The 69,251-nt window shown below is 53.1% G+C and overlaps 2 protein-coding genes across 5 annotated transcripts; one reads left to right on the top strand and one right to left on the bottom strand.

The window, feature by feature from the left end:
• The first annotated feature begins 9,163 nt into the window (after positions 1–9,163).
• On the top strand, positions 9,164–60,900 carry ACOT11 (acyl-CoA thioesterase 11). 4 transcript variants are annotated; one of them, XM_036113997.2, is made up of 17 exons: positions 36,577–36,788; positions 36,865–36,930; positions 37,109–37,319; positions 38,314–38,383; positions 42,817–42,877; positions 43,994–44,092; positions 44,570–44,705; positions 46,579–46,735; positions 47,176–47,295; positions 49,223–49,367; positions 50,296–50,351; positions 51,169–51,235; positions 51,609–51,692; positions 52,384–52,517; positions 55,078–55,209; positions 55,866–55,992; positions 56,731–60,900. In XM_036113997.2, the coding sequence occupies exons 3-17, from the start codon at positions 37,181–37,183 to the stop codon at positions 56,884–56,886; spliced, it is 1,683 nt and encodes a 560-aa protein (XP_035969890.1). In that variant the 5' UTR covers positions 36,577–36,788; positions 36,865–36,930; positions 37,109–37,180; the 3' UTR covers positions 56,887–60,900. The 4 variants fall into 4 exon arrangements, with proteins under 4 accessions (XP_077929224.1, XP_035969891.1, XP_077929223.1 ...); XM_078073098.1 differs by lacking the exons at positions 36,577–36,788; positions 36,865–36,930 and adding an exon at positions 9,164–9,906; XM_036113998.2 differs by lacking the exons at positions 36,577–36,788; positions 36,865–36,930 and adding an exon at positions 14,517–14,656.
• On the bottom strand, positions 57,044–63,758 carry FAM151A (family with sequence similarity 151 member A). Its single transcript, XM_078073099.1, has 7 exons — positions 63,554–63,758; positions 62,416–62,568; positions 61,492–61,651; positions 59,894–60,118; positions 59,073–59,212; positions 58,178–58,321; positions 57,044–57,717 (listed from the first exon to the last, which is right to left on the bottom strand). Exons 1-7 carry the CDS (start codon positions 63,573–63,575, stop codon positions 57,044–57,046), a joined length of 1,518 nt encoding a protein of 505 aa, XP_077929225.1. The 5' UTR covers positions 63,576–63,758.
• Between the last annotated feature and the right edge of the window lie 5,493 nt (positions 63,759–69,251).

Raw genomic sequence — 69,251 nt, 5'->3', positions numbered from 1 at the left:
TTTAAGATTTTATTTATTTATTTGAGAGAGAGAGAGTGAGAGAGAGCAAGAGAGCACAAGCAGGGGGAGGGGCAGAGGGAGAGGGACAAGCAGACTCCCCACTGAGCATGGAGCCAGACACAGCGCTCCATCCCAGGACCCTGAGATCATGCCCTGAGCCAAAGTTAGACGCTCAACAAACTGAGCCACCCAGGCGCTTCTCTGGTACCAATTTTCCATGTCGGTTGGGAAAAGCTAGGTTATGAAGAGGTAACAAATATTCCTGTATCTCAGTGGTTTAGTCTCAGTGGTTTAACCCAACAAAGGTTTATTTCTCACTCAGGCCAATGTGTCCATCATAGGCCAACTAGGGACTCTGTTCCATGTTCTCATTCCAGGACTGTATTGAATGCTACACCTCACGATGAGGGGAGATAAAGGGAGGAGGGAAACCATGCACAGACTCTTAGAGCTTCCAACTAAAAGAAAACATGTAACTTGGCCAAAGCAAGTCACATGGCCTAACTTTGGAGGGGTCAGGTACATGCAATTCGACTATATATCTAGGTGGAGAACAGCACTAATCCAGTAAGCCACAGAACAACCAGACCAAATTAGAATGGGAGAATGGAGGGCTCTGAGAAGAAAAAGAGTGGATGTGATAAATCATCTGATATGATAGAGCAGTGATAGAGATAATGACAGAGATAACCACAAGTGTATGGAGAGCACAGAGAAGTGAACCTGTCCAAATCTAATGAGTGAGAGTAAATTAAGGAAAACAGTACAAAAAGTAATTAGAAAACAAAAATAATTAGAAACCCTAGGAAAAACAAACAGCTCTGTAAGAAAGGAAATGTAATAGTACCCAATTGGCTCTAAAAAACCAATATTCCCCTAGCTGATAATAATGTAAACACTGTATATTAGTATCAACCTGTAGTCAAAGCTTAGAAGATTTAATTATGGTCACAGGACAGAATTTAATGTTAACAACCTTTACAATTAAAACATTCAGACAGGGAGGCTGAGAGGTCAAAGAGGGAGAGGGAAGCTGAATGGGAAAGGAAGGGCCCTAATATCCTCAGATTACAAAGTGGGGCACCAGGCACTCCTGTCTGTAGATTATGGAACAACGGAGTGTATGGGTATTACTTGACTTTACAAAGGTCACCATAGATAGAATACTATTGGGGTGGGAGAGGAGAAGGATTACGGCAGTGGTATATATTAATTCATCATCTGTCATGGCAGGACACTTATAGATAATGTTTAAAACTGATAAAGCGAGAAATTGCTGTATAAGCACATTATTTATAAAATTGTAGATAAAACTAGAAGAAATAGCTGAAAGAATTAAAAAGTGGTTGCCTCTTGGGAACAGAACTGGTGGTTAGGAGGAGGGGGGCAGAGTACAAATGCCTTTCATTATAAATCTTTCAGTACTGTTTAATTTTCAAACCATATGGATGGATATAAAAAAATCATTAAAATACAATTATGTTTTTAAAAGGGCTTTTACAGACAAATGAAACTGAAGATCAAGGAAATTAAGTAACATGTTCAAGGTCATGGAGCTTAGTGGTAGAGCTGGATTCAAACACAGTTCCTTTGACTTTCAGTCTGGGGTTCCTTTTGCTTGCTTACACAAGCCATTTAACAAACATTTATTGAGCGCCTATTTTTTTTTAAAGATTTTATTTATTTATTTGAAAGAGAGAGAGAGAGCGAGAGAGAGCACAAGCAGGGTGAAGGGCAGAGGGAGAAGCAGACTCCCCGCTGAGCAGGGAGACGGATGTGGGACCCGATCCCAGGACTCCAGGATCATGACCTGAGCCAAAGGCAGATGCCCAACAGACTGAGCCACCTGGGCGCCCCTAAGCGCCTATTTTGGATATGATATCAGGTGTAAGGGCAAAGACACAGAAGTCCCATACTGGTCAGAGGTTGCTCATAGTCTACTGTAGGAGGGCAGACACTTCAACCAGTCCTTACAGTGCAATGTGGTTTACATGATCATGTGTGCAAGATTTGAGAACTTAAGTTATTTTAACCACACTCAGTTGACATTGTTGCCTCTTTCCATTTGGACTTCCTCACTGTAATACTTACACTTGTGTCAGGTGGTGGTGGGATAGCCGTGGGCTTCTGTGGGGTGACTAAAGGAAAGTTGTGTTGGAAATCCATTTAGTGGGATATATTTATGTGCTTCTCAGTCATTTCTGTGATTAGTTAGGTTGTTGCTAGCCATGCTAGTGTAGGAATGAAATTATAGTAAATGCTTGAGTAATTCAAAAGAAGGCAGAAAAAGAGCAAAAGGGGAACAAAGGGCAGATGAGACCAAAAAAACCAAACCAAAACAAAACAAAACCCTAGCAAGATAGTAGACTTAACCGAATCACACCAATAATCACATTATGTGTGAGCAGCCTTAATACTCCAATTAAAGGGAAGAAATTGTAAGACTGGATTCAAAAAAGCAAAACCCAAATAATTTTATACTATTTATAAGACTATAAAAATATTTTATATATTTTTTATATATATACTTTAAATATTAACACAAATATGTTAAAAGTAAAAGGATAGAAAAAGATATATTATGCTAACAGTAATCAAAAGAAAGTAAATCTAAGAGCAAAGAATATTACCAGGAATAACGAGGGTCATCACATAATGATAAGGGTCAATTCATTAATTGGTCATAACAGTTCTAAGTGGTTATGCACTTAGTAGCAGAGTATCAAAATACATGAAACAAAGCCTAATAGAATTGCAAAAAGAAAAGGACAAATATACAATTACAGTAAAGTATTTCAACACAATCAACATATTTGATAAAACACCTAGACAAAAAGTCAGTAAGAATATAGAAGATTTGAATAACACTCAACTGACTTAATCTGATGTTTATAGAATACTCTACCCAACAACAGCAGAATATGCATTCTTTCCAAGTGCACATAAAATACTACAGAAGACCATATTTTGTGCAATAAAACAAGTATCAATATATTTAAAGATTTATTTATTTTATTTAAAAAATTTTTTAAAGATTTAATTAAATTAATTAATTAATTAATTTAAGAGAGGAGTGGGGGAGGAGCAGAGGGAGAGGGACAAGCTGACTCCATGCTGAGCACAGAGCCCGACACAGGGTTTGATCCCATGACCCTGAGATCATGACCTGAGCTGAAATCAAGAGTCAGATGCTTAACTGACTGAGCCAACCAGGCGCCCCTTTATTTATTTTATTATTATTTTTAAAATTTTTAAATTTTATTTATTTTATTTTTTTTAAAGATTTTATTTATTTATTTGACAGAGAGAGAGCACAGGCAGGCGGAGTGGCAGAGGGAGAGGGAGAAGCAGGCTGGGGCTCGATCCCAGGACCCTGGGATCATGACCTAAGCTGAAGGTAGATGCTCAACCCACTGATCCACCCAGAAGTCCCTATTTATTTTATTTTATTTTGTTTTGTTTTATTTTATTTTATTTGAGAGAGAGAGAGAGAGGGAGGGAGAGAACGTGAGGGAGAGGAGTGGCAGAGGGAGAGGGAGAGAGATAATCCCAAGCAGACTCCACGTTGAGCAAGGAGCCTAATGCAGGGCTTGATCTCACCACCCTGAAATCATTACCTGAGCTGACACCAAGAGTTGGAGGCTTAACTGACTGAGTCACCCAGGCACCCTTCAATATATTTAAAAGTGTTCTAGTCATATAGAATTAAATTAGAAATTGATAACAGAAAGATATTTAGAAAATTTCCACATATTTTAGGACAAAGAAATGCACTTCTAAATAACTCATACGTCAAAAAGAAATCACAAGAGATATTAAAAACAAATTTGACCTGAATGAAATGAAAACACAATATTAAAGTTTGGGGGATGCAGCTAAAGCAGTACTTGAGGGAAATTTATTGCATTAAACACTTATATTAGAAAAAAGGAAATAAATTACCCAAACTTTCACTGTCACAGAACCAGAAAGTGGAAGCAAACTGCCTCAAAGTTAGCAGAAGATAGGATATAATAATGATAAGGGCAGAAATTAATAAACAAAGAACAGAAAAACGGTAGGAAAAACAAATGAGACAAAATATGGTATTTTGAGGAGATTAACAAAATTGATCAACCTCTAGACAGCCTGACCAGGAAAAAGAAGACTTAGGTGGCTCAGTCAGTTAAGCGTCTGCCTTCTGCTTAGGTCATGATCTCGGGTCCTGAGATGGAGCCCTGCGTCAGGCTCTCTGCTCAGCAGGGCGTCTGCTTCTCCCTCTCCTGCTCTTCCCCCCTGCTCATGTTCTCGCTCACTCTCTCTCTCTCTCTGTCTCAAATAAATAAATAAATAAAGGGGAGCCTGGGTGGCTCAGATGGTTAAGCGTCTGCCTTTGGCTCAGGTCATGATCTCCAGGTTGTGGGATTGAGCCCCATGTCAGGCTGCCAGCTCAGGGGGGAGTCTGCTTGTCCCTTTCCCTCTGCGCCTCCCCTCCCCCTGCTTGTACTCTCTCTGTTTCTCTCTCTCTAAACGAATAAATAAAATCTTAAAAAGAAAATCTCTAAAAAAAAAAAGAAAAAAAGAAAAAGACAAATTACCAACCTCAGAAATGATAGAGGGGAGATCACTACAAATTCAACAGATATTAACTAGATAATAAGGGTATATTATGAATAACTACATGCCAATAAATTAAAATTTTTTTGAGACAATGGAGAAAGATAAAAGTACCAAAGCTCATTTGAGAATAGTTAGGTTAAATAACTCTATATGTATTAAAGAAATTTTATGTGTAGTTAAAAAGCCTCCCACAAAGCCTCCCATCAACTTTACATATTGATGGCTTCACTGGCAAATTCTACCAAACATTTGAGGAAGAAATAATATCAGTTTACAAACTCTTGCAGAAAATGAGGGAAAGAATGCTTCCTAACCATTCTTCAAGTCCAGCATTATCCTGATATCAAAACCAGATAAAGATATTACAAGGAAGGACATCTGGAGAACAAATATTCATAATGAACAGAGATGCAAAAATTCTTAATAAAATTTTAACAAATCAAAACCCACGATATATAAAAAATAAAATATATCACTATGCAATACATATTATCCTAGGGATGAAAAGTTGCTTTAACATTTGAAAAGTAATCAGTGTAATTCACCGTATTAACAAATTTAAAAGGACAAACCATATGATCATCTCAATAGATGCAGAAAAAGGATTTGACAAAATCCAACATCCATCCCTGATAAAAACTTGCAGCAAACTAGATATAGAGGGAAGAGAACTTCCTCAATCTGATAAAGGGCCTTTATGAAAAATCTAATATCCTAATGTCTTACTTAATGGTGAAAGATTGGGTGCCCTCTCCCTAAGATCAAGAGCAAGGAGAGGGTGTCAGGATCTTACCATTTGTATTTAATGTTGTGCTGGGAGTTTCTAGTCACGGCAATTAGGCAAGGCAAGAAATAAGAGGCATAGAGATTGGAAATAAAAAGGTAAAACTGTCTTTACTTTCAGACAACATGATCATCTATGAAAAAAGAATTTTTTTTTAAGATTTTATTTTTAAGCAATCTCCATACCCAATGTGGGGCTCGAACTCATGATGCTGAGATCAAGAGTTGCACGCTCTACTGACTGAGCCAGACAGGTAGCCCAGAAAATTTTAAAGCATCTATAAAGTGCCACTGAAAATGAGTTTTAAAAGTTTCAAAATATATGCAAATATAGTAATATACAAAAAGCAACTGTATTTCTACATTTTAGCAACATTCTGACTGAAAGTGAAATTTTTATTTTTTTAAAGTTTATTTATTTTTAAGTAATCTCTTCCTTTAACATGGGGCTTGAAGTCATGACCCCCTGAGATCAAGAGTCGCATGCTCCACCAACTGAGCCAGCCAGTTGCCCCTGAAATTGAAATTCTTAAGGTACATTAATAATGGTATAAGTATATGAAATGCTTAGTAATAAATTTGACAGAAGATGTGCAAGGGGCGCCTGGGTGGCTCAGTCGTTAAGCGTCAAATAAATAAAATCTTAACAAAAAAAAAAGATGTGCAAGACTTGTAGCTGAAAATTATGAAATATTGCAGAGAGAAATTAATGAAAACCTGAATAGATGGAGAGATACACCATGTTCATGGATCAAAAACTCAATATTATAAATGTCAATTCTTTCCAGATTGATGGATCCGACACCATCCCTATCAAAAGGGATAAATAAAGCAAGCTTTATTTTATTTTTGAAAATGTATAAGCAGATTCTAAAATTTATTTATTTTTATTTTTTTAAAGATTTTATTTATTTATTTGACACAGAGAGACACAGCGGGAGAGGGAACACATGCAGGGGGAGTGGGAGAGGGAGAAGCAGGCTTCCCGCTGAGCAGGGAGCCCGATGTGGGGCTCGATCCCAGGACCCTGGTATCATGACCTGAGCCGAAGGCAGACGCTTAACAACTGAGCCACCCAGGTGCCCCGAAATTTATTTCTTAAGGTAATTCTTTTTTCTTTTAAGATTGTATTTATTTATTTAACATAGAGAGAGAGCGAGAGAGCGAACGAGAGAGCACACAAGCAAGGGGAGCGGCAGGCAGAGGGAGAAGCAGGCGCCCCCCACTGAGCAGGGTGCATTTGGAAAGCAGCAGTTGGAAAAATGTAGTCAGTGGCCCAAGATAAATACGGCTCATCTTCTTGGAGTGTTGATTTTACTCAATCGTTTGGGGAGAAGGAGAGGGTAACATTATTCCTCTGTTAAAATTTCTATCAGGGCAAAATTTACATGGAATTTAAACTTAATAATATTGAGTTTTTTGATCCATGAACTACATCCATTAAACAACTGCTCTGGCAACCACCATTCTACTTTCTATCTCTATGAATTTGACTACTCTAGGAACCTCATATAGTGGAATCGTACAGTATTGTCTTTTCGTGATTGACTTATTGCACTTAACATAATGTCCTTGAGGTTCATCCATGTTCTAGCATGTGTCAGAATTCCCTTCCTTCTTAAGGCTGAATATATTCCATTGTATGCATGTACCACATTTTACTTATTCATTCATCAGTCGACGGATATTTGGGTTGCTTCTACCTTTTGCCTATTGTGAATAGTGCTGCTATGAACATAGGCTGTATAAATATCTCTTGGAGAACCTGTTTTCAATTCTTTTGGATATATAAAGAACTCTTATAATTCAATAATAAGACAATCAATCCAGTTTTTTTTTTTTTAATTGGGGAAAGATTTGACTAGACATTGTACCAAAGAAGAAACAAAGATCATGGTAAGTCAGCATACAAAAAGATGCTTAACAACATTAATGGACAGGAAAATATAAATGAAACCCACAATGATAAAGCACTCTGAATCCACTGAAATGGTTCAGATTAAACTGACTGAATGAGTGCTGTGAGAGTGTGGAGGAACTGGAACTCTCATAGGCTGCTGGTGGGAATGTGGGCCAATACCACCAGGGTGGAAAAACTTTGGCACCTTAAAAAATGTTAAACATACATCTATCATATGACTTGGCCATTTGACTCCTAGGTATGTACCTGAGAGAAATGACAGTCTATGTCCACATGTGGATTTGAACATGCACTTTCTTACCAGCTTTATTTGTATACTAGCCAGCAACTAGAAACAATCCAAAGTCTGTCAATAAGTGAATGAGCAACCAAACCGTGCTATAACCATAAAATGGCACTCAACTCAGCAATAGAAGGGGACAAATTATTGGTGTGTGCAACATACATATGAATTGTAAAATAATTATGCTGAGTGAATGGAGCCGGACAAAAAAGAATGCATACTGTGTGATTCCATTTGTGTAGCATTCTAGAAACGCAAACTAATCGAGAGTGACAGAGGCAGACTATTGTTTGCCTGGGGATGTGGGGGAGGGGGCAGTGTGGGGCAGAAGGGAGAGATGACAAAGGGCCATAGGAAGTTTTGGGGGTGATGATATGTTCATTACCTCGACTGCGATGCTTTCATGGATATATATGTGTATATATATTTATATATAATATGTATGTCAAAACTTACCAAATTATATACTTTAAATATGTGCAGTCCATTGCATGTAATAATATTTCAATAAAGCTATAAGGCAAAAATAAATAAATTCAAGTAGACCCATAAAGAGAAATACTATGTAGCAACGAAAACTGTGGAAAGATATTTGTGATAATTGTTGAGAGAAAAAAAAGCAGATTACAAAACAGTATATCCAATATGGTCACTTGTTTTTATTTTTTAATTTTTTATTTATTATTGTTATTATTTTTTAAAAGACTTTATTTTTAAGTAATCTCTATACCCAATGTGGGACTTGAACTCAAAACCCTGAGACCAAGGGTCGCATGCTCTACCGACTGCGCCATCCAGGCGCCCTGGTCAGTTGTTTTTAGAGAACTTGAATATCTCCAGCATTCACCATTTGATTATAAAGACTACCATAATTAAAATCAAATCGTGGCTTATGCCAGCCCAGAGCCATCCTGCCAGTGTGGGAATTCCCCTGCAAAGTCCACTGCCCTGCCTGTTTCTGGGTGTCCCCAAATGTGTCTCATTGCACTCAGAAAGCAATCTTGGATGTCATTTGCTGTTGGTGACAGCGGGAGCCTCTGCTGAGCTGAGGCTCCTGCATTAACACGTTGCTAGCTGTGCCAGAAATAGGCCTACTCGTCCATGCTGCTGCCAGGCCCCAGGCGTGGGGTGCCTGTCATTCCGGCCCTGACACTCTTGGACCCTTAGGGTGCTCTGAGAGCATAGCCGGAGCAAAGTGACAAGGGAAAGTGCCCCATCTTGTTACACGGTCAGGAGGCTGGCTTGGGCCCCAGGGGGGCAGCATGGCAGCTCTATGTCTGCAGACTGTCCTTTTCTCAGGGGAGGGGCTGGGGCAGGAGTTCAAGGACCAGCCTCTGCGAGGTATCTGCAATGGCTGATCCTCCGCCTCTCCCATCCTGGTGTGGAATGCAGTCCTCCTGCCAAGCTCCTCCTCCCAAGATCCAAGATCCAAGTCTTTCAGGGACCACCATCATCCTCTGTCAGGTCCAGATGAGCGTGTCTCCCCAACATGAATACTGATGGCGATTTTTCTAGGCAGCTCCTTACGCCTAGGATCATATCATGTATTTCATATTGTATCATATTACATTATACAACATAACATACCATATGTAGACACACACGGTGGGGGAGGAGGGGTGCCTCCACCTCCCCAGTTAGCATGTCTGCATCTTTCAGCTCTAGTCTAGTTGGAAGCACATACCTTAAAATATTAACAGTGATTCTCTCTGAGGGAAGAGACCATGGATGGTATTCATTTTCTTTGTTCTGTTCTGAACTGTCCGTTGTAATTTTTTTCTCTGGATACTCATTAGGGCAAGATGGTGTGTGCGGCTCAGAGGCTCGCCTCAGCACCCGGCTGAGTGTTTGGCACGCAGTAGACGCTCCATAAAGGTGCGAACGAATAGCAGGGATTACTTGTCCAGAGGGTGAGGAGCTGGTTTAGCAATAACAGGCAGACGGCTTTGGCACCCTGGCGCCTGCCCTGCTCCACGTGGACCCTGCCAGGTCCGGCGCCCGCGGTTCCGGCTCTGCCAGGGGCGCCCCCGCATTGACGCCTGGCGGGGCGGGGTGTCTGGCGCCGGCCCGGGTGTCCCGGCCCTCTCGATCGCGGCCGCGCGGGCAGCCCCGGCCGCCCCACCCGTGCCGGGGAGGGGAGGGGACCAGAGTCATCAGGAGCTTGCCCGGCCGCTTCCGGCGCCTCGCGCAGCCTCCCCCATCAGGCTCTGCTCTGGCACCTCCATGCCCGGTTCTGAGCGTCTCCCCGCGGAGCTGCTTCTCCGACGTTCCCCGCAGGCTCCCCCGGCCTCCGCCCTGCAAGCAGGGTCGCACCTCTTGGGTAAGACCGGCCCCTCCCCCCCCCCCCCCCCCCCCCCCGCACCTCGCCCGGCAGTTCCTCCCCTGCCTCCCTGCCTCGAGAAGGACCGCACTCTCTGGGACCCTGGTGCCCCTGGCTCCTCGTCAGTCCCAGCACTCTCTTTAGGCAGAGCTGCCTCTACCCCCGGACTGGGCGCCAGACAAGCCGCCTGGTGCCTGGTGCCCTCTTGCTTGGGCAGCCTGAGGCATAAAGCATCCTGGGGTTTGAGCTGAGATGGGCCTGCCTCTCAGTAGGATCGGGGAGGCTGGCACCGGGTCAGGACCTGTGGACCCAAGCCTCAGAGTCCAGAGGGTGCAGCCAGTGTGACTCACTGGGACATGGGATGGGTGGGGGAGCACTAGCCCTTGTGAGGGCAACCTCCCTGCAAGGATCCAGTCCAGGAAGTGAGGCTGGGTCCTGACCCGCAGCAGCTGGGCCCAGGAGTTGGTTCTGGCGCTGGCAGATGCAGGTGGTGAGAGAGGAGCAGGCAGGTCATGTTGGAGCCTGCTAGGCAGGATGGAGTTTAGGATTGGCTGGGCAGGTCCAGTATTCTGCTCATGCATCCCGCGTCTGGCCTCCGGGGCTTGTTGGCACCCCCACCTCCCCATCTCCACCCACTGCTTTCCTTGCCCAGCTGCTCTGTAAAGGGCTGTGGTTCTGAGAGGGGCCTGGCCTTGGAGCAATGTTGTCACCTCCACTTCCTGGCTTGCGGGTATCACTACGTCGCTCCATTGTTCCTCCCTCCTGTCCGCCTCCCCATTTATCCCACAACTTCCTGTATTCTGCCATGCCGAGGCCAAGGGGCCCCCAGAAGGAACTGGAGTCTTCAGCTTGGAGAACAGGAGAAGATGATTCATTCATTCATTTGATCATGTACACATGTATTTGCTTCCATTCATTCATTCTTTCCCCTTCAATTACTCCTTCATTCATTCTCGGGACGCTTACTGAGCATCTACTATGTTCAAGACCCTGAGTGTTTGGTGGGAGTGGGGGCAGGATACTCTGATGAATCAACTCCATCCCTGCAGCCAACCGTTCAAGGTCAAGAAGGGGAAATTAGCACAAATCAGCCCAATTTAAGAGAAAAAACAGTGTGAGAGAGAAATGAAGGGCTGTGAAGTGTGTGGGGGGGAAGTGGGGGGGGGGAACAGAGGGGACTGAGGAGGAGGATGGAAGTCCCACTTAGGAGGGACACAGAAGACTTCCTGGAGGTGGTGCCGTTTGAGCCAGGCCTGGATGGGGGACAGGGTTGGGATGTAGAGCTCTCAGAGGGCATTAGGACAGAGGGAACAGCAGGAACAGAGGGACCCCCAGGTGTGTGAGGGAACAGTTGGGAGCTCTGTTCATGGCTGGAGACAATTAGAAGAAATGAGTCTGGATGGGGCAGAGGACAGGACATGGGCTCCCATCTGTCTGCCTTCTGTCACAGGCCAGGGGAGCAGCCTTGTTCTGGGTGACCCAGAGCCACGGTCATGGGGTAATGGCAAGACCCTTGTGGCTATTAGAGCTCTTTAATTGTTCAGTCAGCCTTAGATGGAGCGAGCCCTTCAATCTTGGAGGTATGTAAGTGGAGGCTGGGATAGTAGGGGTGTGTGTGTGTGAGTGGAGCGGGGGAGAGTTATAGGTTCTGAGCCATGGAGGGGTTCAGCTAGGGCAGTTCTGAAGGTGGGAGTTGGAGTGGATGACATCAGAGGTCCCTTCCTACCCAGAGTTTGGGGTCCTATCTGCAAAGGCTAAAAGGCCCAGCAGAGGGAATTCCTGGGAGTTTGGTTTTGTATTCACTCATTCATTTCCTCATTTGACCCTATGCCACTTCCTCCCTCCTTTCCTTCCTTCCTTCCTTCCTTCCTTCCTTCCTTCCTTCCTTCCTTCCTTCCCTCCTTCCTATCATTCAGTCACTAAACCCTTATTCTGGGCAGACCCCATGCTGAGGACTCAGTCCGATGGGGGAGACAGACCATGCCGGACAGTGACAACCTGGTATCACTGTGGCATACAGATGGAGGTGACTTCGCTGTGTTTTGTCACTGAGTGGGGCAGTAGAGCTGGGACATGGGCCTGAAGAATGAATGCAGACATGTGTCTTCCAGCCAGGAGGGCCCCATCTGTGGGGCCAGATGAAGGACGTCACGTGGGGAAACAAAGTACTTGTGGGAGAAAATACTCAGGGTCCGGGGCCTAAGAGGCAGGCTTTCTTGATTCACAGGACTCCCCAGAGGTGCACTCGGGGACCAGGCCTTTGGGTTACATGAGCCTATGGGGTTCGGGCACTCCTAGAGAAGTCCTTGGTCTGCATAAGCTGTAAGAGGCTACGGAGAGTGCTGGTTACGCCGTGGGCTCTGGACTTCGATCGGGGTTCAAATCCTTATGCTAACTCTTATCAACTGCATGACTTTGGACGAATGACTCTTTGCCTCCAGTTTTCCTCTGTAGGAGAATGATAATGGTAGTATCTTCCTCCTAGGATGAGGCCCAAATGTGGTACCGTATCTGAGGTGCTTGCACAGGGCTGGGCGTGCCCAGAAAGCTACAACGACAGTGACGGTGGCCATGAGAGGGATGGACGGTCACGAGCCACCTCAACAGTCTCTGGGTCTCATTCTCCCCACCTGTGTCTCCAGCTCATTGGCTCCCACAGTACAGTCCCTGGACCAGCAGCATCAGCATCCCTTGGGATCTTATCAGAAATGCAGATTCTTGGGCTCTCCGGGAGCTTTTGCTTTCAGCAGTCTGAATTTTAAAATGCCCTCTGCATGATTCTGATGCAGGCTGAAGTTTGGGGACCACCGACCTCACTCTCACTTAAGACCTCCTCTCTACCCACCTTTCCAGGACTGTGACTCATCCAGGGGTGTGGTGTGTTTCTCATGTTTAGGGCCCTAGTCTGGGGGCTGATGGGGAGAGGGCACAGAGATGAGTAGGATGTGGTGTCAGCCCTCACGGGGCTTCCAGGAGGGTCGAGAAGGGGAGGCAGATACCCATGGAAATGTTCATTGGAGCCAGAGACCGAACAGAGCTGCCGAAGAGACACGAGTCAGTTCTGTACTAAAGAGCAGAGAGGAGAGAGACCTTTGTGGGCTGCAGAGCCCTCTGCAGAAAGGTCTGGCTCTCTGTGCCTTGTTCCTGACAGTATGCTGATTCAACCTTGCTGGGAGTCCTCTTGTAAGTCTCACTGAAGCCTCTCTTATTTTGTGCTTTGCTGTGGGGTGAGATGGACTGGGCTCTAGGCTTGAGGTTAGGAATAGTGATTCTAGACAACTTCCTCATGGACTTTGGGTGGCTCACTTGTCATCCCTGGGCTTCAGTGTACCCCTCTGTAAGATAGGGGGACTAGACTGAGTCCAGTGAGTCTGAGACATTGTGGGCCACTGGCGAGCGGGTAGGCTGGGGACCAGAAGCTCTCTGGGTTTCATTCCCCCCCTCTGTACCATGTGGCCCTGAAATTGCCCTGCTTGGATGCCGTGTGATGAGCTGTCCCTTCTCTGGGCTGGTTTTCTTACCAGTCCAGGGAGGTCTCATGATTCTGTCCTGTTCACTTCACATGGCTTTTATCATGTGGAACACGTTCTTCATTCTTAGAGGCTTCCTGATACCTCAGCCCAGTTGCCTGGCATTCGAGGCCCTCCTCGACAGATTCCCAGCTTTTTTTCTGCAAGATGAGGATTCTGTTCTGTTCTTGTTAGGCCTTCCATCTCACCCCTCTTTTCAGACTATCCAGACCCATTCAGTGTTCAGGCCAGAAAGCACCACCTCCTCCAGGAAGCCTCCTAGATTGCCCCAGCCCTCAGGGCCATCCTTGGACCATCTTGCTGTCTTTATAGTGTGACTTTAATTTCTCATTCGTTAATACCGAACTGCTGACAGACCCCTAAGCTCTTCAAGGGAAAGGCTTAAGTTCACAGGGATGGACATGAGAGCCCTTGACTCCTAGAGCAGGGAGGCTCGGAGACAAGAGGGAACTTGTTCAGAGGCACACAGCACATTAGTGAGAGAACTCGGCCCAGAGTCCTGGTGTCTTAGGCCCAGGGGGAGACATCAGTAGGTGTGTGGGGAGTGAGCTCGAGGCAATGAAGGACAGAGGCCTCAGATTGGGCTGACCGTTCCAACATGGCTCTGCACTCAATAGCTGTGCCACCTAGGACCATGTCATGTGCCCTCCCCAAGGGACCTCCTGGTGGGTTGGAGTGAGGACAGCACTAGGCCTTGGACACAGCAGGTGCTCCGTTATCATGAGGTGCTCATTATTACTCCTGATCCATTTGTCTACCCCAGCTCCCCTGCCTGGTTCTCCCCTGCCTTCTTCTCTTAACCACTAAGGACTTTATTTTATTGGCCCATCACGAAAAGTCCAAGTGTCAGTGTCAAGGCCTCCTCGTGAAGCCTCTTGCAGAAGTGAGAAGGACGAGGGAGAAATCTGGGTGGTCTCTCAGTCGGTGGTGGCTACAGAGGGCCTGGGCTGGGTGCCCAAGGGGCTGAAGCCTGTGGAGGTCATGAGGTGGAATTTGGCAGAGGTCACTTTAAGAAGTCACACTGCTTATTTTAAGGAAGGAGGGAGTGTGCCCTGTCCCTGGCCAGTAGCTACACTGGGCTGCTCTTGGGGGCAGCGCTCCTGAGGGTGAAGAGTCCTAGCAGGTGGGTCTGATATCTCTCTGGGAGGCTGCTGGACGCTCCCTGGCTTCCTGCCACCTCCAGCCTGACCCCTTGTGGACGGATGGAAGCCTGGTGACCGGTGTGCCAGTCTAACTGGCTGGGGCTGGTGGGGTGGGGACTCCCGGCCCCTGGGAGGGACCCCGGAGCCAAGAGGCCCTGTGAGCAGGATGTCAGGGGCTGGAAGTGGGGGTGACTAAGTTTGGCTGTGGCTGGAAGTAAAGCGAGTGTCCCGCTAGGTGCCCAGTGGGCAGCCACAGGGCCCCCTGACGTGGCCGGGGCCCAGTTGGCAGCCGCTCTCCTTCCGCTCTGCCAGGCGGGCACAGGAGCCTCGGAGGGGGGTGCTCCGGGCGAGGGGGGGCAGAGGGCAGTGTGAGGAGAGGCAGGGCTGGGTGATAACAGCTGGGCTCAGGAGGGGCGGGAGCTCGGGAGGAGGGGCCCGAGGAGAGGCTGACCGGCTTCATTTGGAGTCGGAGCCTGGCCGTGGCTCAGGTGACCAGCGTCTCTCTCAGAGGGTGCCACCGACTGTGCCACCGGCTAGTGGGGTCTCGGCCGCAATGATGCAGAATGTCGGAAATCACCTGCGAAGGGTATGCAGGGTGGGCGGGGGTGGGGGGGCTGATTGGAGGCCAACGGTGGGCGGGGGAGGGGGCTGCAGGCTGGGGATCCTGAAAGAGAATTGAAGTTTCCGTTTTAAGTCAGAAGTTCTTCGTCTTTGCTCTCATTTTCCACGGGCCATTTTCTAGCTCTCCTTGGAAGGAGAAACTGCAGAACTCCTAGGCTGGTTTATTAGAGGTAACAATCCCCAGACAAGCCCCAGGGGCCGTGCTGAGGGGAAGTTCTCTGCGTCTGGAATTCTATTCCGGGGTGTGTGTCTCTCCCAGCCGAGTCCTGTGTGTGCTTCTGCCGGACGTCTGTGCTCCGTGCCTCTGTGGCGTGCTGGAGTTCAGGGCTCGAAGGCCCGGAGGCCGCTAGAAGTTACAGGGCTGGGTGGGGAGGGGGTCTGAGTGGGTGAGGGAGGGTGTGGCAGCCCGCGATTCTCGGGGACAATGACCTCTTTCAGAGAGCAAGCTCAGGACCAGGCGTGGGCTCTTGGACAGGTGTCCTGCTAGGTGGCCTTGCAGCACACGTTTCCCTGGAATGTCTTACCAGGGACTTTGGAGCTGAGATTAGATATTGAGGCATGGGACAGAGCCAAGTGCTCATCACCGCCTGGCGGGGGCCTTTGATCTGGTGAACGGGAGAAGGGTGCAGGACAGACGGGCGGAGGTTGTGCTGGGCGCAGAGTAGGTGTCCTCTGAGGACGTTCTCAGGAAAAGCCTTTTTAAAGGGGGCGGGGGCAAATAAATCTCTTACCTATCCCCTCCCTCCATCTGCATGACCAGCGCTCAGCTCAGACCTCAGCGCCCTCCCCCGTCCAGGGCACCTTCTCCCTGCTTCCCCGATTCCACATCCAGCCCCTCCCATCCCCCTCCACTGGAGGGTTGCTTCTAATAGGTAAATGTGATTATCCCGCACCTGCTGAGCCGGCTGTCTTCAGTATAGCGTTCCTGTTCCTTACCCGATACAAAAGGCTCTTGGTAATCTGCTTCGGCCTGCCTCTCCCTCCTCATTCCACCTTCCGCACCCCGATAGATTCAGCCATACTGAACCGCTTGCCACTGCTTCAGTATACCACCTTTGTTCTCTCCTCTGTGCTGTGGTCCCTACTGTGCTTTCTGCTCGGGTGGCCCCTAGCCTCCCCCCGGTCCTCCTGGAAAGTTACCTCTGAGCCTTCAGATCTCAGCTCAGATGCTGGACTCCTCCAGAAAGCCTTCTCAGATTTCTCAGGGCACAGGGAGCCTCTGTGTTAGTTCCTTCTCACACTGGATTGTGTGGTGCACTTGCACGTCCATCCCTCCCACCAGCCTGTGAGTTCCACAAGCCTGCTGTCAGTGTGCCCAGCAGAGGGCTGGGCATGGTCAGAGCTCCAGACAGTGTCTAATGAATGCATGGGCACAGGCAACTTCTCACTGAGGCCGAGAGTGGGATCTGAGCAGCAGGACCTCTTGCCCCCCATCTCTTGAGCTTGGAGCAGACAGCATTTTCCAGGTGGGGCTGTGTCTTCTCCTGTGCCTTTCATGATTTTTTTCCCATTGATCCCCATCAATAATTGGGGGAGAAGGCAGTAGAGGAAGGATGTATCCTTATCATCATTCTACAGAGATAACAATATCGTAGTCGCAAATCTGTATATAGTGCTGACTATGCTACGCACTGCACCAAATGCTTTGTATATATTAATTCGTTCAGTTCTCTATGAGGTAGGTAAAGTTATCATCCCCATATCCAAGATGAAGAAACTGAGGCTCAGAGGGGTTGAGGACTTGCCCAGGCTCAGGATCACACTGGCAGGAAGTGGCAGAGCTGGGATTTGAACTCAGGCAATCTGGCTCCCAAGTCTGAGCTCTTAGGGAACCTGAGGCTCAGCCCTGCGAAAGCCAAGTGAGACTCCAGCCCACATGTTTCGAGTCTGAGCCCACAATGCATTTTGCTTCCCTACACTCTCCCACCCACTCTCCTGAGTCTGGGAGCGGGGGTAGGTGTGGGGGTGGAATTGGGCCCATGAGGTGACATGGGTGACCTCATGCCGGCTGAGAACACTCTAGCCTTGATTGCCACCTATGGACCATTGCCTGCATGGCAGATCTCCTTGGATGCCCCCATTTCCTCCCGAATTCCCTTGGTTCCCCAATGATACAGGACAGTTTGGGATGGTTTTCTGAGTTGTAACCAAAGCTGTTTTTAATGAAAAGCAAGCAAATAAAAAAAACCAACCAAACTCTCTTCACGGGGGACACAGAAAGCCAGGTAAACTGGGAATAGAAGCGGGCCCTCAGATAACCCACAGCCCTGCTTCCCAGAGTTTGGGGGCCCTTGTCAGTATCCCGTGACACTGCAGATGGCGAACGTTTTGGAGTTAGGTGGTTCTGGCTCTTCCCTGCCCCTGGGGACCCATCAAGGCCTCGGAACACGTGAATGAGTGAGGGAGGTGGTAAGCCTGCCAAGCTGAGGGAGCGAGGTGTGTGTGTGTGTGTGTGTGTGTGTGTGTGTGTGTTGGGGGAGGGCACTGATTCCCTGTCTGCGGGTGCTGGAAAGGTCCTGCTGTCCCGTCTCAGTCCTTGCCTCTCTCAGTGGAGACCCTCCCCTCCCCCACCCAAGTCTGTACTGGGCCCTGAGTCCCACACTCCTGGGCTGGTGAGGACCCATTGGTACCCTAGTGGGAGACTGGGAACCTCTGCTCAGCCTCAGTGTTAGCCGGGTCAAGGTCACCTCCTGGGAACTTTACTTACTCTGGGAAAGCTGATGGGGCTGTCGATCCCAGCTCCCCGGAGAAGCCCCGCAACCCGGCAACGTCGCTGACAGGGAGGTGGCAGGGTCAGAAACAGCTGCGGGCATCTGCGCACGCGCTTGTGCAGCCACGGACGTACATGCTCCTCCCCACGCGTGGGGGTGGGCCCGCTGCTTCGCCTTGAACCTGTGGACAGCTGGAGGTTCTCCCTAGCCCACCTCCCTGGCCTCATGAAGGATCTAGTTCAGACTCTGAGGAGGTTTCAGGCACTGTGTTTGGCTCCCCCCCCGGATTAGAATCTTATCTTCACCCCGTTGCTGTAACCTTGGGCCAGGTGCTCCCCCTCTCTGAGTGTTCTCTGAGGTCCCCACCAGCTTTGACATCCTGGGGGCCTGGACTTTTGTGAAGGGTTTGTGCACCATCTTGAGATTGGTCCTGACCGCGAAAGGCAGGGGCCTGTCTGCCTTGAGAACCCCGCTGTGTGGAAGAGGAGGGGAGACCCACAGGAATATAACAACCTGCCTATCATATAGTATGAGTGCAAAAACTACTGAATGAATGAGTGACTGTGGGAGCTTGGAAGGGTGCTGAAGTAGTCCCAGAGGGCTTCCTGGAGGGAGAGGCAAGACTCAGACACTTAGCTTCAGCCTGTTCAGGAGCCCCATATGAACCCTGGTCTCAGCCATGGACAGACACCCTCAGTGTTTGTAGTCTGTCTGGAGGACTCTTCTTCATCTTTCAAAACCCAGCTCAGCCATCATTTCCCATTCCCATCTGCATCCTGCCTGCCCCAGAATGAATGGCGTCTCCTCAGGATATTGTACTGATTTCAGTTCTTCCCTGCCCAGGGATTAGCCTGTGGCAGGTACTGAGTACTCTGTGATGAACCCAGGCTGTTGTGTGGAGCTGACAGCTAATGAAGGAGACACAGTGAGAAAGTAGTCGAGTAAATATAGGATCCGAATCTGTGCCAAGCCCCACGAACAGTAATAACAATAAGAGTAAATGCCACGTAGGTGCTCCCTGTGCGCCAAGCATGCATTAACTCATTTAGCCTTTATAACAACGCTGTGAAGTAGATAACCTTACTATGCCCGTGTTGAGGATGAACCTGAGATACAGAGGTTAAGTAACTTGCCCAAGGTTACACAGCTATTAGCCTCAGATTGCAGGAGAACAGGGGACTGTGAAAGAATAACGGGAGAGGTCAAGGGAGGGCTCTCTGAGCTGGTGACAACTGAGCAGAAACCTAGCAGTTGAGAAGGAGACAGCCAGAGGAAGGCCTGGAAGGGTATTCCAGGCAGAAGGAACAGCATTCATTGGCAGGCTCCAAGGTGTGGGGGGCTTGGTGCCTCTGAGCTACTGAGTGGAGGCCGGTGTGGCTTGGACAGGAGCGAGTGAGGGCAGAGCAGGTGGGAGGGCCTGAGACAAGGCTGCAGTAGGCTGGGGGTCTGGGCCTTGCAGGCAGGGTTTGGGCTTTGGAGTGCTAGGGGTTGTATTGTCCTGCCCACCAGACTGTGTGGTACTTGGGGATGCTCTGGTCCCCAGGCTTAGTGCCAAGGTACATAGTCCCTGCACACTGTGCTCAGAGAAGCTCAGAGACCTAGGGAGACACATCATCATGGTTCCCGTTTGTATGGCCAGCACCACGAAGGTCCTGGCCACCTTCCCACCCACTCCCTGACCCCTCACAACAGGCAGGTGGGTGATAGGCTCAGGCCCCTGGTACAAACGAGGCACGGAGAAGTGAGATGATGTGCCCGGGCTTGTACAGCTGGCGAGAGACTTAGAATCCTTACCTGCCAGGCTGAGACCCCTTTCCCAGCACCTGTCCTGGCCAGGGAAACATCGGGAACCTCTGCACATCCAGAGAGTGGTCTCGCTGTCACCCTCAGACCCACCCCATCACAGCCTCCTAGCCCACCTGACAATGCAGATTCAGGGCCGATCACCTGCCCCCCTGCCTCACACATACCGGGGGCTAGCGGAGGCTGCACCCCTGCCCTTCACCTGTGTTGGGTCCAGGCCGGGCCAAGCCGGCCTCCCCAGGACCTCTGCACAGCTGCTCATGAGTCTAGAGACCTGCCTTACAGACACTAACTCACTTGACCCTGTAGGCCTTGGTTTCCTCCTCTGTGAACCCGGGCTGTTCCTGTGGATCTTGCTAGATCACAGGCAAGCTTAATGGCTTTGGAGGAGTGCGGAGCTTGGCACACAATTAACCATGGTAGATATGGGTCCTTCTCTTTTCATTTCATCCGGACTTCTGTTTCCTCAGTGTTTCAGAGACAGGGTCGGTTGGTTGGATGAGGTGGTAAAAACTAACTCGTTGAGTACCTGCTGGTGTGAGGCGTACTTCAGCTTCCTGGTAGCGCTGCTACTGGGTATCCGTCTGGCTTTGCATCTAATAAAACGAACGCTCTGGCTTCGAGCCACTTCGAGCTGGTTAGAGAATTCAAAGTCTTGTCTGGGCCAAGCTACAGCTGGGCGGGGGCCCTGGTGCCATGGCTCTTCTCCGTGTCCTGGGCCGACCTGGCTAAGCAGAGGAACTGACCCCTCTGCCTTGTGCCTCTCCTGTCCTGTGCCTCCAGGGACAGATGGTGCCGCCGGCTGGGAGCTCCTGCCACTCTCCAGGAGCAGCCTCCCTACGTGGAGGAGGGGGTATCGGGGCGGGAGGGAAAGGACCAGAGTCTGGCACTTTGGGGACACTGGGATGAGTCAGACTGGACCTGTCCTCAGGTGCCCCCAGGCTGATGTGGAGACAGAGAGAGGTACAAACCACTGATGACAGCAGAGTGTGGCCAGCTGTGACAGAGGGAAGCCCAGAGGTGGCCCTTCACCAGCCTCAGGGGCAAGGCAGGCTCCCTGGGGGAAGTGATGGGTTAGCATGGCCTTGGAAGTCTTTTCGGGTCGGGAAGCCTGGTCCAGGCAGAGGCCTCTGTGCGTGAGATGTGGGAAAGGAGCTTGTTCTGCTAGCAGTGGGGAAAGAATTCTGTAGTGACTCCTTGAGGAGGCCCCTCCGGCCCCCTTGTCCATGTAATATGTATGTCCTGCCTGAGGCTTCTTCCATGGTAATAATTTGCCCTCAGCAAATTAGACATTAATTAATGAATGTCGGTAAACATTAAGCATTAAGCATCTCTTTTGGAGATGCAGCTTTGGTAGTGAGAAAAGCAAAGTCCCAGCGCCACCCCTCAGGGCACAGGGCCCTTAGGCAAGTCCTTCAGATAGCCTGGGTCTCAGTTTCCTTTTTTGTGCAAGTGGGATAATTGTCCCCCACAGGGGAGGATTACATGATATTATGGATACAAAGCCATTATATAATGTATATAAAGGCCTGGAACATGGTAGGTACTGGAAAAATTATGTCAGGGAGGCTGGGAGAAAGGCGAGATGTGGGTCAAAGGGTACCAACTTTCAGTTACAAGATGAATAAGTTCTGGAGACCTGGTGGACAGTGTGGGGACCACCGTTAACAACAATGTATTACCTACTTGAAATTTGCTGAGAGTAAATCTCAGGTGTTCTCATCCCCCCGCCCACCGCCCCAAACAGGGTAACTGTAAGGTGATGGATTGTTAATTAGCTTGATTGTGGTCATCATTCCACAATGTATACGGATGTCAAAACATCACGTTGTGTGATCTAAATATATACAACTTTTATTTGTCAATCGCTGGGACTCTAGGGAGCCATGGGACCTGGTCACATGCTCAAGGAGTCTCCTATTTCTGCATGTCTGCACCCACTTTACAGTCTGGGAAGCGCCCTACAAGCTTTATCTTGTCTGGTTGTTCAGAAGCCCAGCGAGTTGGCAGGCAGCCCCCAGTGGCACCTCTGTTGTGGCCCGTCCCTCACTGCCCCACGGCGGTGCCGAACCCCAGCCTCTCCACTCCTTGCCGGTGTCCTATTTGTGACCTCTAGAACAGGCTGTGGTCTGCCCCCGGGGGTGCGGCCCTGCCAGATGTGGCCCATTCCCAAGCCTGGAAAGTGGTCAGAGGTCGAGAAGGGGTGTGGCTCTTAAGCCTTCCTAAAGCAGCCTCGGGTTTCCAGCGTTCGCCAGGGCCGAGCTGAACCAGGTGGGTCTCAATTTCCATTGGATCCCTTAGGGACGGTGTGGCGAGACCCAGCTCCTGTCCTTCTCTGGGGATACTACCCTGTATGAGCGGTGGCAGGGACAGACGGGGGTTCTGCAGTCAGAAGATTCTGGCTGGCTCTGGGCTAGTGGCTAGTGGCTGGCTACTCCTTTCTCAGCCTTAGTTTCCTTGTCTGTAACATGGGGCTGTGGGGTAGTAATGGGCCTGGTCATATATGCCAGGCAGGTTAGTGCCATGCTGACTTTTCCACAGAGAAGACGAGTTTTAAGAATGAGTGGTGTGCCTCCAGGCTTTGAGACCGGTGGGGTACGTGGGGGAGGGGGCCGGAGAGAGGAAGGGGCCCAAGGACTATGACTTTGGGGCAAGGGAAGGGGCAAGCCCCACATTGCTCTCAGCACTCCTCACCCCGCCTCAGGGCCCCGTGGGACTCTGAGTTTACCTGATCCCCACCCCCTTGCTTAAGACTAAGAGAAGGTGTGTCTCACCATGCAAACTGGTTCTCAGCAAGGCAGGCAGGAGAGTGGGATGGACTTCTGAGCCCACTAGGCCCTCTGGATAGGCCATTGTGGGGGTGATGATGGTTGGGGTGCTGAGATCCCTTTGGTGCCGGCGGGATGGACTGTCAGAGACCACAGCACTTCCAGCTCTTTCTCCATATCACCTGGAAGGCAATCCATGGAGGGTCTCCAAAGTGCCAGGCTCTGTCTCAGAAGTCCCACGGGCTATATGATCTAATCTGCCTCCAGGGCTGGTGTCCCCCCTGCAGCAGCCCGGCCAGGCTCTGGAGTCAGAAAAACCCAAGTCCACTCCCCCCTCTGCCTTTCTTTCTCTCTCTCTTTTTTTCTTTTTAATAAACTCTATGCCCAACGTGGGGCTCAAACTCACAACTCGGAGATCAAGAGTTGCATGTTCTTCCCACAAAGCCAGCTGGGCACTCCACCCCTCTGCCTTTTACTGGCTGCGTGTCTTCCAGTGGATCTTTCCGTGTTCCTTGTCTGAATTTCCTTTTCCTCAGCTATAAATGAGGACTCCTGCTTCAGAGTGGACTTAAGAATTCCCAAGGACTAGGCCCGGCATACAGTCGGCGCACAATAGATGGTGGCCGTAGATTTATAAAATGGCGTCTTCAAGCTTCTGCCGGGCCAGTTCTTGGGCAGCCCCTGTCTGTAGGCAGCTCTCTGGCTTGGGGAGATCCCTCTCCTCCTGGTTGTGTCCCATCAGCTGCCAGATGAGACCTCCGGTATCTCCCAGCTTCTAAGGCAGACAATACCCCTTTCCTGTACCCAGGTCCCCTTCCAACTACTTCCTGGTTTCTTTGCTCCCCTTTCCCAGAAAAATCTCTGCAGGAGTTTTCTGTGGTCTCTGCTTCCACTTCTTTACCTCTCACCCTGTCCCTAATCCATGACTCCTCTCCCTGCCCTCCCTCCAACCCCTTATAGCTTCTCTGCTCATCTGCTGGGACTGATCAGCTCCTTGACCAGCAGGCACCCTTGCGGAGACCCACCCCACCTTAGTGTCCTTCCACCTCACCTGACTCTCTCTGCTTCCCTCTGTAGGCTGCTCCCTCCCACTGACCTCTAAATAGCTCTGTCCTTGCTCGCTCCTTGGACGATGTCTATTCTATCTGCTGTGGCTCTGTGAAAAACTATCCCCACACCTTTGTGGGTCAGGAATTTGGGCAGGGCTTGGCAGGGTGACTGTTCTGCTCTCCACGGTGTGGGGTGGAGGTTACTTGGTGGTATTCAGCTGGTGGACGGGCTGGCCTAGGGAATCCAAGATGGCATCCTGGTATCTGGTCCCTCGGTGGGAATGGTTGGGGGTTGGGCCTAGCTGGGACTGGCCGCCCTGCTGTTCCTCTGGCAGCCAGACTTGTCCCAGATCCTCCTTGGGCTCTTTGCACCCTCTGTTCCCCTGCCTTGGAACCCTGTGCCTCCAGAGCCTTGCATGATCGCTCCTGCTTTCATTCATTCAGAGCTGGGCCTTGAAGCCTCCGTGATTACCTAGGCTGAATTAGCATCTACCACTCCACCACCTTCTCTTTTCATCACATCTGCTGTTTCTCATAGCACTTTTCAGTCTCTAAAATGATCATGTTCCTTTGCTTGTTTATTGTCTATCAGAGAACACATTTAATGTTGTATTGCCAGCATCTTAAGGGAATGAATGGGAGTTTTAAAAAAGATTGATGTTGATCCCCAGGCAGCACTGGCCTCTTTCTAGCCTTTTGCACCCCTGTATGGTCTTGTTTTGTTTTTTTTTTTTTGAAGATTTTATTTTTTAAGTAATCTCTACCTCCAACGTGTAGCTCAAACTCAGAACCCTGAGATCAAGGGTCACATGCTCTCCCGACTGAACCAGCTATGTGCCCCTTGTCTTGGTTTTATCTCTCACTGACCCCTCCTGTCCTCTGACTCAGCCAGCCCTGAGATGTGTAGCAGGAGGCCCATCATCAGGCTAAACATAGCCCTACGCCCTCACGGTCTCCCTCCTGCCTGGTTTTCTTCCCATGCTACCCCTGCCCTCAGCTCCCCCTCACAGGGATGGGCCTTGTGCTGCCTACCACACCCCAGCTGCAGGCTGCCTCCTCCCTGTCACCGTGTTGTTCCTGCCCTAAGCACGTCCCCACCCTCAGCACCGCAGAAACCTTCAGCCGGAATCGGCACTGCTGTGGGCCGATGAAATGATGAAATCGTGCGGCCACTTCCGCAGATCCAGCCATGAAGCTAGAGCCTCCCCAGCAGCCATATCACTTAAAACAAAGTGAGAGTGACAGAAAGACAAAAACGCAGGTGGAGCCCATGAATCCTGTGCATTTCACCCCTTGGTCTTGTGTTCATAAGTTACAGCCTTCCAGGTAGCCACCTGCAACCAGGTTTGTCTTCGTCCCGGCCGTTTGATCACGTGTTGAATGGAACAGGCAAATGTGGTACTCCACTGGAGACCCCTCCAGGTTCAATCGAACACATTTTCACATTTTTACTGAGCATTTACAATGTTCTGGGTCTGTGCAAATGCAAACTGCACAGAATGTGTCTATTCCTGCCTCGCCATCTCTTTCCTTGCGCCTGGGATGCCGTGTTCCCAGTGAGCCTGAGCTGGTTTCCAGGGATCGCTGCCTTCTCTCCCTTTGTGAGGGGTCTCGAGCCTTTCAGGGGCCTGGGAAAGGAGATATCCCGGCAACCGTTGCGTCTGCTTCGACTGTGTGGACATCCGTGGGAGGCCTCTGTGGCGTGCCACAGACTTTTGCCTATTCAACATCTTGGTTCGTGGCTGAAGCGAAGCCCTGGTAGTTGGTAGACAGATGGCAGGTTCAACTGGCAGGGATTGTCACAGAGCAGGGCCGAGAGGGCCATCTGATGCTACCGCTGCTGGAGCTTTCCTGCCCCTTTCCTGTCCTCCCAAACCCTGGGTCCTTGTCCTCAAGCTCGGCGTGGCCTCTGCGAAGGCTGCCGAGCCAGTCGTGACAGGCGTCTCTCACCCCCAGGCACTGTGCAGGCTCCTGGCGAGGCTGATTTCCTGGGTCGCTCATCATTGCCTGGATTTGTAGTAACATGAAGAGCTGACACTTTTTAATTACTTTCTCTGGGTCAGAGTCTGTGCTAAGCACCTGGCACGTATAATCTCACTGAATCCTGTCAGTGATATTCTTATTCCCATTTTATAGATGTGGAAAGTGAGGTTTACAGTAGCTGCAGTACTAAAGGGCTTCAGGTTATCCAGGGAAACAGGAGGGGCCAGGACTCCAACACAGCTTCTGTCCGCTGGGCCTCGCTGTGGCCCTCCTGCCAGCTCCCTGGCCTTCCTGTTTGCTTCCTTCTTCTCTCTCTGCCCTGCTCATCCTTTCCTCCACAAGCCCTTCTCGAATTCCTCGGAGACAGTGTAGGGCACACAGGGACAGGTATGAGAAGGCCACCTTGTGGCTGGAGAACTCGGGGCTCAGGGAAGGCCCTGGGAGTGCCCAGGGAGAACCCGCGGTGCACCTGCTCAGCGCGGCAGCCTCTGCCAGAGCCCAGGCCCAGCTCCGCGTCTCTGACGCTTCCACCTGGCCACTCGGGGCCTCCAAAGCAGGCTTTTGGAGTTGGCGGTCCTTTGCCAGGCTTATTCTGGCTCCTGGTTCACTCCTTGCCAGTGTAAGGAATGCATCTGCGGCTAAAGTCATAGCTCTCACTCGGGCCACTCCTCTGCTTTGGAATGGTTTCTTGAAGACTTTGGGGGGGCAAAAGTTGGTGTGCTGTGTGAGGGGAAGCTGGGCGAGGTGGGAGAGAAGAGATGAGAGGACTGCAGACCCCGGTGGGGGGGGGGGGAGGAGAACTGGGGGCATCTGGGGCCTCCCGCCTAAGCGTGGGAGAAGGGGCACCACCTGCCGGGGAGGACAGGACCCCATCCCTCAGCACGAGGGGCCTGCAGGGGCTGGAGAAGCAGCTGGAGCCTCAGAGGGGCCATGGTCTGCCAGCTTCCTGGGGCAGGAAGTCCTGGCTGTGTGGCCAGAATCCCTCCCTCAGGGCTGAGAGCAGCTCAGGCCTGAGGAATGTGTGCAGCGGGGGGAGGGAGGGTAGAAGGGGGCCCCTTCCTGCCTGTTACTTCTCCCTCTGCCTCTCTTCTACTTCTGTTCCCTACCAGCCTCTGTGCTGTGACCTCATGGTTTCCCATTCTCTCTCCCCTCCCCTTCCCTTCTTTCCCTCCTTCTCTCTCTGTAACCTCTCTCTTCTTCTCCCCACTTCCCTCTTCTGACTCTTTCTCCCTCTCCGCCTTGCCGTCCTGGAGGGGCTTGGGGTGCCTGCCGCTGTGCCCGGCTCCAGGGTGAGCGGGGCGTGCCCGCAGGAACTGGGGTGCCCATTGCCATGGTGACCCAGAGGCAGGTTGGAAGCAGTTTTGGCAGTCTGGCAGGGAGGGTGGGGAGGCCTGTGCTGAGGGGAGAGGCTGGGCTTGTTCTCCCCAGTCCCCGAAGGGCCCACCTCACCGCCAGGGGCTCCAGCATCGGGGTGTCACCTGTGAATGTAGGTCTCTGGCTGGATGCTATCCGAGCGTCTCCCTGAAGAGCCACCTCGTGCGGGCCAGTCGCACTGGGGGTCAGATTGCCTGTGTTCGGATCCCTCCTGCCTCTTCCTGGGGTTTGCTGGAGGCCGGGAAGGGGGTGGCAAACAGCCCCAGGGCGGGGAGCTACGGGGAGGCAGGTGCCAGTGGTGTTGGGGGGGCGTGGAAGAACTCTGACAGGCAGCCCGGCTCCTCACTGGAAGGGTCCGTGTGCCAAGGGAGTGAGCCCCTGTCTCTGGGACTGAGCAAGCTCATGCTGGACGACCACTGAGGGGGTGTGGTAGCTGAGATCCTGAACATGGGTAATCTCACTGACGTGAGGTTTCCTTGCACTGCGGAGATCTGAGGATTTACAAAGGACAGCGTTCAGCTCAGAGAGCTTGGGGCGGCCACCTCCCTCCCTCCCGGGCTGCTGGGCCTTGAACATCCAGTAGGACCAGTGCTATGACCGTGGGCCGTGGGGCGGGGGGGCAGGGGCACGGATACCCTCGCTGTTTCCTGCAGAGGACCTCAGGGGAGGGGAACTTGTGCATATGGATTCTGGAAGGGCCGGTGGCTGGCGATGTATGGGATGCAGCAGGAACTACCCTGCCTGGCAGACGAGAGAGGCAGTTACAGCAAAGCGGCCAAGCAGCCTCAGCCTTTAAGTTAAACAGACTTGAGTTCCGGTCCCAGCTCTGCGCTTACTGGCTGTGCAATTTTGCACCTGTGTGCACGCGTGCACTCGCCTGTGTGTGTGTGCACGTGTGTGTGTGTGTGTGTGCACGTACAAGTTCCTGACCCTTTCCAAGCCTCTATTTTCCCATCTGTAAGCTGCAGATAATAGCAAAGCTGATGACTGGAGCTGTGTAAAGAGGCAAAGAGATAATGCGATAATGCACACAACATACTTAGCACACTACCTGGCATATAATAAATACTGAACGAAGGGGGTTGGCGATTGTTCTCACTGTCCTCTGCACGCCTACCCCTGCAACTTTATAAATGAGGAAACTGGGGCCAGTGAGATGAAAACATGTGCTCCCATCCCATAGGTCCTCAGTCTGGGGCGCACGGCACGGAGCGTGCCCAGTCAGTACGGAGGGGCGGGAATGGGGGTGCGGGCGGACGGGCCGCACACAGCCAGTCCCTGGTCCGCAGCTTCCCCGCGTGCACGCTCTGCGGGCCCCACCACCTCTCACTGTAACAGCCCCTCCTAGGTTGCCCCGTCTAGACCTTGGCTCCTGGAGGGCAGGGCCCCACTCAGGCTTGTCCACCGGGCAGGCCCTACTCAGCCTCGCAAGAAGCGCTGGAGTAAAAGGGAGGCAGAACCCCCACAAATTACAAAGCACTTGTCTCCCTCCTTTATAGCTCAGGACAGCTCTGCAGGGGGCTCATTAGTCTCATCTTACCAATGGGGAGCAGGTGCGTGTTGTTGAACACGTGAGTAACTGGGTGGAGAGGAAGCGAGTTCCCCGGGGCCCCTGCACCTCTGAGGGTAGGTCTGGGACTCCCGTGCAGTCGGCCCGCCTCCAGAACCCACTGGCCCACACCGCCTCCGCTCCCCACATTTCTGTTTCCCCAAAGTGAGAAACAAAGGCTGGGGGCGTCTGTGGTGGTTCAGGAGAGACAAGTCCCCATCCAGCCAATGGCCCCCTCACAAAGGCACAGCACCTCACAGTTAGCTGGGTGCCTTTGGTTTGGGGACCTCCCTTAATCCTCACGCTACTTTTGGATGGAGGTGGGGTGGGGGTATTTGTCTTCCCCCCCCCCCAAGGAGGAAATAACTTCTCAGTAACTTACCCAAGGTCCTGACTCTAAAGACCTTTGGACAGAGATCCACCCGTGCCTCAGTTTCCCCACCCACACAAGCAAGCAGTTGTAATCAATCTCCAAAGCCCTTCTCACTCTCATGGTGGAAGAAGGGTCTGTTGTGTAGATGGAGGCAGGAGGCCAGGGTTCTGTGGTTCAAAGCTGGGGGACCGTGGGCAGGACTTGGGACTACTCTGGGCTTGGGTCCCCTGTGTACCTTGCCAGGGACCGCGCCTCAAATATTTGTCCATGGGACAGATGAGGTACAGATGGGAAAGCATTCAGAAAAGGTCCTCCTCACCCTGGCTGGCTCCGGACAGCCTTCTCAGTGGGACAGGGGGAGTTTTCAAGATGACCTAGCCGAGGGGAGGTGTCAGATTTCAGACAAAGTTATTTTTACCCTTGGGGGCGGAGGGTGTCAGGTGATGTTTAGGCTCTTTCCTAGAATGGGCTGAGGGGGCAGGGGTGGGAGTTAGGCCTCTGGTGGGGAACCTCACCTGACCTCATGGCTGACATTCTCCCTGGTCTACATGGGGTGACACTAGTGGAGATTGGGGACCCGCTGACAAACTCATTCATTTGGTCCACAGTGAGCCAGGCACTATGCTGGGCCCTGTGGATACCAGGAGTAGAGAGACAGGGCTCCTGCCTGGTCGGTCTTCAGATCCAGGCCACCCAAATACTCCCACAACTCAGTGAACGTTGTTGGAGTGGACAGCATTAGAGAGGGGAGGTACCTGGTGCCAGAAGCATGACAGTGGGGAAGAGGTAATGGATCTGAGGGGTGAGTAGGCTTTGCAGACACAAAGAGTGCTCCAGGCACAGGGAACAGCATGGGCAAAGGCCCTGCGGTGGGAGGTGTGACAGGGCACTCTGTGGGGCCTCATGGGGTTCTTCCTGTAAGCCAAGCCCTTCATGGTTGGAAAGAGTCTTGGAGACTATCTAGTTAAACGTCCCACTGGACAGATGAGGAAACTGAGGCCTACATAGCTAATAATGAAACCTATCATTTTTACCATGCCAAACACGCCTACTTCCGATACCTTTTTTAAAAAAACGTGTTTGGCATTTTACATTTAATTTATGTTAAATTAGCAGACTTACCTGATATTCGTCTAAAATGGTTTCTCTTAAGAATTAAAAAAATAATTTATCAAGGTGACATACACATAATATCTAATTCACCATTTTCAAGTATACAGTGCAGTGGAACTTGGTACATTCACAATTTGGGCCACCACCACCTCTGTCTAGATCCAAAACATTTCTGTCACTGCAAAGTAAAGCCCCTTACCTTTAAGAAGTTTCTCCCCTGTCCTCCCCTCCCCAGCCCCTGGCAACCACCAGTCTGCTTTCTGTCTCTGTGGGTTTGTCTGTACTGGAGACTTCACGGAACCATGCAGTGGGTGACCTTTTGTGTCTGGCTTGTTTCACTCAGCATGATCTTTCTGAAATTCAGCCATGTTTTACTTATGGCTGCTTCGTTCCTTCTCATGTCTGACTAATGTTCCATTGTATGTACATACCATAATTGGTCTATTCATTTATTCACCGATGGACGTTTGGACTGTTTCCACCTTTTGGCTATTGTGAATAGTGCTGCTATGAACATGGGTGTGGATACATTTGTTGGAGTCTTTGTCTTCCGTTCCTTTGGGTCTCTACCCAGGATTGGAGTTGCAAAGTCATATGGCGTTTCTATGCTCAGCTTTTTGAGGACCTGCCAAACTGTTTTCCATAGTGGCTCCAGCATCTTCTATCCCCCCCGCCCCAGCAGTGTACTGTGTTCTCCAGACCCTTGCCAACACTTGTTATTGTCCATGATTTTGCTTATAGCCATTCTAGTGTTCACTGTCTTTTAGAATCCTCACTGTGAGCTCAGGTTCTTTTGTTTATCTTTTAGGCAGATGAGGAAGCTGAGTCACGGAGAGGTGAAATAACTTTTTCCAAGGCCTTCTGGGAAGGATGAGCTGGTGAAAGTTCCATTAATATTCACTTTTACAGGAAGACAACTAAACTGAAAATGTCCCGTGAGGCTCTACTTCCGAAGGAGGGATGGGGCTACCCTGAGGAAAGCTTGTCCTTACCTCAGAGTTTCTATTATGCTCTGTATCCCTCCTCCCTTCCTCATCAGGTTGGGGGTGTAGGGCGGGATTAGAAAGCTGGAGGCCCTCCCATCTTCCTCTTTCATGCTGGCAGAGCACAAGAGCTGGCTGTCAGAAGAAGGGAGAAACCCAGTGCCTGATCAGCCCACACCACACTGTGTGCTCTGGACAGAGACTCGGGGCTGTGGCCTCTGTTCTCCTTGGTCACTGACTGGCTGTGAGACTTGGAGTCATTTGCTTCCTGTCTCTGAGTCTTAGACTGGAAGAACTTCTTTCATCTTCCCCAGCCCCAAGGCCCCGTGAAAGTTCTAGAGAGATGTAAATGTGGACTTCGGCTGGTGGGTCTGGGATTGCCTTAAACTCTACCATTTCCCAGGGGCTGCTCAGAAGCAAGGTATCTGAGTTGGCTCATCAGTAAAATGGGTAGAGTAATAATGCCTCACAGGGTAGGTGTAAACATTACTGAGATAATCCCTATGAAATGTCCTAGCACAGAACTCCATACATAGCAGGTGTTCAATAAATGTCGAACCAAGTGAATGGCACGTAGGAGGTGCTTACTACAAAATACTGGTTTAATTTTCTACCTTTCCCACCCCCTAATCTGGACAAATGTGAAGTACCAGCACAGCTTGTAGCCAGAAGTAAAATGGGGATGTTTGTAGAGGGCGCTGGGGACCATTATTTATCCTGTAGAATGCAGATATGAGCTGATGTTACACGACAATCAGAAACCAATGGAGCAGCCCACTGGGGTCCTCCTAGCCCTTAGGCTGGATTCCTGGATGAGAGCTCTCTCTTTTTATCTACAAGTTTGGTAACCACTGCTACCCCTTTTCGCCTTTTTTTGTCTGCTGGGAACCTCAGGGCAAAATGCAATTCTCTATGGCAGCATTTTTGAGCAATTGGATTCCTAACATAATCCTCTCTTCCCTTATTTGGTTCCTCAGCTTTGTTTGCATTTTGGCTCTGGGTGCCAGATGGGGTCTGTGTGCTGTGCACATGCAGACTGCCTCGGAGCCTTTTTTGGGAGGAAGGTAGGGCATAGGCCTGAAGGGGAATTTGGGAGGTTGACAAATGCTCCCGCTTTTGCTGGTGTGGAAGCCGCCAGGAGGACACCCTGGTTTCTCTGAGAGGCTGGATCCCTCTTTGTGGGGATGGGCCGTCTGGTTTGGACAGCTTCCTTTCAGTGCTTAGAGTGGCCTGGCTCAGACAATCAGGCCTTTCATGAGACCTGGCCAGTGGCTCCTGGGGCAGTCCAAAGCTGCTTCTCCCTGCGCCCCACCTCGGGGCCTGCCTGCTGGTCTCCACCCCCTCAGGAAGTGGGGAGGGAGGAACAGGGGCTTTGCAGTCTCCTATCCAGGCTGGAATTTTTGTTCCACTGTCACTGGCTTGAATCGTCACAGAGCCTCACAACCTTTCCCCTCACAGGGTGGCCCTGAGGTTCTGGTGAACTCAGGTGAGAAAGTACTCTGTTTGGGGCTCTCCTGGCTGTATTTCTGTAGAAAGCCCAAACTCAGCTTTATGATGCTAACAGTAAATGCTCGGTCAATGGCCCTGTGGTGGGTGTGCACGAGCCTCAAACACTCAGTCTCGTTTAATTTCATCCCCACAATGACACTTAGAGGTAGGTGTTAGAATCCCATTCTTACAGATGAGGAAACTGAGGCCCGCAGAGGTTGAGCAGCTTGCCCAAGGTCACACGAGTTAGTTGTGGAACCGAACTTGAACCCAGGCCAGGCCGACTCCTAAGGCCTGTGTACAGACAGCCTCATGTCATGGTGGGTCGGTTGAGAGGTCACGCAAGCCTGCTCCTTCCTGCCAAGACAGGTGGGTCTCCTCTGCTCTAGGCCTGTTGTTCCAGATGGTTCTTGAAGGCACTAAGATCTCTCTGCTGGCTGGTCTCATTTCCTGGCTCATCACTGTAGGCCATACCTTTCTCCAGGAGTCTTCCACAGTTCCTGGAGACTCCTTGGCCCCTGTCCCTCTGACTCCACCTAGTACTTTCCACCCACTTCCTTTGGCCCCATGGGTCGCATCACCCAAGCCACTGTCATTCTACTCTCCCTTTCTGCTGTTTCTTCATGTCCTTTCTGCCTCGTCTTCAAGCCTCAGCTCTAGAGCCACCCTGTCTCTCGCGCTTTCCTTCCTTTTCCTCTTTCGTAGGTGTTTTTTGGCATCTGCGCTGTGGCAGGCCTGAGTCTGTCCCTGTCCCGTGGGAATGCCTGTCTGATGGCGGAGGTAGCTCACAAAACAGTGACCACACAGCTTGGTTAGGGCTGTGATAGAGACAGACGAGGTTGCGGGGCCAGGGAGGCCCTAACTCTCTCTGGGGAAGAGGTGGTGGTGGCTTGAAGAGGGTGGACGAAGGGCTCACCTGGCGCATAGGGCAGATAAAGGGATCCTAGGCAGAAGCAGCACCCACATGGTGGGGGGATGCAGCTGGGTGAGAGTGGTGCTCTGAGGAATGGCATGTGGTCTCTAGCTTGGGAGAGCAGCTGCAGGACCCGCAGAGTGGGGCCTTGATCCTGAGAGCAGCAGGGAGCCATTGAGGAATCTTGAGCAGGGGAGGTGTCTGGTCAGGCTTGCTCTTCAGAAAGGTCTGTTTGGTCCTGAGGGACAAATGAAGTCCCACAGTGGGGGGAGTTATAAAGACTGGACCTAGTGTCCCTGCAAGGCAGAATACGGAAAGCTATGGTTGTCATGTTGGTGGATTTGCTGTTGGGAAACATGGGCCTGGTGCTTGTGGAAGCTAGAAGGAGGTGGAGAGACTGGAGGCCTGTGGACAGGCTGTGGGAACAGTCTAGTGAGCTAGCAGTGCCTAGGGGGGGCCTGAGGGTTTAGGGAGGTGGGTCACTGGGACTTGGGACTTGGAAGAGAGAGGAAATCGGGGTTAAGTGTGTTGGTATGGGGTGGCTGTCACAGGAGGGCTCGTCCTGGCTCCTCAGCTGTGTGCCCCAGGCCAGCCTTTCCCTCTGTGTGCGTCGTTCTCCCTAGCTATGAAGGGATTGGGTGAAGTGGTCCCTCCTGCTCTGACCCAGCAGATCTGTGACATGGCTGTGGCCCAGGAGGAGGGACACAGGGCCCATGGTGTAGCCAGCTGAGGCCGGGTCTGGGCTGACCAAATCTGGCCAGGTCTGCTGTGGTCTGGGGCCAGTGTAGGCACATCTACCCTCTGAGAGGGCACAAACTCTGACCCCCAGATGCCCTCCCCACCCTCATAGCAGGCTCTGCCCTCCCAGTCAGCTGTCTTGGCTCAGCCTGGCCTGGCCGCCCCAGGCCTTGACTCCATCCAGGGCCTCTGCTCTCCCCGTGACTGGCCCTGGGAGGAGTGACCTGGCTCTGGGGCCCCATTGGCTGAACCTGGTCTGGGCTGCACACGCCCCTGCCTCCCAGGCTGGCTGCCTGCCCAACTTGGGATGGGAGGAGGGCCAGCCCGGCCTGCCATGACATGGGCAGACTGCCTTGGAGCTAAGGAAGGAGTTGGAGTCTGAGAGGCCGTGCCTGGGGCCACTGGTGCTGCTCTGTCCCCTCCACTCATGCTCCAGCCCAGGGGCTCCGCGCCCCTCTCTTGGATGAGAGTGGGGGATGGCCACAGTGGGTCTTGTCCCGCAGTTTGCCTGGGAGCTCAGCCCTGCTCAGAGGAGCATGATATTTCCTGTCTGATAGCGTGGCAGGACCTCTCAGCTTTCTCAATGGAAATGTCAGCTGGGCATGCGAGAATCCTGTAGGGGCAGAGTCCAGTCCTGGAACCAGGACCGGGGGTGCCTTAGGGATTGGCAATCTTCCCCTGCCCCTGCCTGCCCAGTGAGTGACAGATGAAGTTCAGGAGAGGCGGGGACGTGCTCAGAATCACATAGCACCAGAGGGACAGGGCTAGGATTTGAACTCAAGTCTGTCTCTGCTCATCCCTCCACAAACCTTTGATGAGGTCCTACTGTGGGCCAGGCCCTTCTAAGCATGAGCACTAGAGTAGGAGCTTCTCAGAGGGAATGGACCAGTTTATCTTTGTTCTCTCGACGTTTGGTCTCAGGGCACAGAGGAAGTGCTCAGTGAATGAATGAATGAATGAATGAACAAATAAGGCAAAGATCCTGCCTCCTCCAGGCCTGTAGAGTCCAATGGGAGGGTAGCGACTCCTTTTCATAGAACAGGAAATAGGAGGCTGTTGAGAGTGGAGACTGACCAGGTGAAAAGCAGAGGGAGGACTGGAACTCAGATGTCCCACCTGCTGGTCTAGGGCTGTTTCCATCCTCACTTTCCACATCTGTAAAATGGGGTCAACAGTCCTCACCCTCTGCCTTCCTTGTGAGGATCCAGTGGGGTGGTAGACATGAAAATCGGTTTGTGAAGCAGGGACATTGCGTGTAGGGCTTCCTTGTGTGCATGCCTGGAACTGCCCAGAAATCCCATTATGTTCTGCTCCCTTTCTTCTGACCGCTTACCCTTTGCATCTTGCTTCCCCCATTTCCCTAGCTTGCTCTATGGCTTCTTTCTGGAATGTTCTGCCCAGAACCCCTAGCTGTGGGACAGGTTTGGGAAGAGTACGGGTGACTGGAGTCTCTCTGCCTCCTCCCTCTACCATCTCCCGCACCCAGAAAGGCAGCCATGCAGCCACATCTATGCGGGCCTCAATGCACAACAGGCCGGAAATGCCTTGGCAGTGGTTACCATGGTGACGGGTCCTGCTGCTTGGACCACAGTGGTCTGCCAGACACCTGCAGGAGCCTGCAAGCCTGGCAGCCTGGCACCCTGCAGGGCCTCTTCCCAGGCTGAGTGCTCCTGGGGCTGCCTCGTCTCTCTCCTTGATGCCGAGCACTGGACCTCATACCCAGGGGTTCTCAGGAATGAGCTGCCTCTCTGGGGACCCATAAGCTGTTCTGGGTCAGACAGGCCTGGTTCGAATCCCAGTTCTGCTACTTGGGGGTCGGTGACCTTGAACAAGTCACCTTGGTGTGTTTTGAATTTGTTAAATTGGCTATGGGAGCCTCATGGGGGAACTTAGCCAAGGAGGACAGACCCCAGCACAAGAGCCATCCTTGCTCCCGTCTGCAGCTGTGGTGGGGTCAGTGTTGGGTCGTGGCACTGGGGCATCTCAGCCCCAGCAGTGGACAGTGTAGTGTGGGGGGTAGGACCTCAGACTCTGTAGCCAGACCTTGGGCCACAGCTGTGCTCGCCACTTCCTGGAGCCTCCCCTGCAGAGTGAGGGTAGCGATGAACCCACCTCAGGGGTTTGTTGAGTGGATAAAATGGAATTGGGACATGCGAAGTGCTTAGAAGAGTATTTGACGCCTAGGAAGTGTGCTGTAAATGTTGGCAGCAACTGTCACAGTGGCCACGAGAATTGGAACTCGTGTCACTTCTCTCACACAGGCAGGGGTACTCAGCTCTCGTTCACGGCCTGTTAGGGAGGGTGGGCCAGAGAGACAGGAGGCCCCCTTCCTCATCCCACCCCATCCAGAGTACTGCCAGGTCCCCCCCATCCCTTCTGCCTGGGGACAGGCAAGCTAGGCCCTGGGCAGAAACTCTACCTCCAGTCCGAGTTTGAGGACTTTCTCTGCTGTTCCTCCAGCCGGCCGCTGCTGTCACCCTGGCCTGGATCAGACAGCTGGTTGGTGGCGGCCCAGAGCCTCCCGGTCAGGAAAGCCAAGTGCTGAGGACAGATGAACACCCAACGGAGGAGCCACCTCTGATGTCATCTGAAGAATGAGGGAGCCCGAGGAAGGGCGCTCGGGGGGTGAAATAGGAGCTGCTTCTGGGAACACTATATTGGGAACAGATCCCCAGACCTGACTGCTAGAGTGCTCACCAGGCCTCCCTGCATGGGGGGGGGGCGGGGATTTTTCAAGAATGAAGGTCAGTCTGAGGTACAACTTTAGCAAGCTGGCCCACGAGCAGAAGGGAGGACTGAATCTCTCTCCCCCTCCCTCAGGTTCAACCAAGGTCCTGCTAACATGGAGTTGGTGTCCAGAAGGAAGCTGGGCGGAACTGGCATCCAGTGAGCCCCCTGGGCTCCGAGTGCCTGGGCTGGAGGGTGGTGGCCGCTCTTGGAGTTGGGGTCTGGTGGGAGGTGGCCCCGGGGTGCTCTCCGCTCCCCCTCTGGCACTCAGTCTTGGGACGCGCAGACCTGGGAGAGCCTGCAGCGAGCTGACCTTTCTGTCCCCACCTTTTCCCAGGGCATCGCGTCTGTGTTCTCGGGCCGCACATCCCGGAAGTCAGCCTCTCGCGCAGAGCACGCCGACGGTGCCATGGTGGACGGTGAGGGCTACCGGAGCCCCACGGAGGTGCAGATGAGCCAGATGGTGCTGCCTTGCCACACCAACCAGCGCGGCGAGCTGAGTGTCGGGCAGCTGCTCAAGTGGATTGACACCACCGCCTGCCTGTCCGGTGAGGCTCCGCCTGGCACAGGCGTCCTCCCGCCGGTGCCCGCCACCCCGAGGAGAGGCCTCGATCATCAGAGATGGTCACTGTCCCCCCCGAGCGCCACGCTCATTCCTCGTCCTGCTCTCTGCTCACGCTGGTCCACCTGCCTGAAATGTCCCCTCCCAGTTCTCGATGCTCAGCTCGGGCCCACCCTCTCTCCCCCACAGCCCACAGCTCTGAGGGCTGGCCTGCACCCTCGGGTCCCTGCTCCAACACAGTGCCGCCTCAAGTAGGGCTGCCCCAGGCTGGCCTGAGGGCGCCGTGAGCCAGGGCCACGGCTGCCTGCCTTCCTGAGTTGAGTGGAGCTGAAGCGAGCTCATTCCTCTCCTTTTGGAGTCTGAGTATTCTCCAACCCACAGGGAGCTCGCAGCCCAGTGGGGGCACAGACAGGTGACTTCCCTGCACTGCTTGATGGGGGCTGCGCAAGAGGCACGGTTGGGTCTGTGGGAGAACAGATCAGAGGCCCTGACCCTGCCCCAGCAGGGGAGGGATTCCCAAGGGACTAAGGCGGCGGCGGTGAGCACGGTCCCGAGGGTAAGAGTGACTCAGCCAACAAAACAGAGGTGGGTGAAGCCCACGGCAGAGGCCAGAGGCGTGGCACCTGGGAGAGCTGGGAAGTGGAATAGCCCAGGGTGATCACTCAGTCATTCAACAGCCGCTCATTGGGTGTCTACCTCGGGCCAGGCACTGCTCCCGGCCCAGGGCCCAGCAGTGAACAAGACGGGCAAAACTCCTGGCCCTCAAGCGACTTGCCGTCTCCCAGCAGGGAGAGACACCAGACAGACAAAACCCAGATAAACAAAGAGGGTCAGTGTGTATTAGTAATTGAGGTGAAGAAAGTAGAGGAGGGCAGGGGTGTGGGCCAAGAGGCACAGCCTTAGCTCGGGCCACCTGACCATTGCTCAGAGGCCTGGTGACATGGGGATGCTGCTAATGCACGGCTTTCTTCCGATACCAGCCGAGAGGCACGCTGGCTGCCCCTGCGTCACCGCTTCCATGGACGATATCTACTTTGAGCACACCATTAGGTAAGTGGCCCCCCTGCTTCTTGGTCCCCTTGGTCTGCCCACCACAGAGCCAGGGCCCCTCCTCCATCTCCCCACCTGGTCAGCCTGTGAGCTGCCTGGAACCCTGGAATCTGACTCCACTGACTGAGGGCCTCTGCAGAGCAGGTACAGGCCCGTCGGCAGGGGTCTGGGGGACCCATGGGCCAGGAGCTGGCCTGCTGCTGGGTGCTGTGGGGTGGGTTCCTGTGGCCAGGTTTGTGGTTGGACGTTGCTGAGGCGGCATCGTGGGGTGCTGTGTGACTTTGGGGAAGTCAGTCTCTTTCTCTGGGCCTCAGTTTTCTTATCTGCCAAATGGAAGGGATTAGACTTAATCGGTGCTTGTCCTTTGGAACTTGGACATTCTCTGGGGGTTGTTGATCACTGGACTGTAGAAAGGTTTCTAGGCAAGGTCCTTTGGCAAAGCCTGAGTCAGAAGCTTGGGCCATTCAACCTCTGCTTCCATACCTTCTGGAACGAGGAGTTCACTACCTCACAGTTTTGTTTTGTGGTTGCCTTTTAAAATGTCTATCCTGGTTAGAAAACTCTTCATCACCCTGTGCCGAGCTTTGCCTCCATTTAGCTTTGCTGGGACTCATGGAGCGTGCCAAGCCCTTGGCCCAGGACAGGCCGCAGGGGTTGCACACAGTGTTCTGGCCTCCAGGACTGCTCCTAAACTCAGCATCAGTGCCTAGGACACCAGACGCCAAGGGCTGATTCAGGGCTTTCCGGGTACCCAGCATGTTGCGGTTAAGGAGAGAATTTGGCCAATCCCTGTCCTCATTTATTCGGTCCTTTGTCACTACTAGCATCTGTTCCGGACCAAGGCCCATGCTGGGTTTGGGGTATGCAAAGTCAACTGGACCATAGTCCCTGTGCCCCAGGAACTCCCATTTGTCAGGAGGCAAATGTAGAAACATAATTTCAATTCAGAGGGGTACCTGCCTTGCTAATAATGAACTCTCACATATGGGTGCTTTGTAACACTTTTTCTAAATATCTTTTATTTTAGTTTTTGATTTACAAAAAAGTTGTATCTCAGAAGATCGTATGGAGAGTTCCTACATATCTCACACCCAGCACCCAGTTTCCCTATTATTAACATTTTAATTAGTACAGTACCTTTGTCACTATGAATGAACTAATATTGATGTGTTATTTGTAATGCCTTTTTAATACGTTAACTCATTTAATCCTCGGAACAATGCTACGAGGTTCTGGCTATTAGTATCCTCATTTTACAGATGAAGAAACTGAAGGTCATACAGCTAGTGGAGGACCCAGGAGCCCCAGAGCTCTTGTTTTTAACCAGTGGGCCACATTTCCTATATGTCTGGGGGTGAGTGTGATGGCATAGAGGGTAGTCAAAGGGGGCGCCCTGGAGGAGGTGTTCGAGCTGGCTTCAGTACCATCAACACCATATGTATGACACTCTGAAGGCCAGAGGAGCTGTGTCTGGGCCAGGTCTAGGTCTCTGCTGCCAACACAGTTTTTAGCACTCGGAGGAGGCAGGGAGGAGAGGGCTGGGGGTAGGGAGTGGGCATGCATGATGGATGTACCTGCTGCAGGACTCAGAGAGTGAAGGTGAGTCTGGGCCAAGGAGGGTGTGTGTGGGAGGGGAAGCCAGAAAGGATCCTGGGAAGGAGGGCAAGCTGGGGATGGGTCAGGAGCAAGGTTGGTGAGGAAAGGCCTGGCTGCCCCTGAGGCAACCTGCAGAAGGTTTTTTGGTTTGTTTTTGTTTTTGCCATTTCAAAATATTTCAAAATGTATCTCTAAGTGGTAAGAACTCCTTTAAGCATAACCTCAACATCATTGCTACACCTAAACAAAATTAGCAATAATTTCTCGTGAACATCAAATAGCCAGTCAGCATTCAGGGGCTGTCTCCTAATTTTGTTTTTATTTTGTTTTGCTTTATAATTATTTTTGTTGTTCAAGTCAAGATGCAGATAAGGTTGCAACCGATTGCTGTGTCTCTTAAGTCTTTTTTATCTATAGGTGCTCCCCCTCCCCCAGCACCCTGTCCCCTCACCATCTCTCTCCTTTTTTCCTCAGAATTTATTTGTGGAGGAGACCTGGTTGTTTGCCCTCTCAAGTTCTCCACCATCTGGGTTTTGCTGTTAGCATCACTGTGGTGTCATTTAATATGCTCCTCTGTTCCCTGCCAGTAAATTGGTCCCGGGGAAGGGCTTGCACAGGGCTCAGATTGTTTGCGGGAGCTGTCTTTCTGTGATGTGAAGAACACCCAGAGGGTGTGTTGGGGAGCTAGACTAGGCGGAGGCTGGGCAGTGACCCTGGGGAAGGAGCCAGTTTTGGCCTGAGCTGTGGGATGGAAGAGTCAGGAGGAAAGAGGAGCTTGGGAGTCCAAATGGTTGTCTGCCTGGCTTTGGGGGAAGCTAGTCAGGGGGAGGGAGAGCCGGGGCCGGGGGCAAGGGGGGGAAGAGGAGGAGGAGGAAGAAGAAGAAGAGGGGGAAGAGGAAGAAGAGGAGGGAGAAGAGGAAGAGACACAAGTATCTCTTTTTGGGGGTGCCTGGGTGGCTCAGTCGTTAGGCATCTGCCTTCAGCTCAGGTCATGATCTCAGGGTCCTGGGATTGAGCCCCGCATCGGGCTCCCTGCTCGGCAGGGAAGCCTGTTTGTCCCTCTGCCACTCCCCCTGCTTGTGTTCCCTCTCTCGCTGTGTCTCTCTCTGTCAAATGGATAAATAAAATTAAAAAAAAACAACAACAAACAAAAAACCCACAAATCTCTGTTGTTTTTTAGCACCACAGAAAATAGGCTTATTTTTTATTTTAGGGATCGTGGAAATTTTTTCCTAATTTCTTATCATGAAAACTCTTAAAACTCTAGAAAACTTGAATAGTGCAATAATCACCACCAGTGAGATTCAAGAGTTAACATTTTTTTTGCTAAATATGCTTTATCTATATATGGATAAATAAATACACATACTTCTCTCTCTCTCCCTCTTCTCAACTATTTGAAAGTAAGTTGCAGACATCTTGATACTTCATCCCTCCACGTGTCAGCGTGCATCTCCTAGAAATGACAGTCCTTCCATGCCGATTAGGACTGCTGACAGAATAAACAGAAATGGACAAGTCCTTGGCAAACATGAGCTTCTGTTATTTATGGGGGCCAGGCCTGGCGCTGGCTCTGTCACACCCCCCTCTCACTTGACCCTCAGTAGTCGTGCATCTCGGTACTTTACAGACAAGGAGATAGGCTCAGAGAGGCAAAGTGACTCATCCAAGGTCACGCAACTCAGTAGTGTGACAGTCACGCTGGAGCTGGACTGGAACCCAGGCCCATGTGGTTCTTCCCGCTGTGTCCACTGCCGCCCCTTGACAGGCAGGCCCCTTGGAAGGGACCCTTCCTAGTTTTGGCGAGGAGGCTGTGTATTTGAGGAAGAAATTTGCACAGTGCTCTCTATGTTTGTGAGCCAAGGCACAGAGAGATGAAAGGACTTGCTCAAGGTCGTCCCAGCCCCTGTCTGGCTCCTTCTCCTCGTCTGTCCTCTGGGCACCCTCTGCTGCCCCTAGTGAGACACGGAGCAGGCAAAGTGGCTCCTCTAGGGATTCTGCCTGTTCATCTGGACATGGGAATTATTCCAGAGGGACAGGCTGCAGCTGGAAAGAGTGGGGCCACTGGAGTCCACAGAACAGTGTAGAACCCTGGCTCTGTTACCTTTTAGTCGGGTGACCTTGGGCAGACGGCTTACCTGCTCTGATGTTCAATCCCCTACCTGTCAAGCTAATCTGGAGGCTCTAATGAGGTCATGCACGGTGCTCAGCACGGAGTAGTCTCGGCACGGAGTAGGCTCGGCACGGAGTAGGCGTTCTTTAAATGTTTCCATTTTCCTTCCCACCCTCTGTTTATAGTCCCTTGCACTTAGTAGGCATTCAATAGGTGTGGAGTGCATTGATCCAGTAGGCCACTATTTATGGAGGACCTACCCCGTGCCGTGTGCTAGGCCTTGAAGCGTCAATGGGGAGCAGGACAGATGTGATCCTGGCCCCAGTGGAGATTAAGGGTTGTGGGGGAGACAGAGGTGCATCTGTTGGAAGAAATGTCAGGAGGGTGAATCTTATCGAGTGACAGAGGGGCAGGGCAGGTTCCCTGAGGAGGGGACTGTTGAGCCTCAAGCAAAGAGAAGCTTGAACATTCACTGGACAAGGGAGAGATGAATGAAATCGTGCCACTTCTCTCAGCCTCCGCCTCCCCACCTGTAAAATGAGGTGCTAACGCTGTCTCGCCAGCTTGCTTTGAGGACTCAGTGACATTGCCGATGTGAACATGGTCTGTAAGCCATGACATTGCCCTGCCAGTTCCCCCAGCAGAGGCCCTGCAAGTATCTGGGGCCCCTCTTCCTTCCCTCTCTCCCTTCTGGAAGGCCCACCTCCTGCTTTTCTCTCCCCAGTGTCGGACAAGTGGTGAATATCAAGGCCAAGGTGAACCGGGCCTTCAACTCCAGCATGGAGGTGTGTGGGGTCATTGCTGCCTGGCGGTCGGTAGCGGGGTGGCTGGGGTTTCTACCTCCTCTCCCTTCTCCGCCCCCAGCCTGGGCACACTCACACTCACAGGGCCCTCGTGGAGGCAGCAGAGTTCGGGAACAGCTGGCCGGGCTGGGAGGATCCTAAGGCTCTTCCTGTCCAATACCCCATAACACAGAAGGGAAAACTGAGGCCCAGGGAGGGGAAGAGACTTGCCCCAGGTCACCAGGTCACATAGATTCCAACCCGAGACTTGACTCTCAGCCTCCTGGGTCTTCACATCTCACCTCAGACCCTCTTCAGCAGCAGGTGGTCATGGGAAAGCGGGGAAGACGGCCGCTGGGCCTGACCCTGGAGGCAGCAGGGCTGGAGCAGAGAGAGCCTGGACTTCAGTGCATTAGCTTACCTCCCACAGCCTCTGTCTTCCCATCGGTGAAACGGGAGCATGATTCCTGTGCTGAGGGGTGTTTAAGTGAGCCCTGTGAGCTCTGGGGGAGAGACTCTCTTTCCCACCTATGGATGGCAGTCCCGGGCAGCTTCCCCTAGCCGGGCCGCTGGTTACTGAGGGGCCACTGAGGCTGGGAGGGCAGAGTCCTGACTGCCTCTGGGTACCCTCTGGACACCCCCCCAGATGTCTGTCTTTTCAGTGTAGCCGACATTTTACCTACTTTAAGTCCTTTCCTAGATACAGTCTCATTTTCATTCTCTCCTAGGTATGTTCATTCCCATTTCTTTCATTCATTCATTCATTCATTCATATTTTAAGTAGGCTCCATGCCCAATGTGGGGCTTGAACTCACAACCCTGAGATTAAGAGTCACACGCTCTATCCACTGAGCCAGCCAGGTGCCCTGTGCTCACTCCCATTTTATAGATGAGGAAACCAAGGACCACAGAAGGGAAGTGACTTGCCCAAGGCTTTCCAGGGATCCTGGGGTAGAATCAGAACCTGTCTCAGGTTTCTGGCCTCCTAGACTCAGTAGGTGATACAGAAACATGAGGCCTGGCCTGGGGCGGGCCTTCCTGTCTCATGGATTGTGGAGCCTCAGGTTGGGACCTCCATTTCTCCCCTCCTCACTCCTCCTACCTTTTCTTCCTCTCCAGGTGGGCATCCAGGTGGCCTCTGAGGACCTGTGCTCTGAGAAGCAGTGGAGTGTGTGCAAGGCCTTGGCCACCTTTGTGGCCCACCGGGAGCTCTCCAAGGTAGGGGGCTACACCTGGCCACTCCGTGCTGCTGGGCCACCTGGCTGCTTGTCATGGCAGGCCAGGACCAGGGTGATGAGGTTGGGGGTTAGTGGAGGGGTGGAGGTGGGGGCGCTTCAGGGAATTCACAGAGGAAGCTCCCCCCAACTGTGGCCAGACCTCAGGCACTTTCCCTCACTCCTCTTCTCCACCTCTCCGTGTGTGTCTCGTGGGATTCTTCAGATCTCACCACTCCCTTACGTGTCGTATAGACCCCGCCCCCCATCTTCTGTGCCTTTGCCCAAGAAAGGGGTCTGGGGACATTTGGAGAACGAAAGTGATATATCAGTCCACTTGGAGACAGGAAGATGGGGACAAAGAGGGGACGAAGACTTGTAACCATCCAGCAGCAGCCCCAGGTGTGCAATGAGGCACAACCCCTCCTGCTGCTTCAGGAAACCTGTCCTAAGCATCCCCCCATGCCACCCCCCGCCGCAGGTGAAGCTGAAGCAGACCACGCCGCGGACGGAGGAGGAGAAGACGGAGCACAGCGTGGCGGCTGAGCGCCGGCGCATGCGGTTGCTCTACGCGGACACCATCAAGGACCTCCTGGCCAACTGCGCCATTCAGGATGGTGAGCGGCCGTGGGTGCGGAGGGCAGCTGACATCCTGCGTGCCCCCGTCTGTCCTCAGCCCCCGCTGGGCAGTCAGAGGAAGGAGACTCCCACGCACTGGCCTGATGGCCCTCTTGTCTCAAGGTCTCCTTCAGGGCAGGGCATGTTTGGGCCTCTTGCTCAGCTCCTAGGAGCTGTGAAGATGGAATTAGGACCTGAGGAAAACCCTTTGTTGTCCACAGAGTGTATTTGGATGTTTAGGATTCAGGGTATTTGGGAAGGTACTATTGGGCATGGCCTTGAAGACTATAGGATTTTTTAAAAAGCATATATGTATGTGTGTGTGTGTGTGTGTACACATATATACATATAGATATATGCACACATACATAAATAATATAGATATAGATATACATATAGAATAAAAACCGCAAGACTCTCTCTTACCCAGAACCCGGGCCTCCTCCAGTTACTCATTTTTGGGCACCTTTCCAGAAGATTCCCTGCATATTTAAACATACTATGTATTATTTAGCCCTCTCTTTTTACCCAAAAGGGAGCATACAGTACATACTGTTCTATATCTTACTTCTTTCCACTTAAAAGTACATCTTGGAGATTGTTCTATACCAGCACACACAGATCTCCTGTGGACTGGTAGGATTTTGACAGATGGCAAGATAAGGAAAGGTTTTTCTTGACGGAGAACACAGGCTGGGCAAAGGCCCAGAGGGGTAACCTTGGATTCACTCACCGATCTCCAGAGCCGTAGGATGTGGAGTCTTCCTTGAACCCTAGAGGAGGCAATTCTAGGACAATTCAAATGTAGTTCAGCTGCCCAGAGGGGGAGAAAGCAGGTGGGAGCAGTTGGCCCCAGTGAAGCAGCGAAAGGGGCTCCCAGTTCCGTGTACCTTTTGTATACGGAGTCTGGGGGCTGTGGCTGAGGAGGCCCAGTTCTTCCTACTGTCTTTGAGATCCCCCCTAGAGCCATCCATCCACTGCAGCCTCCAAATCCCTGTTGTCCTGACAGCCCTTCCACCCAAGGGTTAGTCCAAATGCCTTAGCGTGGCATCCGGGCCCTTGGCCGGCTACTCAGCTTCACCTGGTGCTGACCTTTTACTTGCCCTTGGCTCCACCTAAACCAAGGCCTCGTTGCTTCCTGTGACTGTCCTACCCGTCCTGTCTCCAGATCTCAGCTCGGGCCCCCCCTCCACCTCCCCTCCTGCCTGTCTGTGGCATCTTGGAGCAGCCTGTAAGCCAAGTGAAAGGCCACCTCTCTGATGGGCCCTCCCTGATGAGGTCTCTCTTCCTGGTCAGTGGGAGATAGACTGCACCTCCTTGGGTTGGGGGGTCATATCAGCATCTGCTCCTCTGACCCCCACAGCCCTGTCCACTCTTGGGCCTCTCCTACTGAGGATCTCCTGATGCCATTCCCCTGAGGGACAGGGCCTGTCAGGGCAGAGAGAGGGAAGAACTATCGTTTTGAGAGTCTGTCTCCTATGTTTGGTGCCAAGCACTCTAGAATCACGATCACACTTCATCTTCACAATCCAATGGGTTGGGCCTGACATCTGCCCTTCACCAATGAGGAAACTGAGGGTCAGAGGGTCAGGTTCCTTGACTGCCTGTCGTACAACCTGTGTAGGGTGGTTCTGGGGTTCAGACCAGGTGTGTCTTCTCTGCAGGTGGGTGTCCCGCCCATTGCCCCGTGACAGCCTCACCTTGCTCAGCCCGAGTCCCCCTTCTCCTCACTCTCAGTGCTGAGTCAATACAAGAATCTGGGTGACCGGGAATGCTGGTGGCGGGGGATTCCCTGGGTTTGCCCCGTGGGAGGGTCTGCCCTTGGGAACCTCTCCGCTTCCCACCTCCCTCCCTCTGCCCTTCCCGGGTCAGATCTGGAAAGCAGGGACTGCAGCTGCATGGTGCCGGCCGAGAAGACCCGCGTGGAGAGCGTGGAGCTGGTCCTGCCTCCTCATGCCAATCACCAAGGCAATACCTTTGGGGGTCAGATCATGGCCTGGATGGAGAACGTGGCCACCATCGCAGCCAGGTGAGGGGAGAGCGCACTGTCTCTGCCTCCCCTCCTTTCTCTCCCTCTTTCCCTTGGCCCGCTCCTCCTGGGGGAGAAACCCCAGCTTGGTGTTGGCGTTCAAGGCTTCAGGAGCTTGGCTGTTCTGTTAGGGAAACCTAGGGCTTTCAGACCCAGAGAGCCAGAGAGGAGTGATTTTTTCCTTGAGCTGGCCGTTCCCTCCGCGCAGTCCTCATCACCTGCGTGGGAAATGCCACCTCCCTGGCCCTGCACTGCAGCCTCCCATTGACCTGGCCCTGCCTGCTTTCTTCCTGTATCTTATGCTCCGCGTACCTCAAGCCATTTGCCTTTCCCATTCCTGTCCTCCGGGTTGCCATTTTGGGCAGGGGAGAGGCTGGTCCAGGCCTGTGGCAGAAGCACTGGGGCATTTGTCCTGTCTCTCCGACCCCTGCCTCCTCCAGCCGCCTGTGCCGCGCCCACCCTACACTGAAGGCCATTGAGATGTTCCACTTCCGGGGCCCCTCCCAGGTCGGGGACCGCCTAGTGCTCAAGGCCATCGTGAACAACGCCTTCAAACATAGGTAAGGAGTGGGACCAGGGCCCCCTGGGATTGAGGGCTCTTCCTGACCCAATTGCAAAGCTGCCAGGAACCCTTTCCCCTGCAGATGAGGCCCATGAGGTCTAAACCCTGCCCAGCTGCAGGGCGCCTTCACCGTGACTGAGATGCAGCTCTGCCCTTCCCTCCTCTGGGCTCCCCAGCCCCGTGGCTCCTGTGGTCTCAGAGCAGACCCTATGCTCAGCGTGTCTCTGTCTCTCTTCCCGGCTCCTGCCTCTGGGCCTGGCGCACTGTGAGTGCTCACATCATAGGGCCCCCTCTTGCCAGTGTTCCATCATTTATCAAATCCTTCCCTTTCTCCTAAAACAACAATTCGTTCCCGGAGCCCTTAATTTGGAATGAAACCTAATACCTCCGAGAAAGCTTACTTTAAATATGTATCTTTGTTGGTGATTTCAAAGATCATAATGTAATTGTTAAAAGTGAGGGAGCCACGGGGCACCTGGGTGGCTCAGTCCATTAAGCGTCTGCCTTCGGCTCAGGTCATGATCCCAGGGTCCTGGGATTGAGCCCCACATTGGGCTCCCTGCTCAAGGGGGAGTCTGCTTCTCCCTCTCCCTCTGCCCTTCCCCCTGTTCATGCTCTCTCTCTCAAATAAATAAATAAAATCTTTAAAAAGAAAAGTGAGGGAACCAGGCTCCCTGGGTTCAAGTTTGGCTCACCTTTTACTGGGTGTGTGGCTTTAGGCAAGTTACTCAACATCTCTGAGTTTCAGGGGTTTTTTTTTATAGCTGTACTCTTTATTTGTTTATTTATTTATTTCAGGGAGAGAGAGAGAGAGAGCCTGCGAACAGGGGTGGGGGTCAGGGGAGGACCAGAGGCAGAGGGAGAGAGAGAATCACAAGCAGGCTCCGCGGTCAGTATGCAGTCCCACACGGGGCTCCATCCCACGACCCTGAGATCATGACCTGAGCCAAAATCAAGAGTCAGACGCTCAACTGACTGAGCCACCCAGGCGTCCCACTCGAGCTTCAGCTCTTTTGCCTGTAAAATGGGGCTCACCACAACAACATCATAGTTGTGAGGATTCAGTGAGGTCTTACTGGTAGCCTGCCAGGGAAACTGTGCAGTGCAGGATTATTATTACTGTTATGGTCATCACTCAGTCTGCCGCTGTGCGGGGGGAAGGGAGGGGACGCCCTGAACTAGGAACTGCAAGGCCCCCCTTCCAGCTCGGCTTCCCTTCCTGGCTGCTGTGTGACCTTGGCCCAGTGACTGTCCTGTTCTAGGTCTTTGTTCCCCCTCCGCAGAACGTCCACATGCTGGGATCATAGAGCTTCCTAAGCGAGGGGGGTGGGTGAGGGTGGCTGCTTTTTATAATTCATGAAGATGGATATATAGAAATAGCAGCAACTGAGCTGTCAGGAGCACGGCTGTTAGAGCTTTGTGAAGATGTGCGTAAGGGACATTTTTCCAGGTAGGCTCTGCACCCCCACCTTCATGCTCATGTCCTTCCAGAATCCTTTGCAGTTTACATTGCATATTATATACATATATGTACACACATGTGTATATTCTTATGTGTACATATTATATACATATATTACATTACATATTATATATACATATATATGTACATACGTGTGTGTGTGTGTATACACACTTCTTTATTGCCCCATTCCCTAGCTGTTAGCCCATGAGCGCGTGGACCGACCCAGTTTATTCACTTCTGTGAGCCCAGTGACTAGCATAGGGCCAGACATGTAGTGGGTGCTCTGTAAACACTGATGAAAGGGAACAGTTCTGGGTTTCCTACCAGAGGGATTCTGATCCGGGCTGCTGGGAGAGCTGCAGGAGTGTGCGTGTGTGCACGGGCGTGCGTGTGTGTTGGGGAGCGGGCACGGGCTCAGGAAGGTCCGTCCAGCATGGGAGCGGCCGTCCCTGTCCTTCAGCATGGAGGTGGGCGTGTGCGTGGAGGCTTACCGCCAGGAGGCTGAGACCCATCGGCGGCACATCAACAGTGCCTTCATGACCTTCGTGGTCCTGGACGCGGATGAGCAGCCTCGGACACTGCCCTGGATTCGGCCCCAGCCTGGGGTGAGTGGCACCCTGCCCCACCACCAGCTCCCCTCTCTCCCTGCCCAGGGGTGGTGGGGCCTGCTAGCCCCTGACACAGCCGGGGAGTGACGGGCTCAGCCCTGCTCCTCTGTCGGGGCACAGCCAGCTCGCAGTGCCCCGTGACCCCCAGAGATGCCCCTTGTGCTAGGCAGGCACCTTGGTCTGCCTGGAAGAACTCGGCCCCGTGTATGGGTCTAGCTCAGTTAGGTGCCTCCCAGGGGGGAGAATTGGCTGGGAAAACCCCGCACTCCGCAGCTGGGTGTTGGCGGGGATGGGGTTGGGGGAGGGGGGCCCGACAGACGAGGGGCGGTGAACAGTCCACAAGGGCCTCTCAGCCTGTGCCGGTTAATGTTGATGAGTGGGGAGACGTCAGAAGCACTGGTTAAGAGGGTGGGCTCCGGGTCAGGCCATCAGGGTTCCGTTCCTGGCCCCACTCCTTACCCCTGCGACCTTGGGTAAGCCACTCACCTTTCTGTGCCTCAGTTTCCTCCTCTGTAAAATGGGGCTAATATGAGTACCAACTTGAGAGGGTTGTGGCGAGGCTTGACATTCTGCACGGAAGGCACTTTAGAAGAGTGCCTGGTAGCAGCAAGTAGCCAGGAAATGTGGGTTCTTACTAGCACTGTCTGTGCAGAGGAGGATGTCGAGGTCCAGCGAGGGTAGGTGGTGTTCCCAGAGTCACTCAGAGAGTCTGGGGGAAGCTAGGGCTGGAGCTCAGAGACTCGGCCCTTTCCTGTCTGGGCTGCTTTGCCTCAGGCTACCCCCGTGAGACCTGAGCTCCACATCAGGGCTGCAGGGCCTCCTCGGGCCTTGGGGGGCAGACAGTAACACGGGAGTAGGAGTGGGGAGCAGGGCACAAGCAGCTCGTCTGGCCCGCACCACAATCTGTCCCTGCGTCTCTCCCCAGGATGGCGAGCGGCGCTACCGAGAGGCTAGTGCCAGGAAGAAGATCCGACTGGACAGGCAAGTGCGGGTTGGGTGGTGGGAGGGGACATGGGTTCAGGGCTGTCCACCTGCTCCCCAGGCCCCAGGGACCACCATTTCTTCAGTGCCGTCCCTGGGTTGGGCACTGGGCTGGGCCCTTTACGTCCACACAGCCTCTCTACCCAGGGGTCTTCCTGGCCCCTTATCCAGGTGAGGACACTGAGCACAGAGGGATGAGGCGGCCATGGGCACACAGATATAGGAATGATGGGCAGAGTGCGAATTTGAACTTGGTGGGGTCCGGCCACTTCTGAATCCTGGGTTCCTTCCGTTGACCCTGATGTGTGGTGGGCAGATGAAGAAAGGTCCCTAGAGGAGAGGCAGTTGCTCAAGACACACAGCCAGGTGTGAACCACTGCTGCCGAAGCACTTTCCAGAGTGGAAAGTGCTGGAAGTACACTGAGGTTTGCTCTCTGTGCGGATAGGAAAAGTGTGCATCTCCGGAGCACTTATCATAGGCTGACCCCCGTCCTCATGATGACCCCACGAGGCAGATGCAACACCCAATCCCACTGTTGAGAAGAGGCCGCTGAGGCACCAGGGCGAAGCTGCTTTAGCAAGAGTTAACCGCTCAGGGAGGGTGCGGGGACTGAGCCTTCCCCCGGCACCCTGCCCCTGGCCTTGCTCTGCTTCTGAATGAGTTTGTATGCTCTCAGCTCCCGTTTTCTGGGTGCCCAGCCTGTCTCCATGGCCAGACAGGAGTCCCTCCCCCACTGCTGGGCTGAGCACCCGGAGCAAAGTCTTCTGAAAGACCTGGGCTCCCCAGGGACCATGGTTGTCCTCTTCCCTCTCCCAGGAAGTACATCGTGTCCTGTAAACAGGCAGAAATGCCCCTCTCTGTCCCCTGGGACCCTAGCAACCAGGTAAGGCCTTCTGCTCTGAGGGGACAGTCCACCGGCCCATGTTGGGACCGGGGAGGGGGTACCCTGACTCTGCATTCTTGTCAGAATGGGTTTGGGAGTAGGCCTAAAGGGGACAGGATACTGTGTCATGACTCAAGATTGGTACAGTTAGCAAGGGACTTTCCTTGGTCCCCGTTTGGCAGGAGGGAGCTGAGGCCCCGAGATGAGCATCACACAGCAAGTCTGCCCAAGGGGGCCTTCTGTCCCAAAGCCCAGGGCCCGGCCCCCACCCCCCTTCACAGCCCAATGTCCTCTCCCCCGGTCCAGCGTGGCCCTGGCCCAGAGCCCCCGAGGAAGGGGAGAAGGTGAGGCTTCTCTGTGTGTTCTGGTCCAGGTGTACCTGAGCTACAACAATGTCTCCTCCCTGAAGATGCTCGTGGCCAAGGACAACTGGGTGCTGTCTTCGGAGGTCAACCAGGTAGCTGACCCCACCCAGCAGCAGAGGTGGCTGATCTCAAGCAACAGAAGTTCTCTCAACCACTCATGTCAAAAGGGGATTTCTTTTTTTTTTTTTTTAGTATTTTATTTATTTATTTGAGAGAGAGAGAGAGAGTAGGTTGAGAGAGAGCGAGCACATGAGTGGGGATGAGGTGCAGAGGGAGAGGAAGAAACTCCCACAGGACCTGGAGTGGAGAACCCCCAAGTCTTTCTCTCCTGCCCACCCACCATCTGGCCCCCAACCCCTCATCTCTACTGTTCTCTGCCCTGCTGCTTCCTCCCTGCAGAGATAGGGCCAATGGAGAAGCCTGGGTTGAGGGAAGACGTGAGCTCTGCCTGTGCCCTGGGGAGAGTCACTTCCCCCCCCCCCCCCGTGACATTAGGGGCTTTAACAGGCGCCTGGCTCCGAGGACCCATTCCATTGTTGCCTTAGTCACTGCTTCCTACTGCACCCTCCTGTCCCCCTGCGCTGAATTCTCTCAGCAGCCCCTTTTCATGGGGATGGGACTGAGGCTCAGAGAGGTTGAGTCACTTTTTCACAGTCACACAGCAAGTCAGTGGCAGCCCTGAGCTGCCAGCCCCAGGCCTCCAGCATCTGAGTCAGCCCAGTCCATCACCCGGCGTAGCTCGGGGACGGGGCACGGCACGAGGCTGCCCTCTGTCCCCTGCAGGTCCGCCTGTACACTCTGGAGGAAGACAAGTTCCTCTCCTTCCACATGGAGATGTCAGTGCACGTGGACACCACCCAGGCCTTCCTGCTGCTCTCGGACCTGCTTCGGAGGCCCGAGTGGGACAAGCACTACCGGTGAGGGCCAAGGTGCCAACGGGGCAGGGTGCTTTGCTCAGGTCTGGTGGGGAAGCTGGGCCCTCAGGTGTCCCTTGCTGAGCCATCCCCCATTATGCTCAGCCCCTCCTAGCCGGCTAAAGCCGGGCATGGGGGGAGGGGGGAATTGTAGTTATGTGTTGGGTGGGTGTCAGAGTCAAGGGCATTCTGAGCCCTCAGGGAAGAGACTGAACCTGGAGTTGGAGTTGGAGGCCTGGGTTTAAGTCCTGTTTCTAGGGGTGCCTGGGTGGCTCAGTCATTAAGCGTCTACCTTCAGCTCAGGTCATGATCCCAGGGTCCTGGGATGGAGCCCCGCATCGGGCTCCCTGCTCCGCGGGAAGCCTGCTTTTCCCTCTCCCACTCCCCCTGCTTGTGTTCCCTCTCTCGCTGTGTCTCTCTCTGTCAAATAAATAAAATCTTAAAAAAAAAAAAAAAAAAGCCCTGTTTCTGACCCAACTGGCTTTGTGACCTTGGGCAAGTCCCTTCCCCTCTAGGCCTGTTTTCCTCCTCTTAAAATGGGTACTTGAGGTGTAGGTCATGCATTTGCACTCTGGGATAGAGCAGTGATTTTCTTTCTTTTTTTTCTTTTAAATCTCCCCTTTTTGTTTTTTCTTTTAAATTTCCCCTTTTTTTATTTTTTATTTTATTTATTTATTTGAGAGCGAGAGAGAGCACAAGCAGGGGGAGGGACAGAGGCAGAGGGAGAAGCAGGCTTCCTGCTGAGCGGGGAGCCCAATGCAGAACTTGATCCCAGGACCCTGGGATCATGACCCGAGCCAAAGGCAGACGCTTAACCGACTGAGCCACCCAGGCGCCCCTAGATCAGTGATTTTCAAACCATGTTCTGTGGAGTTCTGTGTCCCCACAGGAAGCTCAGGGACCACTTGGTGGGGGTTAGAAGGCCGAGGGGGCGGGTGGGCCCCCTCCCAGCTTCAAGGGAACTAATGGGACGGCCAGTTTGATAAATTCACCCAGTTTGCCAGCTCTTCTTAGGAATATGTGCGTGTATATGTTATTTTTGAATGTAGTGAGTTACTGAATATAAATGTTATTCCTAGGAATACGTTTGTTCCCCGAATTTACTGATTCTCCATGTGAATATTTTCTTCCTGAATTTAGCCAAGGAAGATAAATCTGTTCTTAGGAAAACAAGCCAAAATTTCAGTATTTAATATGAGAATGTTAAAGTTGAACCTGGTATTTTTTCAAATTCCTTTAAAGTCATTTTCTGTTGTGCCAACACCTTACTTTGGTCATTTCTCCCGTGGCTGCTTTACGAGGAGCCTATATTCCCAAGTATATCCATAAGGAGGGTCTGTGTGTATGGAAGTTCAGTGAGCAGGTTGTCTGGCGAGTTGAGTTTTGACAAATTGCCTTCCCCTTCCTACCCCCCATCTATCTTACCAGAGTGGGCCTACTTGTGGTTGTTTTTACACAGGCTTTCTGTTTAAGATTTGGTGCATAAAAGGCTATTGCTTTAAAAAGCCTTGGTCAGGGGATGCCTGGGTGGCTCAGTTGGTTAAGTGTCTGCCTTTGGCTCAGGTCATGATCCCAGGGTCCTGGGATTGAGCCCCTCATCTGGCCCTTTGCTCAGCAAGGAGTCTGCTTCTCCCTCTTCCTCTGCCTCTCCCCCCACTTGTGCTGTCTGTCTCTCAAATAAATAAAATCTTAAAAAAAAAACAAAACAAAGTAAAAAGCCTTGGTCTAGGTGACCCCAAGCCTATTGGTAGTGACATTCTACAAAGCTGGGAGGTAATTTGGTGGTGGATGTTGGGGGCATTGGGCCTATGGTAGGAAGGCTTCTTGGAGGAGGCAAGCTGCTGTGGGCCTTGAAGGCTAAGTCAGATCTCCATACTTGATGGGATTGGAGCGGGGGAGTGTCCAAGGGGAAAGGGAGCCCTTAGCTGCTTCCCCCCACCCTGCCCATAGCGCCCTGTTCATGAGGCAGCCTCTGAGGGTGGGTGGGAGAGCAGGGAAGAAGGTGGCAGCGTCGGACATGGTCATACATGTTTCTGTGCGTGCGTATTGGTGTAAGCCTGTGTGTGTGTACCTGGACACATATGTGCAGTGTGCCTGGGCCTGAGGGGCAGAGCTCTGGCCCCCGACAGTCTGGGCACATCCCAGCTCTGCTTCCTTAATGCCTATGGATCTGTACAATGGGGATGCTGAGAGGACCTATTGCATCAGCTGCTGTGGGATTAAATGAGAGAGTACGTGGAAAGCACTTGGAACAGTGCCTGGCACACGGCAGCTGCTCCTACCCAGTAAACTGTCACACATCTGTGTGGGGCTGTGTCTGCACTGGTGGGTATCTACGTGAGTCTGTGTGTGCTCACAGGCGTGCCTTTGTGCTTATCTTTGTTCCCGTGTCTGTTTGCATTTGCGTGTGTATGTGTCTATGTGTGTTCCCGTGTGTTCATGCGTGCTTGGCCTGGCCTTCCTGCCCTCCTGTGGCCCCTGCTGAGCACGGTAGGGGGTAAAGTGTCCCCCAGACATCTGCTCAAGAAGGAGCCCGAGTCCTGACCTCTGGGCCTCCCCATAGGAGCGTGGAGCTAGTGCAGCAGGTGGATGAGGACGATGCCATCTACCATGTCATCAGCCCTGTCCTTGGTGGCGATGCCAAGCCCCAGGACTTTGTGATCCTGGCCTCTCGGCGGAAACCTTGTGACAATGGGTAGGTGCCGGCCTGCGGAGGCGGGAGGCGGGCAGGAGGGGTCATCAGCTTAGACTCAGAGCTCTGTTTGCTGTGTGGGACTCCAGGCACCGCTTGGCTTTTAGGGGCTGCCCTGGCCTTGCTGTGGGTAAAATGGAGGACGAGGGGACACATCTCGCCTCTGGTCACGGGTGCTCTAAGGCAGGGTGGTCTCCATCCCTGGGGTGGCAAGGCTGCCTCACCCCAGGCATGGCAGGCCCTTGCTCACGTGGCCACCTCCTTGGCCTCCACCCTCTGAAGGCCCCACGTTGACTGAAGAGGGATAAGGCCGCCAGCTCGCCAGGATGCACCGTATCACTTCTGCTGGAGACAAGCACAGAAAAGTGAAGCATGAAATCCCAAAGCGTGAGACTCCTTTGAGCATCTGCAGTGGAGGGGCTTTTCCAGAAAATCTGCAAGGAAACCACGCTGGCTCCTGGCAAATTCAGGGCTGCTAACGCACAAGCACGTCCTCTCTCTAGCCTGGCCCAGAGCCAGCTGTCGGGCCTTTTAAGAGTTTATGTGCCTCAGAGTCTGGTGAGGGGGTCTGTGCGGAGGGGGCTCCGAGGCCTGAACTGGGCGGAAACAGGCCCTCACCTTCTCCTCCTGTGCCCTTGTCCTCCCTTGCTCGGCTCCAGGGACCCCTATGTCATCGCGATGCGGTCAGTTACGCTGCCCACACACCCCGAGACACCAGCATATAGGCGCGGGGAGACCCTCTGCTCGGGTTTCTGCTTCTGGAGAGAGGGGGACCAGCTGACCAAGGTGAGGCCGGTGTTCCCTTACCACCCCCCCACGTCCCCCCAAAGCCACATGCATGTCCAGAGCTCTGTGCTGTGGGCTCAACTCCATACCTGGGTCCCACCTGCAGGCTCTCTTCTAGCTCGGGGGAGCCTAAGAGTGTTAGGGGCTGAAAACATAAGATCTGTGCAGAGATAAGACAGTAGGGTTTTGGAAAAAGCTCTGGATGCTGAGGGCAGAGGCCTGGGTTCTGACCTAAAATTCATCTCTTTACTTGTATACCTCTCTTGTCTGGGAAGGCTTTATATGGCTCTCAGGGCCCATAAAACTCAGCAGGGCAGTCAGTGCTAATTGAAACTGTGGGGGAGGAGGCCGGGTGGGGGGGAACTGCAGCTCCCCGCCTCAGGGCCCAGGTAGGGATGAGGCTGGTGTTCGCTAACTTACAATACACTTACCTCGGACTTCTCAGCACAGTCCCCGAGCTTATTTCTAACTTGCTTCCATGACCCTAGAGCACCATTTGTATGTGCTGGGCTGTGGAGACCCAGCCGTCCTCCAGAACCTCCCGCATCTGAACTGTGTGTGGTGACTGAGGGAAGCGGGGTTGTCAACCCCCAGAAGAGGGGTCACACCATGTCATCTTCTAGGGCCCCAGGGTGCTGGCTTGGATCTGCTGCCCTTCCCACCTGGCTCCTGCCCACGGGCTCCCCGCCCCCTCCCCCTGCCCAGCTCCCTGAATGTGGCTTCCTTCCCATCCTGCAGGTGTCCTACTACAACCAGGCTACCCCGGGCTTTCTCAACTATGTGACCACCAACGTGGCTGGTCTCTCCTCAGAGTTCTACACCACGTTCAAGGCTTGTGAGCAGTTCCTGTTGGACAACCGGAACGATCTGGCCCCCAGCCTGCAGACCCTCTAAGCCCCCGGCAGTGGCCACTGCACACCCAATCCCCCTCCATCCTGCCCCCAGGGACACACATGCAGCGCACTGAGGCAGGCAGGGGCATTTATTCCTTGCTGCCTCCCCCGTGGGAAGCCTGGAGCCAGGGGCCCACCGGCCCAGCACCCATGGGTGCTCAGTTCCCTCCAGCATCTGCCAGCAAGTCTTCGCGGTAACTCGGGGGCAGCCGGTAGTAGACTCGGGTCCTGTCCACAGCCCTGGCTCCCAGCAGCCCCGCCCGCACCGATGCATAGTCGTCCCCCTCAGGACGGTGCTCCACCGTGACAGTGGCCCGGGGGGAGGCCGCCAACAGCCTGGCCACCACCCCAGCCGGGTTCGGGCCCAAGAGCCCGGCCTGCAGCTGGAAGGACACAGGTTGCCAGAGACCCCGGCAGAGCTCCAGCATATCCGCAAGCAGCTGGTCCCGGTAGCCGCCGCCCAGCGCCTCCTCAGGCCAGCCTGGTGCCACCGTCACGTGGGGGAACACCTCAGCCACAGTTGTCAGCAGCTCCCTGCCGGCCACGTGGCCAGGGGCCGCAAAGCTGCCATGGGAGACTGTGGCCCCGATCCACACAGGCCGAGGCAGGTGGCCCAGGGCAGACAGGCGGGCCAGCGTGGCCAGGGCCGGCCGGAGGGCTGAGGGCTCTGCTATGAGCAGATGGACACCCCAGCCCCCGGGCCGCCCGGCCAGCTGCAGGAGGCAGGACTCCAGCGGCGGGGCGGGACCTCCCGGGGCGCGTATGACGGGCACGGCGTCCTTGGCTGCAGGCCCCTGGAGGCCAACGGTCAGCAGGATCATGCCTTCTCCGTCTGAAAGAGGCAGTGGACGGAGGCGGCGAAGTGTCAGGAGTTCGGGTGATGGTGGGCTGTCAGAGGCCCTGTTAAAGGGGTGGCAATGGGGCGAGGGCAGCCAAGGAGAAGCTGGTGCCCCGACTGCTGAGATCTGTCGAGGGTCCGGGCTCCGGGTGGAAAGGCTGCTTTATAAATGTGCCTGGGGCTCATCCGACCATCTGAACGACATGATCAGCTGCTAGCTCGGCTCTTGGCCTTTGACTGGGGCCTGGGCCTGCCTCTCCTGCAGTAGATAGGGCTCAGGGCTCAAGGGCACTGACGGTTAGGGGCCCCTGCCCGATACCACTGCACTCGGCCACCATGGCGTCCAGCACATTGCCGCAGTAACAGAGGCCTTAGCTTCCTGCCCCGAGCAAAGGAATCCCCCCTCTCCCCCCACAGTTTAGCTAGGAGCACAGGGGCTGAAGGCAGGCCTTACCTGGGAGGCTGACTGTTGCTGTTCTTCTGTTGCCCTGGAGGTCAGGAACCAGCCACTCCACGCTCAGACCGTCCCCCCCAGGGGGCTGGAGGAGAGGGATCAGGCTGCCTCCCGTGTAGTAAATGCGCTTCCGTGTGGCATTTGCTGTGGGGCCCCAAATTGTCAAGATGCACTGGCCACCATTCACGGAGCCCCTTCTCTGAGTCCTGTGTCTACACACAGTCTCTCTCAGCCTCACAGCACCCTTCCAGGCAGACGTACTCCCATCAGAGATTACAAGGAGGGATTCCCCAAGGTCCCACAGCCACCCGGGGTTAGAACCTGATGGAACCAAGTCTGCCAGCCCCAAAGCTGGAACTCCCTCTCCCCGCACCGGCATGGCTCCCATGGTAGGAATGTTGAGTCTCGTGGGTTGCCTTTGAGATGGCTTAACTGCAGGCTCTCCTAGGTCCAGGGTCAAGGGAATGAGGGGTCTGGACAAGCAAACGGGTAGTATCTGGGTCTTTGATTAGTAGGTACATTGGTGTGGGGGGGGGCGGTCTCTGAGGAGCTACGCTGTAAGGGAAACGCACATGGGGTTTGGAATTTGCTGGGTTCCAATCTAAGCTGTGCTATGTACAAGGGAATGACTTGGTGTAGATTATTTTACTGGTCTGAACCTCAGTTTCCCTATCTATAGAATGGAATCACTGCTTCCTGGATATTTGAGGCTTACATAGCATACCATACCCACGTCTGGCATACAGTAGGTGCTTAAAAGAATTCTTTGACCCGATTCCACCCAGAATTTTCCCTTCTGATGCCTCACCCCTCCAGCTCTGCTCCACTGTCCACCAAATGCTGCCCGCAGAATCCAGCCCTACCAGCTTCCCTGGCCGCCCCACACCCCTCCTACCGGCCAGTTGCTTGAACTGTGACAGGACAGGCTCAAAGAGGTCATAGTAGACTTGGTGGGAAGCGCTGTTGTCTCGGACATAGAGGAGATCATCCACCGACACGGGGTCCAAGACACCCTGCCACAGCGTCAAGCTGTACCTGGGGCCCAGAGACCAAGCTCAGCACCTGCCTGGGCCCAGCAAGGTCCTCAGTCCCACTCTTGTGCTCAGAACGGGACCCTAGCTGGGCAGGGATAGAGTAGCTGGCCTCCAGCTTCCCACCAGCCCCTTCTCCCTGAGAACTGCCCCCCTTCCCAAGGGCAGAAGAAGTCACAGGGGCTTCAGGAAGGAAGAGTAAAGAGGCTGAGCAGGAGCGGCTGGCCCGCCCTGCCTCCTCACTGGGAGTATCTATTTCTGGTCCTGTCTTAGGAACAGGACAAGGACAGAAAGCGATGGGTACAGGCAGTGGGGAAGAAGTTAGGTGTGGAGGGGGAAGGGGACAGCCCTGGAACTCCTGTGGGAAGTGGCCGAGGAAGGTGGGACTAGGCAGTTGGGAGTCCCCCAATCCCTAGAAGACGATCCTGGGCACAGCTGGCTCCCATGGGAGGAAGACTTGCCACTAGGTCAAGTTATCCACTAATGGACTGGCTGCCTTGGGTGGTAGTAAGCAGCCCATCACCAGAGGTATACAAGCAGAGAGCAGGGATGCTGTAGAGGATGTGAGCACCAGTGGGTATTGGACAGATATGGTTAAGTGGCTGGGATCTCCCCAGGGAGTAACAGTGCCCGGGGGGTGGGTCTGGTGGATCAGGGGCTGTGGCAGGGGCCTGGGAGTTTTCACCTCTTCGATTGGCCCAGCAGCCAGCTGAAGTGGGGCCAGGCCGCCCGTACCATGACAGCCCGCACGGGGAAGGTGACCCTCTGTGGCAGTGTGCCCACCAGCTCCTGCATCCTCTCCACCATGGCTCGGGTGTATGTCCTGTTCAGGAACAGCGGCACGTAGAGGGTGGTCCAGCCTGGAGACAGGGTGGCCTCAGGATACTTCTCCTGGACCAAGGCCAGGAACCTGCGGAGAATCAGAGACACTGGTCTTTGAGAGCCTTGCTGGCCCCTTCCTCATCTCCTGGGTTCCCATCACTGGGCTAGGAAGTGGCAAGTCCTGTTGAATGTAGAGTATAAGGACCGAAGCTGAGTCCTAAAGAACAGAAGTGACTTAAGGTCCTACAAATGGGGCATGGACTTTGGAGTCAGGGGGTTCTGGGTTCAGGTCCTGGACTCTATAACCTTGGGCAGCTCAATTCAACCTCTTTGATTCTCAAAGACGTCATCCCTTCTGGTAGGGCAGGGCCTCTTCAGCATCCCCATTTGGACAGGGGAGACAAGCCAGGGCCCCAGATATGGGGATCTACACTCTGCCACTTGTCTCTGAAGCTTCAGATTTTTAAATTCCATGTAAATTTTCCCTTGAAAGAAACTTTAACAGAGGAATAATATTACCCTCTCCTCCTCCCCAAACTATTGAGTAAAATCAACACTCTAAGAAGATGAGCCATTATTTATCTTGGGCCACTGACTACATATTTTTCCAATGGCTGCTTTCCAAATGCACCTCAGTTTGAGAATCACAATAAATACTGGATGGATGGATGGAGAAATGGATGACTAGAATCAGGAAGGCCTGGCTTTGAATCTTTGCAATTTTTAGACCTAGGCCAGTCGTGTAACTTCGATGAGATAGTTCCTGTATTAATAAAATGAAAATATAATAATACCTACCTCATTCTCTGGATAACTAAAGTACTTTCTGAAACAGTGCCTGGGCACATAATAAACATTCAATAAATTAAATCTCGATTACTATCAGCTTTCTCTTCTGCAACATGAGGGGAGATGCTCCCAACCCGGCACTGCTAGGTAAGGGTCAAATTGGACACACTTTGTCCTTCTGTGTGGCCCTTCGTCTGTTGTTATGTGCAGCTGGTCAATGTGAAGGGTGTTGGTGGCAGTGCTGGGATTTCAGGGGGAGCTGGGGAAGGAGTTAGCACTTTTAGACTTTTCTCTAGCAGGCCAAGCCCTGCCTTGGTCACTGGGGATACAGAAAGGACTGGGCCCTGCCTGCCTTCTAGGAGTCCACTGTGGAGTAGGGGCTATAAACCGGTAATCTGGCAGTGATAGCCCAGTGAAATCAGGGCTGTGTTAGGAGGACGTGTTGAAGGCTCTCAGCAGCGTGGGATGTCAGGGTAGATTTGGGAGGAGGTAACGACTGGGAAATTTGGGCAAGGCATTCGAGGCAAAGGGAACAGCATGTGCAAAGGCTCAGAGGTCAGGTTATATGGTGTGGCTGGAGGTAAACTCAGCAAAGGTGCCCCGAGCAGTTTCTGTGCCAGATGGTGAAGGAAGAGAGCTGGACACAGCTGGGGCAGAGAAGTGAACACTCACTGTGTGGCATTGACCTCGATTGAGATGGGCACATTGGGGCCCCTCAGGATGTCCGCGTTGATCCACACAGGCCTCCGCACTCTCCCGTCCTCTGTCAGCCGCCGCAGGAGGTCCAGCGAGGGGCCCACAGCCTTGAGGCTCTTGAAGTCCAGTTTGATACCTGTGGGGAGGGCCCAAGGGCTTGGGGAAATGGACCCTCATGCTCAGGGCAGAAGGAACCAGCAGACACGACTTCCTGGAACAGAGAGAGCAGTGGGGTTGGGGGCAGGAGGTGGGCAGACAGGGACCAGACTCCAGCTGGGTGTGAAGAGGGCTTTCAAACAAGCCAAGCTACCCACAGAGGAAGGACCTGCCCCTGCCCCTGCCCCTGCCCCTGGGGGGAGAAAGCTGAGGCCAGCCAAGGGCTCAGACAGGGGTTGTCAAGCATCGGAGAAAAAGAGACTGTGGTTCTTGGACAGGGTAGGCTTAGAGCATCCTAAGCCAACTTAGCCTGAGTGCAAGTTCCTCAGCCTGCAGAAAGAGGCATTTGAGTAGAGGAGGGCCATGGAAGTGGAGGAGGGGCCCCTGTGAACAAAAGCCTGTCCTATTCAGGCAGCTGGGCGCTGGGGGTGAATGGCAACGGGGGGAACTGCAGGCAGATGAGGTTGTGAAGTTGGAGACGGCTGTTGAAAGCCAGGCCAAGGAGATGACACTTTGTCCCAGGAAAATGGGGAGCCATGCAGGGCCAAAGAGGGGAGTGACAAATTTGGTGTTTGTGGAAAGCTCACTCAGATGTACATGGTGGTGGTGGTGGTGGTGGAGGGAAGACAGAGTGGCTGAGTCTGGGGGCAGGACATGGTGAATGACAGAGGGGGATGCAGCCTGGGACTGGCCTGGCTTCAGCAGAGGACCAGAGGGCTTGGGAGGGGCTGAGAGAGTCCTTACCCTTCTGGGAAGAGGCCAGCACAGCCTCTAGCCACTGCTGCAGCGTGTTGTCACTGTAGATGGCTGGGGGGTGCGCCATGATGGGGACCCCTGTCTCGTTGGCTGTGTTGAGTCCTTCTACGGTGACGTCTGCCTCCAGGACCATGGCGCTGCCTGAGCAAGAGGCAGAACTTGGTCACTTCCTTTGAAAATTTTTTTCTTCTTTTTTCTCATCATCAAAGTATTACATGTTTATCAAAGAACATTTGGAGAATACAGAAAAGCAGGAAGAAGAATACTCATCCACATTTCCATCATAGTTCACATTTTGTATGTATTTTCTTCCGTTTTTGTCTATGTACGGTTTTTTATGCAGTTGAGACCACAATGCATTTGTAATTTTTAATCCTTTTCTTTCAATGACATTTTCACAATCTTCTGTCTCATTTTTTTTAGAGGCTATAAAAGCTCTGGTTGAGGGTCATTAGCTACCTCTTATTCCTGAGACAGTTTGGTAGCTTCCAATTCTTTGCTACTCAAATGATAACACAGTTTATCCTGGTGTTTGAATTATTTCTAGTCCCTACTTGTGGCATTTGAGTTAGGGCCACACGGGGTCATTTTTAAAGCCCACATTATTCAATTACCGTCCAGAAAAATTGTTCTGATTCATGTTCCTGCCTGAAGTACATAAGCTTGCCCACCTCCCTGCACCTTTATAGCACTGAGCCTTGTTATTTTAATTTTTAAATTTCTAAAACCCTGTCCTCCAGAGTTCGGTCTAGGAGGGAGCTAAGGCCTTCTCAATGGAAGCAGACTTGGAAAACTCTGCCAGGGCCACTGGCATTTGGGGTGTGCAGTGGAGGGAGGGGAAGGAGATCACGTTCGACTCTGCAACATCATAGACCCTTGGCATCAGAAGGGGCCTTTTCTCCTGGTTTATACTCACAACCTTCCGACCTCTCATCTCTAGCCCTGCTCCCCTGGAAGTCCATTCTCTACACGGCAACTAGAGTTTTCTAAACATGCACCTGCTCATGTCACTTTCTGTTAAAAAACAAAACGGCCCCACCCATTGCCCTTAGACTCAAACCCAAATTCCTTAGCATAGCCTCTGCGGTCCCGCATGACCCAGCCCTGACAAAATTTCCAATCTTACCCGAGTACCCCTCTCCCTCCATCTCTAGGTTCCAGCCCCTCCAGCTTCTGCAACATTACTGTGCACACAAATCATCCAGGAGCTGTTAAAATTCAAGCTCCTATCAGTGGGTCAGGGATGGGGCCGAGGTTCTGTGCATCTCACGGCTCCCCAGCCATGCCCAGGCTGCCGGGCCTTGGACTGCACTTCTAGTGAGGCTTGAATTTGTTCTGTCCTCCCATCTCTGGGCTCTTACTCCTGGTTGTTGCCTTGGCAACTCTCCCCTCCGCAGCTTTGCTAGGCTACCTTCTGCTCATCTGTTAGTGTTTGGCTTAAAATATCACTTCCTCAGGGAGGCCATGCCTGAACCCCATGCCCAGTCTGACTTAGTCATCCGCTTCGGGGCTACTCTTTTTGAGTGCTTAGCCCCATGTAATTGCTCACTTAGCATCAGCCTTCCTGAGTATAGGTACCAGGGTGGAGGGTCTGGGTCTGAATTGACCATCACTTGAATTTCTGGTGCCTAGATGGTATCAGGTCTGAAAAAGGAGCTTTAAAAATGGTTGTTGAATGATGAACACCTGAATGACTTAATGATAGAAAAGTCAAGCTCAGTAAGCCTAGGTCCACAAAGGTAAGAAAGAGCTTGGCCAAAGTCAGAGAATTTTTGCAGATTTCTCTAAAATCTAGGTGCCTGGATTTCCAGGAGGGGAAGAAGGTGAGTGCCGGGATGTCCCTGGCAGTGAGCCAGGCATTTCCCATCATCCTGTTTCCTCCAAATGTTGTGGATGCTGCTTCTAGGGCATGGGACTCCCAGGTTTCCTCATTGGCAAGATGGGGATGAGCCCCCCTGGGCCATGGAAACAGGACATGAACATAAAAACACGTTGTTAAACCATTAAGGGCTTTATGAAGGCAACTTTCATTTTCAGACTTGAGCACAAAGTTCTTTCTCATCTTAATTTATGGTTACTTGGGAATGCAGAGAGGGGGGTCTGAAAGGCTTGGGCCGCAGTGAGACCCACAGAAGCCAGGCTGGAACCCGGTTGGGGTGCAGGTAAGAGGGTAGCTCCTGAGAATGGTTGCATCGGAGTCTCCTTCCCATCCAATGGGGGGGCCAGTTCCAGTCTTGGGGGGGTGGGGGTGCATCGAGAGCCCTCTCTGAGTCCCGATGACCTCCTGATGCTGCTGCCTTGCTTAACTTGCACTAGCCAACCTCCCTGAAGACACTGAGTCCCTTGGAGACAAGGTCACATCTCACTCATTTCTAAACCCTTCTCCTGAGATCGACCCAGAGCAGGGACCCAGTGAAGTGAATTGGACTGAAGACCAGCAGAAAGTACATTCTGGACTTAACCTGCCTCCTTGCAATTGCCACCTAGGCCCAGCTTCTTCCTGGAAAAGTCTTCTCTCTTATCGTGGAAAGTTGTTACTTGCCTTCCAGATGCTGAATCTGAAGGTTGACATGTTTGGGTGGGGTGTGAGGGACGCACAAGCAAGGAGGGAAGGATCCATTTCCTGCAGCCCCAGAAGGGGAGGAGGGCTGGCCCCCCAAGGAACAGACAGGAAGTTATGGAGCCCCGCCCCCCAACATGGGGCAGGCCCCTGAACCCAGATTGCAGGCATGAGCGCCAGGACAAACAGCGATCGGTGTTACTCGGGCAGGGTACTTGTCTTTTCTGTGCCTCCTCTTTCTCGTTTACAAGAATTAAATAATAAGATAGCCCTGGTTAGGCATTCACTAAGTGTTAATCATTATTTACATGCAGTAGGCTCACTTAACTAGAGTCGCCCTATCCTCCCCCCGCCCCCTGCCGCCCTTCCCTTTGCCAGGGAGAGTCTGGTGTATTTCTGTACGCTCAGCATTATTTAGTTTGGATGATAAATGATACGGGAATTCTACCAATCCACATTTGGCAGAGGGAAAAACTGAACTGTGGACAGGTGAAGTCACCTGTCCCAAATCACTGTGCCACTAAAGAGCCAAGGTAGGATTTGAACCCAGTTCTGTCTGCCTCCCAGATCTTCGCTCTGTTCCCTTCTCTCCACGTGGAAGTCCGTTCATGTCCAAGATGACTTCACCAGCTCGGCCCTGCCCCTGGGTCTCACCCAGGGTCCCCACCCCAGCTGTGCGCCTCTTCCCAGAGGCCTACCGCAGGGACCTGGCAGAACCCTCAGGGAGGAAACTGGGCCTCTGGACCCCTGAGCTATGCTAAGGGGTACCTGTCCATGCTCCCTGCTGTTGGGCACTGCCTGGTTGGGGCCATTGGCCTTCTTCTTGGCCAAGGTCCTTATGTCGTGGGGCTGGGTCTCTCGTCCACTACCCCAGAGCCGCCATCATCACTCTGAATTGGAGGCTCAGGGGCATTTTCCAATTTGCTCAGCTTTTCTGCTCGTTTTTGATAGCACTGGGCCTCAAAGTCACGTCTTCTGGCTTCCACAGGCTTGGGGGGCAAGGACGTCCGAGCAGGCACAGCTGGCCATCACGGAAGGGGTAGCTGGGGCAGAGGACATCAGACATCTGGGTCGAACCCTAATGCCGCCACATACGTCATGCTGTCTCATCTCCACCTCTGCTCTCCCCCATCTCCTGCACCCCTGCCCTGGCCTGTCCCAGTCCTGGCAGCCAGACTTACTGCTCAGGGCCGCTTCCATCTCCTCCCGGCTGTTGGCAGCGTGGTACCAGGTGACCAGCAGGCCGTCGGGTTGGCTGATCTGGCCCAGGCTCTGCAGGTAATCCAGCATGTCTGCGTCGGGGCGGCAGGCCGCATCCTGCTCACAGTCTGGAATGGAAGCCAAGCGAGCTGTTAGCCTCAATTCTCGCCTCTGCCCAAGATTCCCGTCTGTTCATCCCACTGACCCTCCCTGGGCTCCCAGGGTGTGTCCAGCTCTCCATCTAGCAGAGGGACAGGGGGACCCCAGAGCCATCAAGTGCTACGAGAAATACGTGGGCTCCTGGGCACAAGGAGCCCCCATACCAGCATGGGCAGTCAGGAAGTTTACAGACAGAGGAGGGAACATTTAAGGGGGCTTTGAGGATGGGTGTAAATTTGACAGAAAAGGGGGACAGAGAGAACAGTATCAGCAAAGGCTGGGCTGAAGGACAGAGTGTGGTCACCTGGAGGAACAGCCACTGGCCGGTACAGATGGCCTGAGACATGGAGAGGGCAGGCCTGGAAAGGGGTGTTGTGATCAGGCTGTAAATGGCCATGAACGCCAGCAAAGGGGTTGGCTGTGTGCTGAGGGCAAGGCGGGCTTGTGTTTAGCAAGATCTCATGGGCTGCAGAGTGAGTACTGGCTGGGAGAGTAGGCTGCAGACGAGACTGTGTGCAGGGAAACCGCAGCAGGCGTCAAGGACACCAGAGGCCTGGGAGCTCGCGGGCAGGGAGGGCAGAGGGTGGGAAGGCAGAAGCCTCAAGACGCCAGGCCTGAGGGTACAGACACGAGGCAGAGCGGGGAGTGGAAGCTGCCCCCAGGTTTCTGTGGGAAGGGAGGGGCCCTTCACCCAAAGAGGGCACAGGGAGGAGCGGGTGTGGGGGAAGGATGAATTGAGCTTAGTCTGCTGAGTCTGAGATGCCCACAGGACCCCCCAAAAGGAAGGTCCATTCAGGGGCACGGGAGGGAGGTGTGGGCTGAAGGCAACAAGCCTGGTGGAGGCGGGGGGAAGTTGATGGGGATAGAGTCGGCTGGGGATGGACTCTTAGTGGAGATGGGGGATGGGAGAGGAGGCCGTCAGAGCGGTCCGTGGGGAAGCCAACCAGACGGCATGACAGGGGGCCCTACCTGGCTGGCTGCGCGGCGACAGTACGAAGCTCAGGGTCAATCCAATGGCGATCACCAGAACCACGCTGGCACTGCCCAGAAGGGCCCACTTGGTCTGACTGTTCGAGCACCCCTTCTTGCAGGCCATGATGATCCTCTCTGCGGAATGCCTCCCGAGTCCCCACGGCCCAGAGGCCCCCAAGGCTCCCTGTAGCTGGGATCCGGTGGGACGTGGGAGCCCCGTGTAGCATCCAGTTCTCCACCAAGGCCCCAGCTCCGGCGGGCCAGAAATGTCTCCTGAGGAGGTAGCCCCTGAGGCTCCTCCTCCCTCCCTCCCCACCCTCCTCCCTGCTCCACACCCTTCGAGGATCTTAATAAATCAAGCAGAAAGTCCTACCGCCTCCAAAATGACCTTTGAGCACACCAAAGGGCCAGAAAATGTTGGACCCAGCGTCTGTCTGCTGCCTGTCTCTGCTGCCTGGGAGTTGGGAGACCAGGACCTAGACCCAGCTTGACCTTGCTTTCCCGACCTGGAGCAGGAGTCTTCCCCTCCCTGGGCCCAGTTCTTCTCCTGTGCAAAAGATGGCAGCTGGATCATTCTTTCCCTGTGTTGCCATGCCCCAGGAAGTCACCAGGGTCAGACAAGTGTTGATGACAAGCACATATTAGATCTGCCCGAGGCTATGAATTTTCCTTCCATCCCAGATTGTGGTTGATAGATTATCTACCCGAGATTGAAGCTGATAGGCTTGGCGTGCTGTCCTATAGGGCACACAGGCCACTCCTGGGGCAGTGAGTCCACAAGGAAGGGGCTGAGTCAGCCCCGCAAGCTGAGGGTGTCCTGGGGGCTCTGGTGTGGGAAGTAAGTTAGAGACTATCTCTACTTAAGGGACCCTGGAGTTGAGTTTATCTTATTTTTTTAAGATTTATTTATTTGTCAGAGAGAGAAAAAGCACAAGCAGGGGGAGTGGCAGGCAGGGGAGAAGCAGGCTTCCTGCTGAGCATGGAGCCTGATGTGGGACTCGATCCCAGGACCCTGGGATCATCACCTGAGCTAAGGCAGACGCTTAACTGACTGAGCCACCCAGGCGTGGGACCCTGGAGTTTATTTTTTTTAAAGATTTTTATTTATTTATTGAGAGAGAGAGAATGATAGAGAGAGAGCATGAGAGGGTGGAGGGTCAGAGGGAGAAGCAGACTCCCCGCTGAGCAGGGAGCCCGATGCGGGACTCGATCCTGGGACTCCAGGATCATGACCTGAGCTGAAGGCAGTTGCTTAACCAACTGAGCCACCCAGGCGCCCGGGACCCTGGAGTTTAAATGAGTCCAAGAATCACCTGTAATGTACACAGGGACTTGGGTTTATAGAGGTTCACAGAGAATTTTATCAGGGTCACTGGTGCCTGATTCAGAGTGTGTGTGTGTATATATGTGTGTGTGTGTGTGTGTAAGAATATCTAAAATGATGAATGATGCCCAGGTGGGCAGATGGAGGGAATCTGGGGGGATGGGGAGCAGGTCGGGAGGGAGTTTGGTTCAGGTCTTGCGGAGTCGTGGGGATTGTGGGTCATCCCTGAAGAGTTACCCAGGAGGACACTGGATATAGAGGTCTGAGGCTTGGGACAAAAGCCCAAGGGTGAGAGCATCATCTCTTGCCCTAAGGCAAAGAGAGAAGGGTCTTTCCAAGCAGCACACTGTGTGCTGCTCATTATCCTTGGGAAAGATGCCAAGAGCTCTGAGCTTGCCCGCTTTGCTTGGCTCTGAGGGTTCTGCAGGCTACGTCTTGGAGGAAGAGGGACTTTATCCAACTCTGGCTTTGGCAGGTGGAACAGCTCTGAAATGGACACCAGGCTGCAAAAGATTCCACTGCCCGTGACACTTCCCGAGACAGATGATAATTGTTGCTGAGCCCCACTCTGCACGCAGCACTATGCCAGGCTCCGGGGAGCACCCCCGC

The sequence above is a fragment of the Halichoerus grypus genome, chromosome 5 (genome assembly GCF_964656455.1).
Source record: "Halichoerus grypus chromosome 5, mHalGry1.hap1.1, whole genome shotgun sequence".
Classification (NCBI taxonomy): Eukaryota; Metazoa; Chordata; class Mammalia; order Carnivora; family Phocidae; genus Halichoerus; species Halichoerus grypus.
Note: the sequence above shows the minus strand (reverse complement) of the source record. Positions and strands in the feature narration are given on the sequence as shown.

Bases quoted from the DNA above. Each gene is read 5' to 3' on its own strand.
- ACOT11 (XM_078073097.1), top strand. From the start codon at position 15,132: ATGATGCAGAATGTCGGAAATCACCTGCGAAGG. The intron at 49,368-50,295 runs GTGAGTGGCACC...GTCTCTCCCCAG, and splicing joins GGATTCGGCCCCAGCCTGGG to GATGGCGAGCGGCGCTACCG. The intron at 55,993-56,730 runs GTGAGGCCGGTG...CCCATCCTGCAG, and splicing joins AGGGGGACCAGCTGACCAAG to GTGTCCTACTACAACCAGGC.
- FAM151A (XM_078073099.1), bottom strand. From the start codon at position 63,575: ATGGAGGGAGAGGGGTACTCGG. The intron at 61,652-62,415 runs GTAAGGACTCTC...CCCTCCCCACAG, and splicing joins GCTGGCCTCTTCCCAGAAGG to GTATCAAACTGGACTTCAAG. The intron at 58,322-59,072 runs GTAGGAGGGGTG...GGGGCCCCACAG, and splicing joins ACAGTTCAAGCAACTGGCCG to CAAATGCCACACGGAAGCGC.